This window comes from Triticum aestivum, chromosome 1D (assembly GCF_018294505.1).
Source record: "Triticum aestivum cultivar Chinese Spring chromosome 1D, IWGSC CS RefSeq v2.1, whole genome shotgun sequence".
NCBI lineage: Eukaryota > Viridiplantae > Streptophyta > Magnoliopsida > Poales > Poaceae > Triticum > Triticum aestivum.
Window position 1 is genome coordinate 387,764,119 of NC_057796.1, and position 71,543 is coordinate 387,835,661.

Here is a 71,543-nt window from a genome sequence, read left to right on the forward strand (position 1 = left end):
ACATCTTTCAACATAATTTTCTCTAGGAACATATCAAAAATAAAACAGGGAAGCAACAACGCGAGCTATTGATCTACAACATAATTTGCAAAATACTATCAGGACTAAGTTCATGATAAATTTAAGTTCAATTAATCATATTACTTAAGAACTCCCACTTAGATAGATATCCCTCTAATCATCTAAGTGATCACGTGATCCATATCAACTAAACCATGTCCGATCATCACGTGAGATGGAGTAGTTTCAATGGTGAACATCACTATGTTGATCATATCTACTATATGATTCACGCTCGACCTTTCGGTCTCCGTGTTCCGAGGCCATATCTGTTATATGCTAGGCTCGTCAAGTTTAACCTGAGTATTCCGCGTGTGCAACTGTTTTGCACCCGTTGTATTTGAACGTAGAGCCTATCACACCCGATCATCACGTGGTGTCTCAGCACGAAGAACTTTCGCAACGGTGCATACTCAGGGAGAACACTTATACTTTGATAATTTAGTGAAGGATCATCTTATAATGCTACCGTCAAACAAAGCAAGATAAGATGCATAAAGGATTAACATCACATGCAATCAATATAAGTGATATGATATGGCCATCATCATCTTGTGCTTGTGATCTCCATCTCCGAAGCACCGTGCTTGTGATCTCTATCTCCGAAGCACCGTCATGATCACCATCGTCACCGGCGCGACACCTTGATCTCCATCGTAGTATCGTTGTTGTCTCGCCAAATAATTGCTTTTACGACTATTGCTACCGCTTAGTGATAAAGTACAACTATTACATGGTGATAGCATCTCATACAATAAAGCGACAACCATATGGCTCCTGCCAGTTGCCGATAACTCGGTTACAAAACATGATCATCTCATACAACACATTATATCACATCATGTCTTGACCATATCACATCACAACATGCCCTGCAAAAACAAGTTAGACGTCCTCTACTTCGTTGTTGCTAGTTTTACGTGGCTGCTACGGGCTTAGCAAGAACCGTTCTTACCTACGCATCAAAACCACAACGATAGTTTGTCAAGTTGGTGCCGTTTTAACCTTCGCAAGGACCGGGCGTAGCCACACTCGGTTCAACTAAAGTGAGAGAGACAGACACCCGCCGGTCACGTTTAAGCAACGAGTACTCGCAATGGTGAAACCAGTCTCGCGTAAGCGTATGCGTAATGTCGGTCCGGGCCGCTTCATCTCACAATACCGTTGAACCAAAGTATGACATGCTGGTAAGCAGTATGACTTATATCGCCCACAACTCACTTGTGTTCTACTCGTGCATAGCATCAACGCATAAAACCAGGCTCTGATACCATTGTTGGGGAACGTAGTAATTTCAAAAAAATTCCTACGCACACGCAAGATCATGGTGATGCATAGCAACGAGAGGGGAGAGTGTTGTCCACGTACCCTCGTAGACCGACAGCGGAAGCGTTATCACAACGCGGTTGATGTAGTCCTACGTCTTCACGATCCGACCGATCAAGTACCGAACGCACGGCACCTCCGAGTTCTACACACGTTCAGCTCGATGACGTCCCTCGAACTCCGATCCAGCCGAGTGTTGAGGGAGAGTTTCGTCAGCACGACGGCGTGGTGACGATGATGATGTTCCACCGACGCAGGGCTTCGCCTAAGCTCCGCAACAGTATTATCGAGGTGTAATATGGTGGAGGGGGCACCGCACACGGCTAAGAGATCTCAAGGATCAATTGTTGTGTCTCTGGGGTGCCCCCCTGCCCCCGTAAATAAAGGAGCAAGGGGGAGGCAGCCGGCCAAGGGGAGAGGCGCGCCATAGGGGGGAGTCCTACTCCCACCGGGAGTAGGACTCCTCCTTTCCTTGTGGGAGTAGGAGAGGGGAAGGGGGAAGGAGAAAGAAGGAAGGGTGCGCCCCCCTTCCCTAGTCCAATTCGGACCAGACCATGGGGAGGGGTGCGGCCACCTTTTGAGGCCTTTCTCTCCTTTCCCGGATGGCCCATTAAGGCCCAATACGAATTCCCGTAACTCTCCGGTACTCCGAAAAATACCCGAATCACTCGGAACCTTTCCGAAGTACGAATATAGTCGTCCAATATATCAATTTTTACGTCTCGACCATTTCGAGACTCCTCGTCATATCCCCGATCTCATCCGGGACTCCGAACTCCTTCGGTACATCAAAACTCAATAAAACTGTCATCGTAACGTTAAGCGTGCGGACCCTACGGGTTCGAGAACTATGTAGACATGACCGAGACACGTCTCCGGTCAATAACCAATAGCGGGACCTGGATGCCCATATTGGCTCCCACATATTCTACGAAGATCTTTATCGGTCAGACCGCATAACAACATACGTTGTTCCCTTTGTCACCGGTATGTTACTTGCCCGAGATTTGATCGTCGGTATCTCGATACCTAGTTCAATCTCGTTACGGGCAAGTCTCTTTACTCGTTCCGTAACACATCATCCCGCAACTAACTCATTAGTCACAATGCTTGCAAGGCTTATAGTGATGTGCATTACCGAGTGGGCCCAGAGATACCTCTCCGATAATTGGAGTGACGAATCCTAATCTCGAAATACGCCAACCCAACAAGTACCTTTGGAGACACCTGTAGAGTACCTTTATAATCACCCATTTACGTTGTGACGTTTGGTAGCACACAAAGTGTTCCTCCGGTAAACGGGAGTTGCATAATCTCATAGTCATAGGAACATGTATAAGTCATGAAGAAAGCAATAGCAACATACTAAACGATCGAGTGCTAAGCTAACGGAATGGGTCAAGTCAATCACGTCATTCTCCTAATGAGGTGATCTCGTTAATCAAATGACAACTTATGTCTATGGCTAGGAAACATAACCATCTTTGATTAACGAGCTAGTCAAGTAGAGGCATACTAGTGGCACTCTGTTTGTCTATATATTCACACATGTATTATGTTTCCGGTTAATACAATTCTAGCATGAATAATAAACATTTATCATGATACAAGGAAATAAATAATACTTTATTATTGTCTCTAGGGCATATTTCCTTCAGTTGGAGCGATCCAGATATATATATCCACTTGGATGTAGGTTTTCAAAAAGTATTATTTTTGACATTACCCTTGAGGTTAAAGGTTGGGAGGTGAAACTATAAGCCCCTATCTTTCTCTGTGTCCGATTAAAACTTTGAACCCATAAATATCACGTGGGTGCTAGCAATTGTGAAAGATTAAATGATAGTTGAGTATATGGAGTTTGCTCGCGTAGACCCTTCCTGAAAATAAGATGAGTTGCAATTGTTCGATGACTAAGAGCATGGTTTGTTAGTTTCAAGAAAGTTTATGATCTATACTTTCACATGTGAATAGCTTGTTACTTGATCATGAGAAGTTTTATGAGTTGAGCTACTGTTATGATATATAATGATGCTAGAAAAAGTGATTGAAACTATCATTGATCAAACTTAAGCACTTGCTAGCATTCACACTTCATAAATTATTTCTTTTATCATTTACCTACTCGAGGACGAGCAGGAATTAAGCTTGGGGATGCTGATACGTCTCCAACGTATCTATAATTTATGAAGTATTCATGCCATGTTTACAATAGTTTATATGATTTTGGTATGATTTGATTAGAACTAACCCGGACTGACGATGTTTTCAGCAGAACTACCGTGGTGTTGTTTTTGTGCGGAAATAAAAGTTCTCGGAATGCGCTGAAAATCAACGGAGAATTTTTCTCGAGAATATAAAAAATAATGGAACAAAGAGTTACTAGAGGGGAGTCCCGTGGGCCCCACGAGGGTGGAGGGCGCGCCCACCCCCTGGGGCACGCCCCTATGCCTCGTGGACTTCCCGTGGGGCCCCCTGACTTGTTCTTGACGCCAACCTCTCCTATAAATGCCCAATCCTCTAGAAAATAACCTAGATCGGAATTTCCGCCGCCGCAAACCTCTGTAGCCACGAGAAATCAATCTAGGCCCTCTTTGGCACCCTGCCGGAGGGGGCCATCATCACCATGAAGGCCAAGGACCAGAGGGAGAACCTCTCCCCATCTAGGGGGGAGACAATGGAGGAGGAAGCACAAGGGGAAGAACCTCTCCTCCTCTCTCTCGGTGGCGCCGGAGTGCCATCGGGAGGTGAATCATCGCCGCGGTGATCGTCTTCATCAACATCACCATCCTCATCTCTTTTATGTGGTCCACTCTCCCGCACCCCGCTGTAATCCCTACTTGAACATGGTGCTTTATGCCACATATTATGATCCAATGATGTGTTGCCATCCTATGATATTTTGAGTAGATATCCTTTGTCTTTGGGTTGATTGATTATCTAGATTGGTATGAGTTGTGTGTTTTATTTTGGTGTTGTCCTATTGTGCCCTCCGTGTCGCGCAAGCATGAGGGATTCCCGCTGTAGGGTGTTGCAATATGTTCGATTCGCTTATAGTGGGTTGCTTGAGTGACAGAAGCATAAACCCGAGTAAGGGGGTTGTTGCGTATGGGATAAAGGGGACTTGATGCTTTAATGCTATGGTTGGGTTTTACCTTAATGATCTTTAGTAGTTGCGGATGCTTGCTAGAGTTCCAATCATAAGTGCATATGATCCAAGAAGAGAAAGTATGTTAGCTTATGCCTCTCCCTCATATGAAATTACAATAGTGATTACCGGTCTTGTTAACAATTGCCTAGGATAATTCCGCACACCGACCCATCATTATTCCACACTCGCTATTTATAATATTTAGTAATATATTCTAACTTTATGATAACAACACCTACTTTTATGTTTTAGCTCTCGGATATCATGCAAAGTTATCCTCTTCATACCCACAATGTAGTTTTATTTCTCGTTTCTAGTTGGAAACAAATGTTCGGTGTACGTAGAGTCGTATCAGTGGTAGATAGGACTTGAGAGAATATTTATCTTACCTTTAGCTCCTTGTGGGTTCGACACTCCATACTTATCACTTCCACCTTTGGGAATTGCTACGATGATTCCCTGCACTTGGGGATTATCAATCCGTCGGGACTTAACTGCTCCAATCTTGAAAAGGGTTCTACGAAAATCATATCTTCCACTTTGTTGTCTGCACGATGAGAATCTATCCTTAGGAGGAAACTTCGGCCGCGAGAATTTTATTGGCTCTAATCCTCATGAAACTGTAGAGTTGTGCAATGTCATTACTAAGGAGCTTACGCCAGATGGTAGAAAGGCAGACAAGAAGGCATTCGTGAAAATGGTCAAGGGTCTTTTCAAATGGGTGCCAAGGGATGTCAGAGTCTGGTTCATGACATTGAGGATGGCTGGGATGACGCTCTCCTGATGAACCATACATACATGTTTGACTCGGACGCGACATACGACCAGTTCATCACTTTGTACCAAGGTGTGCTGAAGCTGAAGCAGAAAGGAGGTCAGGAGTACAAAGACTTCTTCGAGCTTCCTAGCATGCAACTCTACAACAGTTCGCATGCTGACGGGTTTAAGTGGAAAATTCTTGATGCTAACAAGGACTACACAGATCCAAGAGAAGAACAACTCGATGAACTTGAAAAGGCAAGACTGGAGCGGAAGAGAGAGTAGGATCCCTCAAGGAAGAACGTGTTTGGTCTCTTGAGGACAGTGAGGAATACTTGGTCGCACCCTGCGAGGTACTTGCAAGAACTCTTCCTAGCCATCTGTTGGGGAACGTAGTAATTTCAAAAAAATTCCTACGCACACGCAAGATCATGGTGATGCATAGCAACGAGAGGGGAGAGTGTTGTCCACGTACCCTCGTAGACTGAAAGCGGAAGCGTTAACACAACGCGGTTGATGTAGTCGTACGTCTTCACGATCCGACCGATCAAGTACCGAACGCACGGCACCTCCGAGTTCAGCACACGTTCAGCTCGATGACATCCCTCGAACTCCGATCCAGCCGAGTGTTGAGGGAGAGTTTCGTCAGCACGACGGCGTGGTGACGATGATGATGTTCTACTGACGCAGGGCTTCGCCTAAGCACCGCTACGATATTATCGAGGTGTAATATGGTGGAGGGGGCACCGCACACGGCTCAGAGATCAATAGATCAATTGTTGTCTCTATGGGGTGCCCCCCTGCCCCCGTATATAAAGGAGCAAGGGGGAGGCCGGCCGGCCCTTGTTGGCGTGCCAGGAGGAGGAGTCCTCCTCCAAGTAGGAGTAGGACTCCCCTCTTTCCTACTCCTACTAGGAGGGGGAAAGGAAGGGGGAGAGGGAGAAGGAGAGGGGGGCGCCACCCCCCCCCTCTCCTAGTGCAATTCGGACCAGAGGGGGAGGGGGCGTGCGGCCCCTCCTGGCTGCCCCTCTCTCTCTCCACTAAGGCCCATAAGGCCCATTACTTCTCCCGGGGGGGTTCCGGTAACCCTCCGGCACTCCGGTTTTCTCCGAAATCACCCGGAACATTTCCGGTGTCCGAATATAGTCGTCCAATATATCAATCTTTATGTCTCGACCATTTCGAGACTCCTCGTCATGTCCGTGATCACATCCGGGACTCCGAACAACCTTCGGTACATCAAAACATATAAACTCATAATATAACTGTCATCGTAACGTTAAGCGTGCGGACCCTACGGGTTCGAGAACTATGTAGACATGAACGAGACACGTCTCCGGTCAATAACCAATAGCGGAACCTAGATGCTCATATTGGCTCCCACATATTCTACGAAGATCTTTATCGGTCAGACCGCATAACAACATACGTTGTTCCCTTTGTCATCGGTATGTTACTTGCCCGAGATTCGATCTTCGGTATCTTAATACCTAGTTCAATCTCGTTACCGGCAAGTCTCTTTACTCGTTCTGTAATACATCATCTCGCAACAAACTCATTAGTTGCAATGCTTGCAAGGCTTAAGTGATGTGCATTACCGAGAGGGCCCAGAGATACCTCTCCGACAATCGGAGTGACAAATCCTAATCTCGAAATACGCCAACCCAACAAGTACCTTCGGAGACACCTGTAGAGCACCTTTATAATCACCCAGTTACGTTGTGACGTTTGGTAGCACACAAAGTGTTCCTCCGGTAAATGGGAGTTGCATAATCTCATAGTCATAGGAACATGTATAAGTCATGAAGAAAGCAATAGCAACATACTAAATGATCGAGTGCTAAGCTAACGGAATGGGTCAAGTCAATCACATCATTCTCCTAATGATGTGATCCCATTAATCAAATGACAACTCATGTCTATGGCTAGGAAACATAACCATCTTTTATCAACGAGCTAGTCAAGTAGAGGCATACTAGTGACACTCTGTTTGTCTATGTATTCACACAAGTATTATGTTTCCGGTTAATACAATTCTAGCATGAATAATAAACATTTATCATGATATAAGGAAATAAATAATAACTTTATTATTGCCTCTAGGGCATATTTCCTTCAGTCTCCCACTTGCACTAGAGTCAATAATCTAGATTACACAGTAATGATTCTTACACCCATGGAGCCTTGGTGCTAATCATGTTTTGCTCGTGGAAGAGGCTTAGTCAACGGGTCTGCAACATTCAGATCCGTATGTATCTTGCAAATTTCTATGTCTCCCACCTGGACTAAATCCCGGATGGAATTGAAGCGTCTTTTGATGTGCTTGGTTCTCTTGTGACATCTGGATTCCTTTGCTAAGGCAATTGCACCAGTATTGTCACAAAAGATTTTCATTGGACCCGATGCACTAGGTATGACACCTAGATCGGATATGAACTCCTTCATCCAGACTCCTTCATTTGCTGCTTCCGAAGCAGCTATGTACTCCGCTTCACATGTAGATCCCGCCACGGCGCTTTGTTTAGAACTGCACCAACTGACAGCTCCACCGTTCAATGTAAACACGTATCCGGTTTGCGATTTAGAATCGTCCAGATCAGTGTCAAAGCTTGCATCGACGTAACCATTTATGATGAGCTCTTTGTCACCTCCATAAACGAGAAACATATCCTTAGTCCTTTTCAGGTATTACAGGATGTTCTTGACCGTTGTCCAGTGATCCACTCCTGGATTACTTTGGTACCTTCCTGCTAGACTTATAGCAAGGCATACATCAGGTCTGGTACACAGCATTGCATACATGATAAAGCCTATGGCAGAAGCATAGGGAACATCTTTCATCTTCTCTCTATCTTCTGCAGTGGTCGGGCATTGAGTCTTACTCAATTTCACACCTTGTAACACAGGCAAGAACCCTTTCTTTGCTTGATCCATTTTGAACTTTTTCAAAACTTTGTCAAGGTATGTGCTTTGTGAAAGTCCAATTAAGCGTCTTGATCTATCTCTATAAATGTTGATGCCCAATATATCCGCAGCTTCACCGAGGTCTTTCATTGAAAAACTCTTATTCAAGTATCCCTTTATGCTATCCAGAAATTCTATATCATTTCCAATCAACAATATGTCATCCACATATAATATCAGAAATGCTACAGAGCTCCCACTCACTTTCTTGTAAATACAGGCTTCTCCAAAAGTCTGTATAAAACCAAATGCTTTGATCACACTATCAAAGCGTTTATTCCAACTCCGAGAGGCTTGCACCAGTCCATAAATGGATCGCTGGAGCTTGCACACTTTGTTAGCTTCCTTTGGATCGACAAAACCTTCCGGTTGCATCATATACAACTCTTCTTCCAGAAATCCATTCAGGAATGAAGTTTTGACATCCATTTGCCAAATTTCATAATCATAAAATGCGGCAATTGCTAACATGATTCGGACAGACTTAAGCGTCGCTACGGGTGAGAAGGTCTCATCGTAGTCAATCCCTTGAACTTGTCGAAAACCTTTCGCAACAAGTCAAGCTTTATAGACAGTAACATTACCGTCAGCGTCAGTCTTCTTCTTGAAGATCCATTTATTTTCAATGGCTTGCCGATCATTGGGCAAGTCAACCAAAGTCCATACTTTGTTCTCATACATGGATCCCATCTCGGATTTCATGGCCTCAAGCCATTTTGCGGAATCTGGGCTCACCATCGCTTCTTCATAGTTCGTAGGTTCGTCATGGTCTAGTAACATAACCTCCAGAACAGGATTACCGTACCACTCTGGTGCGGATCTTACTCTGGTTGATCTACGAGGTTCAGTAATAACTTGATCTGAAGTTTCATGATCATCATCATTAACTTCCTCACTAATTGGCGTAGGTGTCGCAGAAACTGGTTTCTGTGATGAACTACTTTCCAATAAGGGAGCAGGTACAGTTACCCCATCAAGTTCTACTTTCCTCCCACTCACTTCTTTCGAGAGAAACTCCTTCTCCAGAAAATTTCTGAATTTAGCAACAAAAGTTTTGCCTTCGGATCTGTGATAGAAGGTGTACCCAATAGTCTCCTTTGGGTATCCTATGAAGACACATCTCTCCGATTTGGGTTCGAGCTTATCAGGTTGAAGTTTTTTCACATAAGCATCGCAGCCTCAAACTTTAAGAAACGACAACTTTGGTTTCTTGCTAAACCACAGTTCATAAGGCGTCGTCTCAACGGATTTTGATGGTGCCCTATTTAACGTGAATGCAGCCGTCTCTAAAGCATAACCCCAAAACGATAGCGGTAAATCAGTAAGAGACATCATAGATCGCACCATATCTAGTAAAGTACGATTACGACGTTCGGACACACCATTACGTTGTGGTGTTCCGGGTGGCGTGAGTTGCGAAACTATTCCGCATTGTTTCAAATGAAGACCAAACTCATAACTCAAATATTCTCCTCCACGATCAGATCGTAGAAATTTTATTTTCTTGTTACGAACATTTTCAACTTCACTCTGAAATTCTTTGAACTTTTCAAATGTTTCAGACTTATGTTTCATTAAGTAGATATACCCATATCTGCTCAAATCATCTGTGAAGGTGAGAAAATAACGATATCCGCCACGAGCCTCAATATTCATCGGACCACATACATCTGTATGTATGATTTCCAACAAATCTGTTCTCTCTCCATAGTTCCGGAGAACGGTGTTTTAGTCATCTTGCCCATGAGGCACGGTTCGCAAGTACCAAGTGATTCATAATCAAGTGGTTCCAAAAGTCCATCAATATGGAGTTTCTTCATGCGCTTTACACCGATATGACCTAAACGGCAGTGCCACAAATAAGTTGCACTATCATTATCAACTCTGCATCTTTTGGCTTCAATATTATGAATATGTGTATCACTACTATCGAGATTCGACAAAAATAGACCACTCTTCAAGGGTGCATGACCATAAAAGATATTACTCATATAAATAGAACAACCATTATTCTCTGATTTAAATGAATAACCGTCTCGCATCAAACAAGATCCAGATATAATGTTCATGCTTAACGCTGGCACCAAATAACAATTATTTAGGTCTAAAACTAATCCCGAAGGTAGATGTAGAGGTAGCGTGCCGACCGCGATCACATCGACTTTGGAACCATTTCCCACGCGCATCGTCACCTCGTCCTTAGCCAATCTTCGCTTAATCCATAGCCCCTGTTTCGAGTTGCAAATATTAGCAACAGAACCAGTATCAAATACCCAGGTGCTACTGCGAGCATTAGTAAGGTACACATCAATAACATGTATATCACATATACCTTTGTTCACCTTGCCATCCTTCTTATCCGCCAAATACTTGGGGCAGTTCCGCTTCCAGTGACCAGTCTGCTTGCAGTAGAAGCACTCAATCTCAGGCTTAGGTCCAGACTTGGGTTTCTTCTCCTGAGCAGCAACTTGTTTGATGTTCTTCTTGAAGTTCCCCTTCTTCTTCCCTTTACCCTTTTTCTTGAAACTAGTGGTCTTATTGACCATCAACACTTGATGCTCCTTTTTGATTTCTACCTCCGCAGCCTTTAGCATTGCGAAGAGCTCGGGAATCGTCTTATCCATCCCTTGCATATTATAGTTCATCATGAAGCTCTTGTAGCTTGGTGGCAGTGATTGAAGAATTATGTCAATGACGCTATCATCCGGAAGATTAACTCCCAGTTGAATCAAGTGATTGTTATACCCAGACATTTTGAGTATATGCTCACTGACAAAACTATTCTCTTCCATCTTGCAGCTATAGAACTTATTGGAGACTTCATATCTCTCAATCCGGGCATTTGCTTGAAATATTAACTTCAACTCCTGGAACATCTCATATGCTCCATGACGTTCAAAACGTCGTTGAAGACCCGGTTCTAAGCCATAAAGCATGGCACACTGAACTATCGAGTAGTCATCAGCTTTGCTCTGCCAGACGTTCATAACATCTGGTGTTGCTCCTGCAGCAGGCCTGGCACCCAGCGGTGCTTCCAGGACGTAATTCTTCTGTGCAGCAATGAGGATAATCCTCAAGTTACGGACCCAGTCCGTGTAATTGCTACCATCATCTTTCAACTTTGCTTTCTCAAGGAACGCATTAAAATTCAATGGAACAACAGCACGGGCCATCTATCTACAATTAACATAGACAAGCAAGATACTATCAGGTACTAAGTTCATGATAAATTCAAGTTCAATTAATCATATTACTTAAGAACTTCCACTTAGATAGACATCCCTCTAATCCTCTAAGTGATCACGTGATCCATATCAACTAAACCATGTCCGATCATCACGTGAGATGGAGTAGTTTCAACGGTGAACATCACTATGTTGATCATATCTACTATATGATTCACGCTCGACCTTTCGGTTTCCGTGTTCCGAGGCCATATCTGTTATATGCTAGGCTCGTCAAGTTTAACCTGAGTATTCCGCGTGTGAAACTATTTTGCACCCGTTGTATTTGAACGTAGAGCCTATCACACCCGATCATCACGTGGTGTCTCAGCACGAAGAACTTTCGCAACGGTGCATACTCAGGGAGAACACTTATACTTTGATAATTTAGTGAAGGATCATCTTATAATGCTACCGTCAATCAAAGCAAGATAAGATGCATAAAAGATAAACATCACATGCAATCAATATAAGTGATATGATATGGCCATCATCATCTTGTGCTTGTGATCTCCATCTCCGAAGCACCGTCATGATCACCATCGTCATCGGCGTGACACCTTGATCTCCATCGAAGCATCGTTGTCGTCTCGCCAACTATTGCTTCTACGACTATCGCTACCGCTTAGTGATAAAGTAAAACAATTACATGGCGATTGCATTGCATACAATAAAGCGACAACCATATGGCTCCTGCCAGTTGCCGATAACTCGGTTACAAAACATGATCATCTCATACAATAAATTTAGCATCATGCTTTGACCATATCACATCACAACATGCCCTGCAAAAACAAGTTAGACGTCCTCTACTTTGTTGTTGCAAGTTTTACGTGGCTGCTACGGGCTTAGCAAGAACCGTTCTTACCTACGCATCAAAACCACAACGATAGTTTGTCAAGTTGGTGCTGTTTTAACCTTCGCAAGGACCGGGCGTAGCCACACTCGATTCAACTAAAGTGAGAGAGACAGACACCCGCCAGTCACCTTTAAGCAACGAGTGCTCGCAACGGTGAAACCGGTCTCGCATAAGCGTACGCGTAATGTTGGTCCGGGCCGCTTCATCTCACAATACCGCTGAACCAAAGTATGACATGCTGGTAAGCAGTATGACTTATATCGCCCACAACTCACTTGTGTTCTACTCGTGCATAACATCAACGCATAAAACCAGGCTCGGATGCCACTGTTGGGGAACGTAGTAATTTCAAAAAAATTCCTACGCACACGCAAGATCATGGTGATGCATAGCAACGAGAGGGGAGAGTGTTGTCCACGTACCCTCGTAGACCGAAAGCGGAAGCGTTAACACAACGCGGTTGATGTAGTCGTACGTCTTCACGATCTGACCGATCAAGTACCGAACGCACGGCACCTCCGAGTTCAGCACACGTTCAGCTCGATGACGTCCCTCGAACTCCGATCCAGCCGAGTGTTGAGGGAGAGTTTCGTCAGCACGACGGCATGGTGACGATGATGATGTTCTACCGACGCAGGGCTTCGCCTAAGCACCCCTACGATATTATCGAGGTGTAATATGGTGGAGGGGGGCACCGCACACGGCTAAGAGATCAATAGATCAATTGTTGTCTCTATGGGGTGCCCCCCTGCCCCCGTATATAAAGGAGCAAGGGGGAGGCCGCCCGGCCCTTGTTGGCGCGCCAGGAGGAGGAGTCCTCCTCCTAGTAGGAGTAGGACTCCCCTCTTTCCTACTCCTACTAGGAGGGGAAAGGAAGGGGGAGAGGGAGAAGGAAAGGGGGGCGCCGCCCCCCTCTCCTAGTCCAATTCGGACCAGAGGGGGAGGGGGCGCGCGGCCCCTCCTGGCTGCCCCTCTCTCTCTCCACTAAGGCCCATAAGGCCCATTACTTCTCCCGGGGGGGTTCCGGTAACCCTCCGGCACTCCGGTTTTCTCCGAAATCACCCGGAACATTTCCGGTGTCCGAATATAGTCGTCCAATATATCAATCTTTATGTCTCGACCATTTCGAGACTCCTCGTCATGTCCGTGATCACATCCGGGACTCCGAACAACCTTCGGTACATCAAAACATATAAACTCATAATATAACTGTCATCGTAACGTTAAGCGTGCGGACCCTACGGGTTCGAGAACTATGTAGACATGACTGAGACACGTCTCCGGTCAATAACCAATAGCGGAACCTGGATGCTCATATTGGCTCCCACATATTCTACGAAGATCTTTATCGGTCAGACCGCATAACAACATACGTTGTTCCCTTTGTCATCGGTATGTTACTTGCCCGAGATTCGATCTTCGGTATCTTAATACCTAGTTCAATCTCGTTACCGGCAAGTCTCTTTACTCGTTCTGTAATACATCATCTCACAACAAACTCATTAGTTGCAATGCTTGCAAGGCTTAAGTGATGTGCATTACCGAGAGGGCCCAGAGATACCTCTTCGACAATCGGAGTGACAAATCCTAATCTCGAAATACGCCAACCCAACAAGTACCTTCGGAGACACCTGTAGAGCACCTTTATAATCACCCAGTTACGTTGTGACGTTTGGTAGCACACAAAGTGTTCCTCCGGTAAACGGGAGTTGCATAATCTCATAGTCATAGGAACATGTATAAGTCATGAAGAAAGCAATAGCAACATACTAAACGATCGAGTGCTAAGCTAACGGAATGGGCCAAGTCAACCACATCATTCTCCTAATGATGTGATCCCGTTAATCAAATGACAACTCATGTCTATGGCTAGGAAACATAACCATCTTTGATCAACGAGCTAGTCAAGTAGAGGCATACTAGTGACACTCTGTTTGTCTATGTATTCACACAAGTATTATGTTTCCGGTTAATACAATTCTAGCATGAATAATAAACATTTATCATGATATAAGGAAATAAATAATAACTTTATTATTGCCTCTGGGGCATATTTCCTTCACCATCATGATTAGTGAGTACTTGCAGCTGTTGTCGGACGTCCAGAAAGCACTGTATGACTGTGGCTACTATGGACAGAATCTGAGCCTCATGGACTTCCCCTGAGATCCACATGAAGAACATCTAGAGAATTGTTGTTACGTGTACAGGTCACCAGAGTCTTCCAGTGTTCCGAATTAAGCACGTTGAGAACTGTTGATATGTGTGTAGTATAGGTGGCCACTGAAGCATCTGCCATGAAGGTTAGGGGCACTGATGTTGTGGAGAATGTCACGTATTTGTGCTGCTGGTATAGCCAAGATATTTCGATGTTGTTTGATCCTATTTGTTTCATTCTGTCTATAGCTTGTGATGAACAATTAGGAAAGGAAAAGGAGAGGGAATGAATCCGATAATGATAGGCGGGGACATTACTTTCCATACTTTGTTTCGTGATCCTGATTGGTTGCCTCATGAGATACTCTTATGAGCAGTATTAAATGTCCTTGAAAGAATGTTGTTTCTTTTATACATTTCCATTGTAATTTTGGGTAAGCTTTTTGCCATTTCTTTTTAGTTGAGTTATATGGATTCCTATGAATGAATTCTACAAGTACTGTGATAATGTGCTGACCCTGAGGACCTACCACTTTGCCATAAACATCTCATTTTCTGACGAACTTCTATTAACTGTACTTGTTGGGCCAATAACTTCTACCGGCCATGTGATGTGCTTCAGATGTTCAAACCTTTCTTCTTGTGAAACAACAAGCTTCAATATTGCTTGCCTCATTTTTGTAGAGATCCCATGGTTAACATGGTGCCTTAAGTATTTACCAATTTGTAGTGCGTAGAAGTTATATCGAATATTGTGTACAAGTTAGACTTCAAGTCGTACAATGTGTATATAGGATATGGAGTCGTATCCTAATATGACACTTGTATCCTAGGCCTCCTATATAATGTGGGAGTAGACATATATAACATATAACAACATAATAGCACATGCGCACAGGGAAGCCGATGGCATGTGCCAATGCCTGGGTGGGCGGCGGGCGGTATTGTAGCAGTCCCATGGAGAGGAAAACCCCGTCAGGCCCCGGGGATTAGCCCATGTTCGTTGAACCTCATTAAAAAAATCTCGGTGTTGTGCTTCCTGTGATGTATTGGTCCCAGTATCAACATGCAACTCAAATTATTCTAACAAGTGGTATCATGGGCTAGATTATTCAAAGGTTACGACTTTGTTGATCTAGATGATGGATCGTCATCAAGTTCTATGCAAGGACAATATGCGGAGGAATCGCCAATTATCGTCAAGTTCTAATATATACCAACCTTCGGAGTAAATGCACCCATGCAATCCACTTATCCCCGATCAGAGCTCTTCAAAACTGGATATCCAAAGGATTTGACCATAACACGATATTAAGGTAGTCTTCCTTGTGTTGAACAATATTATACAAAGAAGGGTATTGTGAAGCGAAGGACGTGTCCCCAAGCCAAATATCCTCCCAGAACCTAGCACACAATCTGTCCTTGCAACTCCATCATCCAAGTTTTCACATCCAGGATGGATAACTAGGTAGAATGTAGTTGAACAAAGGCGCTCGTGGAGTGGAAATGAGTTGTGGTCAGTGCCGCCCATTCGCACCAGTTCTTTTTTTAGAAATTTGTAAAAGGTATGTAAATTCTAATCTCAGTAATAAAAATAACATTTAATTGTTTGTGCGGTATAAATATTATATACATACAAACAAAATAACTTACTTTTCAAATTTGTTCATGTATTGTTTAAAACATATTCATATATTGAAAATAATATTTGCGAAATATAAAAACGTTTTTACAATTTAAAACAATACAAATATTTTTTTGTTACAATTAAAAAATATTATTAAATTCTACACACATTTCAATAATTATACGTACATTTTTATAGTTCAATGTTTGTATAATTAAAAATATTCATAATTTAAAATTTTGTATGAATATTCAATCGTGGCTGATATTTAAATTATATGCTCTCTTTGAATAAAAGTCGAGAGTGAAATTATACACAAGTGAATATTCAGTAAATGTTTGTATTCATCATTTTGTATGATTTAAATATAATCCGCAAGTATATAATTTTGTCATTCATTAATTTTCTTTATTTAGTAAACATTTTAAATGTCCGTATTTACTATACATTTTTATATAATACATGGGTGTATATTTAAAAGTTTTTGCTTACTATTCATTTTTTGTACATATAATATTTATAACTTACAAATATGTGAACAATACATTTATCTTTTCTATATTTTTGAGTAAACTGAACATTATGTTATTACTTACATTTTACATATATCTTTAAAAACTAGTCCGCAAAATGGGCCACAATATCTGCAGCCCAAATAAGCCCCACATTCATCTTCGTGATACTACAGTACGGCCTATTATCCATATTAAAAAATAGATATACAAGCATTAAACATTTTTTTCATGTACTAACAAGTGGGCCCCATGTGGCATATAGGTGAAATATTTTTTTGAAAGATCCAGCCGTAGCTGGCATTGATTTCATTAGCAGAGAGAAGGCGGGAAACAAGTTTGATCAAGTGATCGATGGGGTGAAATAGAAAAGGTACAGTTGGCCAGCCTAGTGGCTATGCTGGCACTGATAGAATCGGGATATCTCTCACGGCACATCCCCGAAGGGGTGCTCTATGCAGGCTGCTCCTGCGATCCTCCATTGCTCCATGTCACGCTGGCACGCTTCGATGATGGAGCGAGAGCACGGCGTCTTACCGCGGAAGGTGCATGCATTACGCTCAAGCCATATGTGCCAGGCAATGAGCGCAAGAAATATGAAATGCCACCGCGTTGACAGGTGCTTTTTGTGAGAAATAAAAAAAAATTGAGGGGGTTTCACAAAAAAAGAAAAGCAGGCAACACTCGCTCCTCTCTGCCTTCCTGACGCCGACAATGGGCCACATGCCACGATGGCGCGCCAAGTTAGCATCCATTTCGTATCCAAATGCTTAGCATCGTATTTGCACGCCAGAGCCAAGTTATTGCAGCAGTTCAATGCCGCAAGTTCTAGCACCAAAGTGACTGCTTGTGCCAAGTTCAAACACCACCGGTGTAATTGACTCAAAAAGGTTTCTCAAGAACCATCAAAATGCAACACTTCAAAAAATCTTGTGATATGAGATTATGTATATGAGACTATAGTACACCATATTCCAAATTTCTATTCATGTGTGTTTATATTAGTTTTGTCTTAAATATTGTGCCTTTCAAATTTATGTGATAATATAAAACTAGAATATTTATAAGGTAGAGAAAGGATTTCTGGCACGCAGGGGCTGGCACCGTAGATTGTGTGTCGTCCGCTTTATCACGTGATACGGAAAGTGGTTCGGATTTGCATGTGCTTTAGTCTTAACTAGAACAATGTTCGTGCATTGCGATTGGATATAAATATTCTAGTACGTTAGTTTGTGATTTACGTGTCAACAATAATGTGATTGTGTAAATAAATGTTCATCAAATTCGGACCATAAAATACCTTATATTTTTATTAGAAGTTTGGTAAGTTAATTAAAGTGAAATTGGTTCAGAAGGTAATTAAGGTGATTGATTAGTATATACATGGAAGGTTGGACAATGGGTGGTGGGAAGAAAGGTGAAATAAGAAGCTTACGTTCTTTTTAAGTAGTAGAGATACCTTAGATGGGATCAGTGCATGACAACTTTTCGCAACTCTTGGCACCGCCACCCATCCCACCTCTCATGCTTTTTTTACTTTCAAAGTTGAATCTATTATATGTTTTGAACCGAAAATCTAATTTATGTTTCGTTTTGCATATTTGTATTCGTTGCGATGAGTGCTTTGAAAGAACTACCTCTTTTGAATATATTTCGATAAGTTAAAAACTTCAACAAGTTTCAACTATTAAAACATGATCAAATGTATGATAAATTCAACAAGTTTCAAATACTAAAACTTAAAGCCTGGAACATAAACCATGAACCCTAAACTCAAAATCTGAAACCTTAAGCCCTAAACCCTAAACAAATGGATCTCGGTAAAACTTGGTAATTACTTAGTCGATGTGGCACGTGAGAGTTGTAGTCGTGCTACCTTCTCCTCGTTACTCAAGATCACGCGCATGAGGTTTTGCACACTCAATTGAGAAATTTGATAGTGTGAGTTTTTATGTGTAAAGTCTTAAAGACTAATGTTTATTGTGCTGGAATCCCTAATTATTGTACTCCCTCGGATCCAAATGAATTGACGGAACTTTAGTACTATGTAGGCCCATTAGGGTATGATGCCTAGTAAAGATTCACATCCAAATCACATTATAAAAAAATATTCACATCCAAATCCGAAACATGTTTCAACCTGTGAGTGTGTAATCTATAGGTTCGTGCCACCTCACATATATATGACTCATGCACTTGCGCTTTTGTTGGTACAATGAAACATCCTGAAATCTAAAAGGTGCTTCGATGAATCGAGCGGCCAGCTCTTGTCTGCACATCAAGCTCGCTCCGTCACTTATCGAATGCATGCATGGGCATGTTTTGTCTCTTAGTGCATGTGATTGGTGGCATTAAATGCGATCAGACTTATCACATGTGAATAGAAAAAAATAGATCCACGTGTATTTATTTCGAATTTTCAATTTTTTAAAAAGTCATATATTTCAAAGCACACATCGAAATTCAGATCCGTCTTCACCGTTGGATTCCTCGTGACGAGATCTTTGAAACTAGATCCCACATGGGCATGTTTCGACGAATTTTTTCCGATGCCAACTTTCGTGCTATATTATGCAACTTTAATACTGTATTATGCAACTTTAATACTGTATTGTGCAACTTTAGTAATACATCGTGGAACTTTTTTCAAAATCAATTTTTGGATCTGCATGATTCAACTTGCATGAGGTTGCAATGTAGCAACCATGACAATTTTGATGTGCAACTAGTCTACTATCCCGACCAACTACTAAGTAGTCGTTGTGCAACCCTCCTCCCTACTCGTGGATGCGTAGTTTTTCAATGTCGGCACACCCTACTCCCACCTCCCCTGCAAGCGATTTGTGCAACCTAGTCTATTGTTCAAGCCAACTGCCTATTAGTCAATGTGCAACTCCTTCCCCTTCCTATTTGTGGACATGTATTTTCAATTGGTGGGGGTAACAAACAGAGTTGCACATACTCTGCTAGGTAGTTGGCCAGGGCAACATACGAAGTTGCACATCTCATAAGTAAGGACACTTGAATGGTAAAAAATTGACATTCATAAGGATTATGAAAAGTTACATATAGACAGAGTGCGAAAGTTGCGAATCTCACTAGCAGGGGTGGTTTGGACCGTGTGCTAACAGGGAAACTACACATCCATGGGGGTATAGGAGAAAGTTGCAAATCACTGTTAGACAGTTGGCCGTGCAGTATCCGAAGTTGCACAACCACTTCTAGAAAGTTGAGGGATGCAGTAAATAATGAAAGCACATCCACGGGCAAGCGGAAAAGTTGCACGTCATTTACTAGGCAGTTGGCCTGAGCAATGGACGAAATTGCTCATCTCACTGGAAGGGGTAGTTTGAGGAGGTGGACGTGACATCAGTGAAAACTGCACGTCCAAGGGTAGGCGGAAAGTTGCACATCCACGATCAGCTAGTGGCACATCGACTACTACGCAGTTGCACAAAACGAGATTCTAAATTGCACACAAAAATCTATCGAAACATACCCATGCGGGATCTAGTTTTAAAGAGCACGTCGTAAGGGTTCCAACGGTGAAAACGGATCTTAATTTCGATATTTGGTTCAAAAGTTATGGCTTTTAAAATGAAAAGGAACTCTAAATTAATGTGTTCACGCCTGGTTGCTTTTCAATCCGTAATTAAAAACACGTTGCATGCTCTTTCTACCTTTTTTACGATGAGAAAGAATCTTTCCTTTTTTGTTTCATGGGGATATAAACTTGCTAAAAGTGACAGTCGCTGTGGAGCGCTAACGAGCGTCCAGCCGCTCGCTAGACGCGTCCATGAAACATTACAATAACTAGTAGAACGTCCGTGCGTTGCCACGGGCTTTTGAAGAAAAAGAATGCTACTGACGGTGCTTAAATAACCGAGAACAATGCATGTCTCGGCTACCACACATCTCAGATCCTCGGTTCTCAGCTAACATGCTTCTTCAATCAATTACAACTATCTTTTTACAAATTAAGGAAGTTCGACTCAGATACTAAAACTACATAATAAAACATATAATCATGTCTTCTTCTGAATAAAAATATTGTAGTACACAACAGATTCAGTTAGTGTGACCGCTATAAATATTTATCTTCTAGTGCAAATATTTATATCCCCAGTTATTGTGATGGCTATCTATATATATCTTCTAGAGCAGATACTTATATCCAGAAGACATACATTTGCAAGTGTTTCTTGCTGCCAAAACCTACGTTAAGCTAAAATAAGTAGACTCAGCATACAATTTGAGATGAGCATAGCACAACAAGGCCAGCTTGCGTCCTTGTCAGAGAAAAAACAACTTGATTGCTCCTACTTTCGGTACACAACATCTGCGCTGGTACATAACTAAGAGGACTACGAAAAATGACGGATGCTATTCACAACCGCCGATGCACATTTTTTACATCGCTTCACTGCTTCGAACAATGAATTGCTGCTGTGCGCACCATGCAAAGAACGTTTTTGATGCAAACAACATAGGGCGACTGACCACCTAAACCTGTATTACTATAAAGCAAATACAACATAGATGTGCGTTCTTGTTTCATACTGACCTGGGTGGATGCGATAAAAACGCCATGGACAAAGCGGTCGCTAGGATGGAGATATGAACATCAAATGAACTATAGATAATTCCCAATATTAATATGTGACAGCATCTCTACTAAATAGGGAATCATTATCTCTATCAATAAGCAGAAGCAAACAACTGAAAGAAGATAACTATCTCATTTCAATCCTTACATTCACACGCCACGCCAATTTGGCCTCACCTCCGCGCCCTAGCCTCACTTTTGAAAGCCTGCAAGAGGGCGAGAGATAGGAGTAAGCACAATATTCTGCAATCAAATGAAAGAGTCGGGGAGGAATTAGCATTTTTGTCATGCTCCCCTGCTCAGACCATCTCAGTGCCGCCACATCTCGTTCAGAAAAAAAAAGCAGTAGCAACAGCACCCAATCCCCATCGAGATATCTCAAGCAAGGTGCCCCTTCTCTACACATCACTACTCCTCACCATCCAGCACTAGCGGAGCCTCATAGAGGCCAAACAATCATAACCCCGCCTTCCAAAACTGCAAACAAAAAATTACTACTATGCATACTAAGTATTTGGTCCAACCCATCAGTGAATAATAGTCCTCCCAACCCCATTATTATTAGATGAATACCCTCGAAGGATGCACACATGCATATTCGTGTGTGAAGCTAGCTAGCTACTCCATGCAACTTGATTGAATGTTGTACGAGCAGCTTCATGCTGCATGTGCACAAAATGCTTGCTTACTGCTACATTAGATGGATTCACCCGGCTGGTGCCTGCCTGCTGCATATGTTGGCATTAGATCGATTCGCCCCCTGCTTGCTGCTGCACCTAAACAGACCATCTCGTGCTATGTGCGCAATCGCCAAGACCATGAGCCGACGACCGTTGATGAGCCAAGCTGCCAAAGGATGGAAGGAGCAAGATATGTTCGATTACAATGTAATTTTACTTCTAGGCTTTTTTGAATTAAAAATTTGCTTTTAGTTCAAAATTTGCCCCTCCCCCCCCCCCCTGGTTGCTTGCCACGCTCCGCCACTGCCATCCAGTGCTCCTCTTCCTCTTCTACATCCATCGCCCAAAAGTGGCTTGCATCACCCCTCCCCCAGCTCCCTCCTATCAACAGATGGTCGTGCTCCTCCCGCACCCTCGTCGCGAGGCCCATGCTCCAGACACACTTATGAAGCCGCATAGAGAGCTCAGGCTACCTTCCTCTTCCCTGACCGTGGCAAGGGTGAAGCTGCCACCCCATGCTCCGTAGACCTCCATCCGCCTGTGTTCCATCCTCCTACCATCCAAAACGGGCAGAAAAAAAAAAGAACGGGGCCATCCCGTACTCCCTTCCCCTCCTCCACAACCAAGCAACTGCCACATGCTCGTCCACCAAGCCTCAACCGTGGCGCCCAGATCGAGCATGAATGCATGCACCGCCTGCCGGATCTGGCACGGATGCGCGCGGTGGCTCCTCACTTCCCTGACTTACGGGAGACGCCGTGCTGGGCATGCGATGCCCTGTCGATCGATGGGGTGAGGGAGGCTAACGACACGAAACGACAATGTACTCCCCTTTAATAGTAGAGATATATGGAATTTTTTATTATAAATTCTGATCAACCAATATTCAGCACCTGGGGAGCTGGGCCAATAAATAAAGCCTACATGCTATAAAACGAATAGGAAGGCTTATATGGAAACAAAATTCAGCATCTGTCCCCACTGGATGTGCATATTTTAAGCACGAGCACTTTTGAGTTTCAATTATACAGGTTGTTTTAGTAAATTTGAAGTGCAAATGTGTGATATATTAAGAGATTTACTCACACTGCATGTGCAGTACATGAGCGGCAGCCGGCAGGCATAGCAAACAACGAGATTCTAAACTTCGCAGAAAACAGAAGTTCACCTTCCAATCTGAGTTAAAAAGGGTCTCATTCAGATCCAGAACTATGATAAAAGACATGTTTTTTAGGAGGCATATGTACGAGTTTTTCTGATGATGGTGAAACAAATCCCTACATTACATATAGCTTTTAGTATCACAAGGAGCGTACAGTTGACAATATACAAAATGGTACACCAATAACAAAAAGACTGCCCTTTTTTACTAACCTGAATTTGATCTTCAATTTGGCTCCCGACTTCAAGTAGAGGTCAATATAGCAGCAGGAGGAGCTGCAGAATAGAACATACAGTTTATACTAAGCAGGCAAAAAGAAGGAATGACCAAACAGATAAGTAATCTAAGCAGGCAGTTAAGATGTTACTACAGAGCCTAGCTAGCTGCTCAGATTTATCAATAAGCTCACGGCATGGTCCTTCCCTGTTTTATGCATTTGCATAGAGCAATCCAGAATATGCACATAGAAACATTACCATGCAATGATTTACAACCGGGTTGAATAGATTATAGCCAAAATTTTAGTATGAATGTCACCTGCCCTTCATACCGATCGAAGTAAATAAAAACATATAATTTGATACATTTTTTTCTTCTGTTACAGTCTAATGACATGGTTGGTACAATTTAACATACCTTCCCTAGTCCAAAGGGGACACAAGCTTCTATTAATAGTCCAAAGAGGCCAAGTATGCATGCTTAAACAATACACCATGTCTATTTAGTCACATGTGAGCTCTTCTTGATCATGAAAGGTACCAGGTACCACAAAAATAGTTCAGCACCATCCAAATTAAATAAGGACCACAAAAATAGTTCAGCACCATCCAAATTAAATAAGGACCGAATAAATTGGCAATGAATCCTAATGCAATGATTGGAATAAGAATAAGACAAAAAAAGAGAAGCAACATAATAAACAGAGAAAGATTAAACGGACAGGTGATATAATGTCTGCCTCTTCTCGGAAAATCTAATGGCAACTCTATCAATTTCAAGTACTCTTATTGTAGATAACATCAACATAAAACTTATGTATATCTATTGATTCAAGGCTATGGATTTCTTTCTTGAAAAGGAACACAATTTATCTATGAAAGGTAGCGGCTTTCATCGAAAAAGATTCTTGCTCCTGACACATAATTTCTTTACTGGTTTCTCAGCTATGGAGAAGAAAACGATTTCTTACTCACACACAGAACTAATGGGCACCAAGAGCATTTGCACATTTCAATTCACTTGATGCTTCAACAAAGTGCCTCCTCTGCCCGAACAACTGAACACAAATGCGTCCTCTCATAGCCATGGCGGTGAACCTGCAGAGCAAACACATGCAATGATTGAAAATGAATGGGATGCTTTGCTCGGTTCTTCGAGGCCCATGCATACTCGAACAGATTAATACCTGTGTTCGTCCTCCAAACAGCGCACAGCCGGCACGGTCTCCTCCAATCAGTGCAACACGACCACATCCTGCTCTGTTCGGCGGCGTCTGCATCATCTGTGGGGATCCGCGGCAGTGGCGGCGTCCGTGGGGATCCGTGGCCATTTCTTTTAATGATCAAACATGACTCTTGCATAAGTGATATCAGTATCCGATTAAGATGATTTTTTAAGGCACCAAAACAAGAACTGGGTGAAGACAACAATAATAGATATTAGTATCCGACTAAGATGATCTAGCTAAATACCTGTGGGTTGCCACAGAATAACTCCTCTTGACATGCACGTCAATTGCCTCCCTTTAATAGCCCCAAATGCATAAGTTTACAACTACAAGTCATGCGTGGGAACAAGCTGTACACAAACATATATTCATTTCATTGATCAAAATAGATTTATGATAACTAATTTCATTTGTCAAAATAGACCAGTAATCCTAGAAGAAGAAAAGTAATATACAACATATATTATAACTCCGCACTACAGCCAACCGGCTACATCACCCATGCAGCTTCAGCTTCGACAACTAATAAAACGGGAAAATTTTAATATCATCCGCCTTGAATAATATAATAACATTCACTTTCATTTTATTTTTATCTTGGAGCCTCATGGTCACATGTTCTAGGAAATTTTAATTTCAGACGGCAATGATATCTACCAGCAATAAGATTTCTAGATGTCCAGAAATGCAGTATATTTCTGTGTATGAAATATTTTTCAGTAATAATGCACATGGAAAAGATATAATCATTTTTCTGACCTCAACCTCGACAAGCGCAACTGCATCAAGATGCCCACTATTGACACAATATCTCCAGCGCCCTTGCTCAATCCCGGCCTCTTTGTGTACAGCAAAAGCAAGAACATAGCAACAAGACTGCTTGGACGCTATTGCTCCACTTGACTTTGTAGATTGCTTCCTCACATGAAGTTTTAATTACCTCTAGTCCTGGAATAAAAGAATGAAAATAATTTAAAGCCTCAATGAAATGTTGAGGGAGTAACAAAAACTTCACTCATTTTTTCGAGGGAAAACTTCACTCATTTTGTTATACCTCCAAATTAAGGGACTAAGAAAGTCTGGAATAGAAGAACCACATATTCCGAAATGCAGTTGCAAAAAGAGTGGAAACATAACAAAGTAAAATAAACCTGACAATCATCTAAAAGGGTCATTTACACTTTTTGTCTTATTTTTTCCTCATTTGAAAGGGACATCACATTGTTTTTATGTAAGTGCTTTACGGAAGAATATAAGAAGACATGAATCAGTTTCATTCTTGGAGAAGTGCAGACTGCGAGGCTAAAGATCAGGAGAACACTAATAGAACCTTACCTCTGCCACACATGAAACATGCCTCTGTATGGCGTTACATTCATATAGTGTGTCAATATAACCAGCTGGAGTTACTTGGGCAAAGTCCTTTTTCCTTCTGATCATCTTCGATCAGAATCCTCACTGAATGAGCAGTTGTAGCAAAATCCCAAACCGGGCTTTACAATCCAAGACCAAGACCACCACACGAAGACTCGTGATGGAATCTTGCAGCCCCTGATTTGAGCTTGGTGGCACAGTCGGGCGCTAATATGTGTCGATGTGTTCGCACAAGGAGTGGAGTAGTAGAAGCGTCCAGGCCCTGACGGACGAAGACCCGCAGGTTGTGGCCCGTGGCCGGGAGTGCGGCGGTGTGGCTTTCGCTCCCCTCAGCCGTGGCGAAGGCGCGGTCGCGGTTCGGCCAGTCCCCCCTAATCCGGAAACGCGGCGCTGTCCACCGCCGGCAAGGAAGGTAGCGGTAGGCAGTGACGCGTGTGCACGTGAGAATGTACGTCTATGACCCAGATGCGGTTACAAAGAACGGCGTCATGTATCCTGTTCGCCTTGCCGAGGCACTGGATCACGATGGTGTAGCTCATTATGTTGGCCTCTATGCCGCTCTGTAGCATTTCCACAAACAACTGGAGTGCGCGGTTGGCGTCCTTGATGCTCCCATAGATGTTGATGATGGCTGTGTAGCTCCACTTGTCCAGCTTCATCTCCTCGAAGAACTGCTCGGCCTCAGCCACCAGCCCCACGTCGGCGCACATGCGTGTTCCAGAGGATGTTGTGGGCGGGGATCTTCTTGTCGCGCATCTTGTCCCAGAGCTGGAGCACGTCGCGTCCCCAGCGTGCCCGGCAACAGATCTTGGCCACCGCGGTGTGCGCTCGTTGGGCTCGACCCCCTCGGCGGACATTTCCTCGAACAGGCTGCGGGCCAGCCCCAACTTGCCGGTCTTGCCGATCGCCTCGAGCAAAGCGTTGTAGACGAAGATTTAGGGCTTGATGCCAACCTCCCGCATCTTCTTGAAGACGAACTGGATGCCGTCGTAGTCGCCGGCCTCACCGAACATCTTGGTGAGCATGCCTTGCAGCGGCGGGGGCGGGATTCAAACCGCCATGCCTTGCAGCGGCGGCGGCGGCGTCTCCCCCTTGTACTGCGGCGGTGGCGGCGGCGGCGGCGTCTGCCCCTCGGACGGTGGCGGCGGCGGCGGCGTCTGCCCCTCGGACGGCGGCGGCGGCAACGATCGATGGGAGGGGTCGATGGATTTTTTTTGCGGCGGCTGCAGCGGCAACGATAGATGGGATCGACGGGAGTGGGCGACGGCCAAGGTTAGGATCGGCCGCGGCACAGGGATGGATGTCCGGCGGGGGCGAAGGGATGGATCGGGCGTGCGAAGGGCTGGTTGGCGGCGGAGAACGATCTGCTGTGGGCACGAGGCATCGATCGTAGAGTTTTTTTTGCACGGGTTTATTTCGCGGGAGGGTTGCGAGTTAACGGAGGTGGAAGGATGACGAAAAAAACCGAATATGGGAGGGACGAAAAAACCAGCGAAAATAAACCGCGAAGACTATTCACCAAGTCGTCTATTAAGAATAGAGACTATCCATTGAGAGAAAATATGGCGAAATATAGTAATATAATACTATACTTCGATTAATCAAGAAAAACTCGGCGGACACATCTAACGTGGATAGCGGATCCATGCACGTTGGGTACAAAATCCACTCACAAGCTTGCATTTAAAATCATCATCTAAAAAATCATGCATTTTAAGTAATACATTCACAAAGATAGAAAGAGTCTTTAGACCAGCGTTAGCCAACTCAAAAGGATAAATTTGTACCGAACGCGCTAATTTACAAATTCGAAAACAAAAATGACCAAAAACGCTAGATTACAAATTCGAAACTAGGCAACAAAATAAGAAAACCTCATACAGTTATCGTGCTGCCACCGTGGATATACGCAAGCCCGGCGAGCTAGAGCCTCGGGCTGGGAGGCCGCTTCGTCCTGATCTCCGGCTTCGCCTTGCTCGGCGTGCTCGGCGTCCTTGGCGTCCTCGGCGACGACACCCCTTGTTTCTCCGCGAACTCCGGCGACGGGCGCCTCTTCATCGACGGCGAGGACACCAGAGGCGCCCTTTCGGGGAGCTCGGCCTTGTCGGCCGCCGCGGGGCTCGCGCACCGGGCCTTGGCCTTCACGGACTTGGTCGCCTGCATGTAGCTGGGCGTCACCGGCGCGTCACCCGTCTCGCCTGCGTCCGCCTCTCTCGTTCCCAGGCTCAGCTTCCTCGGCTGCTCCCCCGACCGCAAGCTCGTCGTCCGCCGCAGCGAGGCCTCCTTCTCGTCGCCACCGCCGCCACTGCTTGCCGCCAGGTGCTCCTGGCTGCTCCTCGGGCGCTCCGACAGCATGCTTCCCGACTTGTTGAACGGGCTACCCCTCGGGCTCGGAGCCCGCCGGGGCGACGCGACCGTCTTCCCCAGCGCCGAGGGGGACCGCGACTGCGTCGGGGTCGACGGCGACGACCGGCCGGCCGGCCGAGCGGACCTGCCCGTCAGCGTGGTGGGAATCTGGACCGAGATGGACACCCTCGGGCTGGCGGCCCGGCCGGCGCTCTTCCCGGGAGCAGCGCGGTCCTTGACGTCCGGCGGCGCGGTCTGGCTCTCCCACGGCCTGGACGCCGCCATACAGCGCTCCGCCCAGCTCCAGCCCCAGTTGGGGCAGCCGGGGTCCATGAACGTCGGAGGGTGCGACAGCGTGGGTGTCGCTCTCCCTCTCCCCGAGGAAGATGAAGAAGAGGGGCTCCTGTTCCTCCACTGCAACCGAGACAGCACAAGCAGAGTGAGTTCAGCAGAGGGCATGAACACGTCGAGCCACAGTGTCGTCCACAATGGAGATCCGATGGCTACCTGGTGAGAGAGCGCGTACGACAGGGCCCTCTGCCGCCTCGACGCGGCCTCCTGCTTCGTCGCGAGCGTGGCCTCGATCTGCTCCTTGGACTGGTGAGTGTGATCCCAGACTTCACCAATCTGCGCTAAATAATGTCAGCAGCAGCACACCGGTCAGGTTACGTTCAGCTAGCTATGAGATGATGCTCCGCACCTTGGTTTTGTCAGGCCCTTGCTTAGGCTGGGCCTGACTCTTGAGAGCCTTGTCCTTGTTGACCCTCCTGGCGTATATCTGGGTCTGAACCCTCGTCATCGCCTGCATGCTGTACAGCGCGTCCTCTGTCTGGCGCTTCACGGCGACCCCCTCCAGCAGCGACATCAGCCGAGCCTGTGCTCTCGCCTTGTACCCCTTCCTTACCTGAACGCGAATAAATGTTTCCAAGTTTTCAACATGTTAGATATACACTAGTAGATCGAAATGTGATCATGCAAATCTTTTATCTTCCCTGTGTTCTGTTCAACATTCAGAATAACTATTCAGATTTTGGCCTCCCGAGAGAAACAAGTTTGGCAATGGCTGATGCATTACCAGGTAGCCCCTGCAAGCCGTCTGAATCCTGATGGCGGCAAGCTCCTCCTTCGACCGCGCGGGCGGTCTCGGCGTGACGACGGCCGTGGCCGCTGCCGGCTGCTGCTGCGCCACCGGTGCGGCGAGCGCTGCGACTTGGAGTCCACCATCGTTTTGCTCGCTCGTCGTTCCGGCGGATTTGACCTCCACAGCATCCTGCTGATCGGGCTGCGGAGGAGGCTGCTGATGGGCCGCGGGAGCAGCCTCCGGCGCCGCGGAGGAAGAAGAAGTGGACGTGCTGGACTTGCCGAACTGCCATAGCTTCTTGAAGCTCGATTTACTCGTCGGTCTCTCGGCCGGCTTCTTGGATCGGAAACATCGATGCGGATCGGTCATTTGCGTCGACTGCAACCCGACGAAGACGGGAGGATTCCCGTAGGAATGAGCTGCGCGGTTTCAATTAGTACCTGCTTGTCTTCCTTCTCGTCGCGATCAGGTTCCGACGGGCTCAGGATCCTCTGCACGGCGTCAAACCACCTCACCTTCTTCCCCATTGCCCCCCTCCGCGCTCTTCACCTATCGTTGAGATGACAGAAATGCAAAGATCAGGAAGAACACGTAGGAATCGAATGCTGTTTATGGCAGCAAAACTAGCATCAATCAACATTGCCACAGATCGATCGAGCAAAACAAAAATGTGAACACCAGAGACCACCTCTTTCGAAGAGCCTTCTTCTGTCTTCTGCCGGCGCCGGCTCGTCCTCTATGCCGTCGATGCCGCCGGAGTCGGACACGTCCGCCTGCAACCTCGTCAACGACGGCGAACCGCCTTGACGCACGTCCACTCCCCGTCAGGCCGTCGCGGACCCACTGGCTGGCTGGCGTCTGTTCCTGTCCCTACATTTCAGTCCCACCGCGCCTCACACTCCGCCGTGATAAACGCACGCACACCCCACGGCCCAGTTAGGCAAACCCAGCCCACGAAGCAACCTCAGAGCCCACACTTCCCGGGGCCCGTTAGTCTAGCCCATCTAGCCCGGCCTTTCGGCCACTTCCCACCCCGTCTCCTCCTCCCAATCGGCTCCCTACCCGAGCTCGCCGATATCACCACCCAAATCGCCCGCGCGCGCGCAGCCTCAGAGGCCGAAGCCACCCGGAGGCCAAACCCTAGAACCTTCGTCTCCGCCGGCCAGGCCGACGCGCTCGCTCCCCGCCGGCCCGTGCCTGAGGTATTTCGCCCTCCCCTCCTGCGGCGGCGAGATCGATTGGGGGATTTCGAGGCTTTAATTTGCGCCGACTAACCTCTCCGCCCAATTCCACAGATTCGAGTAGGGGGCGCCGGGGGTTGGTTCGCCGCGATGATCTGGCTTTCGGGGATGGAGGGAGGGGGGGACCCGGAGGGGCGGGACGAGCTGCCGCTGGTGGATGCCTCCACGGACGGGGAGGCGATGGCGCAGGGGAGTTTCGGCGAGGCAGATTTTGATGCCATGATGGTGGAATCTGGTGGGTTGCAGGGCGAGGAGGTGGGGAGTAGCCTGGCGCAGGTACAGAATATTGCCGCCGACACGGCGGAGATTTCTGATCCTGCCGTACCTCAACATGATGCTGAAGCCGGTAAGCATGCTCTGACACCAGACTCTGGTTAGTTTGATCCACCGCATGTTGGTTCCACCCCCTTGTTCCTTCGACTTGTATGGCATCGCGGACTAATCGGTTTTTGTAATCTTGCAGAATCGAACGAAGATGGTCAGCGTGTTAGATACCGTCTTCCTCCCCTTGATAAAGATGGGTTTCGAGTTTCTGATCTTGTCTGGGCTAAATTGCAAGGTCGTCCCTGGTGGCCTGGTGCAATTTTTGATCCTTCAGATGCATCTGAGCTGGCATTGGAGCATCAGAAAGAGGGCCACCATCTGGTAGCATTTTTTGGCGACGGTTCTTTTGCGTGGTGTCAGGAATCCCAGTTGAAGCCTTTCATGGACAACTGTCTGGAGATGGAGAAACAAGGCAATTCTGATGCCTTCACCAGTGCAGTTAATTCTGCGCTTCAAGAACTCTCAACGCGGATATTGACGGCCGCGAGTTGCTCTTGTCTCCCAGAATATCTCTCTGAGAATGGCCTGTGTTATCTGCGTGGGAATTCTGGGCTCAAGGCTGGAGTTACGTGCTCTAAGGTTAACCAGGCTGAGATATTGCAATATTTCAGTCCAGAACACCTTCTTCATTATATGAAGTCGCTGGCTCTGTCCCCTTGCCAAGGAGGTGTTCTGCAGGATTTAGTGATTGCTTGCTCTCAACTTATGTCTTTCTATCGGTCTAAGGGATACGGTGAAATTGCATCATTTCAATCTGGCAGTGCATGGGCAGAGGATGTCATTGACACAACTGCCACCAATGAAGTGCAGCCTAGTCATGTGAAGCCCAAAAGAGGTAGGGGAAGACCTCGTAAGCGAAAGCCTGACGATAACATAGAGTTGGCAGAGGGAAGGCCCATTGTGAAGCCTCAGAATGAACCGATAGTTCATAACAACATTGGTGAAACAGAGTGTGGTGAAGTTGACATCTATGTGAAGAAGCCAGCAAAAAGGAGGCGTGTGCAGAGGCGCCATGGTGTGGACACCAAGGACTTATTATCTGGGATGGCAGCTTCTACTGAAATGAGCATGATTGGAAAAACTGAAGGGGACAGGAGTGAAGAGTGGAAATTTTTGCCTTGTCCTAAGGAAGAAACAACGGACCATATGCAGGACGCCTACTGGTCTGGACTGAGTTTACATACTGTCTCGACTCATAGCCTCAAAGGGGCAAGTGGCAAAACAAGGCCGATTCGTAGGCGGAGACCGACGCGACGGACATGTGCACCTTCATCAGACCTTTCTTCCCCTGTACAGAATATGCAGCCTGAAACGTTGGATGTTAACAGAAAGATAGAAGTGATAAAAAGATCAATTATCCATGTTGACGAGAAGATGGTCCATGACGTAAACCCCACTGCACTTGTTTTGTGCTTTGGCAAGTCAATTGCTCTTCCTTCAGAAATGGATTTTATTAGGATGTTCAGTCGCTATGGACCACTAAAAGAAACCGAGACTGAAGTGCACAAGAACACAAATACTGCTAAAGTTGTCTTCAGGAAACGTGTCGATGCTGAAAGGGCTTTCAGTGTTGCTGGCAACTTTGGCTCTTTTGGACCTTCACTTCGTAGTTTTCGCCTTGCGAATATGCCATTTTCTCTAACGACTGAATTGAATTATCCTAAGTTACGCTCTGAAGATGGTGGCATGGAGATTCCTGGTAAACATTCTTTCTCTTAAATTTGTAAAATCCAGTGAGCTAAATATGCTTAGTTGCTTACAGTACCTTTTGTATGTGTTTTCTTATTATAGCTTGTAGGGTGTCTGGAGTTGCGCTGGATTCTGCGCAAATTGGCATCGTAGACAAAGCTGACAAAGGTGAAACTGTAGGGAATCCATCAGTTGAACACACTGAGATGGTCAAGCTTGCAGGACAATATGAAGGCAATACCGAGCGTGCTTTACATGCCGGAGGCAGAAATGAAGAGTCACCTGATGTTCTCTCAGATACCATGCAAACTGGAATTGTAGATGACACCCCAAAACACAAACTTGTGTGTGTACATGGTGTTGTCGAGGCCTCGGAAGATACCATGGAAGTTGATAATACGGATGAGACTCGAGAAGAGACCAGCATGCCTCGGGACCTGAGAGCTCAAGCTTTTACTGGATATGTACAAAAACAGTCTGTGGGGGATGAGTACACGCTCCAGGGAATCGAGGGGTCAACAGTTGAAATGCCTGTTGGGGAGGCTAGAAAATTTAGCTGCTGCTGAACCATTAGCTGAGGAAACCGCGGAAGGTGCGATTGCAGCCAAACCAGCGGATTAGGAAACTAAAGAAGCTGACAAGACTCTGGGCGACGGCCCAATTTGGTGGACAAGTGGGTTTAGCTGGCCGAACCAGCTTATATTGAACTGTGTTGACATTCATGTCGTCTAGTCAATGTCAATGTGTTCTCTCATCTGTATGATGCGTTCTGTATAGAGAATAGTGGTAGACTCTTATAGTACCATACTGTCATTTTTCTGGCAACTACAGCATTGACACCTTCGTGTTCATTTGTATAAATTCATCTAGATCTAATTGTCTAGCGTGCACAACTGATTACTCGAACATCATATCGGTGCAGTGATCAGTGGAGCTGGTCTTGCTGTTGCCATGTGCAAGCATATGGAAATCATGATTTTAACTGATGTTTCTCTTGTCATTTGACTACCATGTAGTGTTTACCCATCACCAAGATAGTGAAAAATTATCATGAATTTCTGCCTGGTGAGAAATTAGGAAATACTCCCTCCTTAAAGAATTATAAGAGCGTTTAGATCACTAAGTTTTGCTTCTGTTTGTTTATTGTTTAGAGGTATGAGTCGCATCTCAAACTGAGTGGACTCCGGTTTCTCATCCGTATAGTCTAAATTCTTTGGGTGCAATGGTTCCTCTAATAGTAGTGAGAACACCATTGTGATCGGTTATTGGTAATAAAAAGATATAATTGTTTTTAGGCGAAAAGAGATTAAGGAAAAAACAGTAATAAAGGCATATCCAACTTTTTGTAAGAAAAAAACCATACTCAAACCTCACTCTCTCGACCTCTCGGCTCCACTGCCGTCTCCTCCCCTTCCTCTCCCAGCCCTCTACCCACCCCTCCACCATGGTCGGGAGGATCCGGCAGCGAGTCCGACATTGTCTGGACGGCGCTCGCCAGGGAGGGCTCGAGCTCGTCCGCATCGGACGAGGAGTTCACGCGCAACATTGCCCTCCGCCGCTCGCAGACGGACAGGGGCGGGAGCTCCTCCTCGATGGCGTCGCCGGGGGCCCGGGTGGGCAGCTGCAGCTCCGCACCGGCCCCGGTCGGGTGGCAGGGGCGCAGGGCGACCGGTATGGCGCCCAGGACCTGCTCCTCCAGGGCGGCGCTGGGTGCTCGTGTCCGCACCGCCGAGCCCGCTGCCGTGGCTGCCGGAGTCCGAGAAGCTAACATAGCCAAATGGTTAGACAAACAGCATGCGATACAACTCTTTGGGAGGCTGTCAGCATGCAAGTTGCTCAAATTCAGCACCAGCGATGTGGACACTGATCAAGTTGTAACAAGCAACAAGCAGGACATTGCACAGTTGCAAATGCACCTGAAGTAGATTGAGATTTCATTCTGCTTCGCGGTGCTCCTCTCTGAAGAATGCTTCTAAATTTCGACATATCCATCTGAATTCCAGAAGGGCAAAAACGATCATTCAGTCTTCTTTCTCCGGAAGCTACACTCAGGCAGCATCTGATACCCTTTACCCATCCACAGTATTAGAGTTAATTCCATTTTTTACCCCCTCTTTTGTCCTTTTTGACAAGGATTGCCCCATATAAGCAAAAATCATCCATCTTACCCCATTTAACTAAATTTGTGCCAGAGTTTACCCTTTTTTTTGCACATTCTGTCAATCTTTTATTTTTTGCAGCCCGTTTCTTCCCCGCTCGATTGCACACCCGGTTCTTTCTTCGGTTCTACTTCACGCACGCCCCTTCCATGTCGTTCCTCCATCTCGCCGCCACACCTCCTCCCTGTCTCCCTCCTCCATCGCTACTCCTTGTCCTGTTATACCGCACCCGCTGCCACTAGAACATCAACCGCTTTGCATCTCTCCCGAGCCTCCTCTACGAATTGGGCGTTCTTTGCAGATGTTATGTCAACCAAAAGAAATGTCTGCTTGTATTGCATCTCATTTCAAACATTTGATAGCTTACATCAATTTGCAAGTGCCTTTGCAAGTAGTAGCACCTAGCGCTACGCACAGTATGCAGTAGCGGCTAATGCGAAGCACAAAACAAAAACATGGCACACGAAGCAGACCAACCGGCAGCAGCACGCAGGCAACAGACCAAGCAACAGCTAGCTTGCACCTACAGCAACTGGCAGACCAAGCAGCAGCTACCATAAGCTGCGAGTGTGGCGAGGCGACAGTGCTAGAATAGGAGAAGGACGCCGAGCATGTCACACACGCGCGCGCACGCTGCTCAGCTCAAACTCGATCACGAGCAGGTCACGCGCGCAAAATGGCTAAACTAGAATGGGCAAGGAGTCGATGGAATTGATCAATTTGATGGGTCCTAATTCCTAAACGAGGAGCAGATCAAGATAGGTCCGAGTGTATTTTTCTCCAGCGCTTGGAGCCGAACCGGATGTGCGGTCGAGGGAGTGAATAAAACTGGCTACGGACAAAGAAAAATGCCTATAAATCATGTGGGAATCAATTGACAGAATGAGCAAAAATCTAAAGAGGGGTAAAATCTGGCATATATTTTGGTTAAATCGGGTAAGATGGATGAATTTCGCTTAAATGGGGTAATCCCTGTCAAAAAGGACGAAACGAGGGGTAAAAAATGGAATTAACTCTTCTACAAACCAGCATCTGAAGGTTGCTGGTGATCGCAAATCTTCAAGCAGAGATCACGTGCTGGCATCTGAAAAGGTCAGAATGGCCTCAAGTTTGATTCATGTCGAGGTCTGAATACAAACACAGCTTCTGCTTAGTTTAACTAGCACATGGCCCTGGTTTCCTGACCTTAGTTATTACCCACTCAGCTGCTGGCTCAGCAATGTGATACAACATCGCAAAACGATTACGCCCCTGTCATACAATTATTCCTAGTTGGACTCAAAACCACCTGTATCCGTTTCCACGGCGGACAGACTGACGGTAGACCGGCGATGACCTTCAGCACTCAAGTTAGGCTTAGTGCCTGAAGTGGCGGACGCCGGTGAAGAGGAGGGAGACGCCGTACTTGTTGCAGCAGTCGACGGCGTCCTTGTCCCTCATGCTGCCGCCGGGCTGCGCGATCGTGCCGATGCCGTTCTCGCACGCCTCCTCCACGGCGTCCTTCCAGGCTGCAGTTTCACTCACGCGAGTCAGTTTATCAGCCTGTAAGTTCTCACTTGGTCGAATCGAATGGGCCGGGTTGTTGTTTTGTTCTCACCAAATGGGAAGAAGGCGTCGCTGGCCAGAGCGGCTCCCTTGGCAGCTTCCCCTGCTTTCCTGAAGGCGATCCTCAGGCTGTCCACCCTGTTTGGCTGCCCGCTTCCCATGCCCAGCATGCAATTGTCCTGCACACACAAGAGGATCAGTCAAGTCAATTCACTCAGCAAAACCATTCACTGAACCAAACTTGGCAGGTCAGTGAGTTGTGAGTTGTGGAATACAAATACTGACAGCAGCAAGTCTTTTTTTTTTTTGCTTGCGACAGTTGTATTGCAAACTGAAATTTTCTCGCCCTATCTTTTCCTTGGCACACTGAGAAATGCAGACTAACCTTGGCAATCACAATGGCGTTGCTCTTGACGTGCTTCACGCAGAGCCAGGCAAACTTGGCATCCGAGAGCTCGCTGTCTGTCGGAGCTCTCTCAGAACCCGTCGTGAAGGTGATGTCTTCTGGGGCTAGATCGTCTGACTGTTGAGCTAGCCAACCGCCGCTTACCTGCCTGAGCGACAGCATATTTTTCCCACTTCTCTTCGCCTCAAGGATCCTCAGCGTTTTCGATTTCCCTTTGAGGACCTCGAGGCCCTTCTCTGTGTATCCTGGTGCCACCACGATCTCATAGAACATCCGTGTCTCGCCATCTGTAGGACTTCTAAACTCACGGATCTCCTTTGCAAGATCCTACACAAGATAAGATTTATTAGTTGCCCCTCCGCAATTCATGACTAACTGAGAATGTACAGATGAGCATGCAGGAACATGTCATGGGCAGCAACACAACTATACAAACGTTAGAGCTTGCGAAACATAAGATCAGAGTCTAGTGCATACCTCGTCAATTGTGGTGTTGAATGCAACGATTCCCCCAAATGCACTCACAGGGTCTGCCTTTACAGCTAATCTATATGCCTCAAGAACATCCTGCCGGGATGCAACACCACACGGATTGGTGTGCTTAACAACAACACAAGTAGGGTTCTCAAACTCTGACACGCAATTCCATGCAGCATCAGCATCCAAGTAGTTGTTATAGGACATTTCCTGCAAAGAGCAGGGATGCCAGTTATGAAAACCCCTAAAGAAGCATCACTGAACTTTTCAACAGCATGAGTTCACAAGGAGCAGGAATATCCAGAAACAAATTGTATGTGTACTGAACAAACTAAATGCTAAATCTGAGAGACATGGAATTTGTGGCACCATCTCAGAAGAGATTGCTCTTTGAATATTTTTGACTAATTTGTGGGCCACTTAGTTGGAGCACGAACTGGAAAATAAATGCATGATGTCCTAACCTTTCCATGGTGCTGAACTGCTGTTGCAATACCACCGGCATTGACTAGAGAAAGACTCCTGTCACCATAAAATGCCGCCTTTTGATGAGGATTTTCACCATAACGAAGTGTAGACTTCATCGAGAGGGGAACAGTAAAACTTGGCGGAAATGTATCTCCTACATACATACGACCATGACAATGTGATATCCAATAAAAGTAGCAGAGGAAACTATCAGATATGTATTGGACCATTCACCAAAAGAAGGATTATACCACTGTTCGTTTGCTTCCACAACCACTCTGAGACAGCTGAATCATAAGAAGCTACATGCTGGAAAGCTTTCCATGCTAGCATCCTGCGGAACTGCGGGTCCGCTTGCTTTTCTTGTAGATATTTCAAAAGAGCAGGGTAATCATGATGATCCACGACAACAAGAACATCCTTATGATTCTGTCAGGTTAACAAAGATATCAATATTAAGCTGTACATCAGTCGTACATAACTATTACATTGATCCCACGAGTATAAATGAACATAAAACAGATTTTCATAAACAGCAGGCAGATATATGTTAACATGAACTAATGTTATGGTAGATTGCAACAACTGCAACCAGCCACTAAGTATGTAATTTCAAATGATATACACAGTTACCTTCGCTGCAGCCCGGATCAATGTAGGCCCACCAATATCAATATTTTCAATGCCATCCTCAAAAGAAATTGCACCAGAGGTGACCTTATCATAGAATGGATACAAATTCACTACAACCACATCAAATGTCCCTGTGCCCAAACAAATGTCCTAGTTAAATGACAATGCAAGACAAGATTGCTCTTTAATGGCATGATAATTGGAAGAATATTACAACAGTCAACTAATATAAGATTAAAAAATGGGCTCTCACCTATGCCATGCTCATTCAATGCTTTAAGATGATGCTCCTGGTCTCTTCGGGCAAGAATACCACCATGTATACTGGGGTGCAATGTTTTTACTCTTCCATCAAGCTGCAATCACCAAAACAGAAATGTAAATGGAGATTAAAAGAAAAATATATAGTCAATATCCTCTAAATGACCTGCCAGAGGCAAAGCAGAAGGTAGGCTAAAGTGGGATGACAAGAGGAAAGATAATTTGGTTGTATATCGATTATTCAACAACTATTGTGAGGATTCAAGAGACTATAAAGAGAAGAGATTTGGAAATAAAGAATGATTATTATATCAGATCCACATGCACCTTCTACACGAATGGACATCACACTTGCCAACTATATCAACTGTAGCGTGCTACAGAAACATTTCATTAAATGAAATTTTTCAACACTTGCAACAAATTTGATTCAGGAACTACTTTATTAACTATGATAAATCATGCCTGGATAAAACCATTTCAAGAAATGCTGCAGCAGCTAAACAATAAATTAAGCTATACCATTTCAGGAAAATGTGTAATCTGTTCAACTTTTGTAACATTCACTCCAGCTGCTTCCAGGCTTGACGCTGTACCGCCAGTGGAGATGATAGAAAACCTACAGGCGCAAAAAAATCTTTGTAAGACCCTACATAACTAGAACGGAGAAAAAAAAATAGCATTGGTAAATCTAAGATGGAGAATGCTTCTTCCTGTACAATATTAAGCTTCATAAATACTAACACTAACCCTCGCACAAACAGTCAGCCTATAAAAACATGCAGCTAGGAGAGATTAACTTGCTAATAAGAAGGCTACTGTGAGCAATGCATAACTTTAGGAAAGACGATATATATGATATATCAGCACTGCCTGAATTAGGCATTTATGTACGACATAATTCTCCATGGTGATGCATGAGGATCCCACAGCACAAACGAGTTACCCCAAGCTCTGAAGACCGTTTCCAAGATTGGCCAAGTCTGTTTTATCCGACAGTGATATGAGTGCTTGCTTCACTCCTGTTGATGTAGGAACTTGTCATTAGTTCATTGCTTCAAGCATTTCCATATGCTATGCATGAGAAAACGTAAAATGAAGAGAATATACAACTCTTAGGACCCATGTTGCTTGACTACTTAAACACATGAGTTGTAACAAGATTAATCGATTAGCACATAACAACAAATTATTTCCTGATAGAACTAAACAACCAATACAAAAAGTTCTCAAGAATTAGACAATTCAACAAGTGGTTGGTTGCAAGTAGGAGGTCATATCATATCACATCAAAAACGCAAGTAGGAAGGAGAATCAAGTGATGGATTATTAGCATATTCATTCATCAGTTCAACAACCTATTTCACATTGAAACCGCTGGTAGAAGGAATAAGCTACTATAATCTGATTAGTAAATCACATCCAATGTGAGTATTCCAAATTCCTACTGATAATAATCATATCAAAGCCAATCCAATTACCTCCCTGCGCACCTGCGCGTGCTTCGTCATGGTCGGGGGTGGGGGCCCCAACCATGGTGGAGCTCAGCCGCGGCGCAACCCGGCTCATTGTATATGTATATTGACTCGTCGCGCGGGCCCAGAGCAGGCGGCGGCTATGGAGGCCGAGTGCTGGTCGACGGGAGAGGGATGTGGCAGGTCCGCCGGCTACTGAGATGGCGGCGCAAACCATGGGCGCAGGTGGCTGGCGGCGCGGAAGGCGGGACAAGAGGACTGGCGGCCTGGGGAGAAGGAGGCACGGTCAGTGATAACTGAAAACCGGATTCTGCACTAAAAACCGTAAATTGATAGGTATAGTCAGCTAAAAAGACATACTTGGCCGGTTGCTGTCGAGCTGAGCAACGGCCGGGATCTGCAGTCCTGTCGTCCTGGAGCTGAGCAACGGTCGGGGTCGGCTGGCACCGCCGGCGGAGACGAGGGGAAGGAACGGACGAGGAGTGGACAGCGGACGAGGAGGGGTCGGCACCGACGGCGGCACGCTAGCGAGGCCGGGTGGTGCGGAGCGGAGGCGTCGCGGTGAGCCGGCGAGTAGGGGTCCCTCCGCCGGCCGTCGCTCAGCTGTGGCCCTAGCGCTGGCGGCGTGCGGGGGTGGCGGCGGGCGGTTCGGCTGTTGTTGGTGGCCGGAGGCATCGCACAACAGGCCTTGGGCCACGACAATTCATGGGCCTACACCCTATACGCTACGCTAGTTTTCCTCAAATTTTCGGTAACACGGGACAATCGTAGTTGCGCACATACACGCACATGTTTCTAAAAAAACATACATGAACATAAACTCGTCCCTATGAATGCACATACGCAAGACCCTACCCCTATGAGCACCTACACGAGACAGTCGTAGTCTCGTAGATGCTTACATCTACGCACATGTTTCAAAAAAACCATATACACATAAACTCATCCCTATGAATGGACATAAGCAGCCCACCAGAAAATTGAGCCGACGTCACATTTTAAGATTGACGAACCGGACTTTTAGCTGCCAATTGAAAACCCGAGAATTCCCTTTAGGATAAATATGTCGGGATGGTAATTTCATACCATTTTATTGTTTTATTTCGTAGTCAAGCGCGAGAGGCAATAATAAGGTAGCATGTGAACTGAGCTTAGATGGTTAGGTTTCTTGTGAAACCAACTCACCAGACTTGAAGTCCTAAACTTGGCACTGATGCTCGTATTTTTCTAAATTTATTTCGGTCTTTTCAGCGATGTTCGTTAAGTGAAAAAAGACGTTTGCGTCCATTATAAGATGCTTATAGTGACTTCGTCAATCTCAAGATGTGATGTCGGTTTAGTATCTCGGAGGTAATTATAAGAATAGGGTGTGGGGTGAGCACATATGTGTATATATGGGCATCCATGATTGTACTGTGTTATGAGCATCTCCAACAGATGCGCAGTAGGGTGATGTCTACTACGCAACCTTTCTTCTTGTAGATGTTGTTGGGCTCATCACCCAGCTTCACTCGATGGCTCTCCGGATGGCTCCACCGCTTCCCCCACCACCACCGGAGCCGGATTAGATCTTCTCCACCTCGCCACCGCCGTTGTGTTTGTTGTGTGTGTCGTGCGCCGGTGTTGGGCTTGTTGTGCTGTGCCCACAGCTGAACCTGGGTTTTTTCTGTGTGCGTGTCTGTCGGACCCGCCTGCGGTGGCTTTGTGTGTGTGGGTGTTTGTTTGGTTGGTACCTTGTTAACTTTGTGCTCAGAGGTTGCTTTATTTATAAAGCGGGGCGAAAGCCTTTTTCGGTAGACGTTGTTGGGCCTCCAAGTGCAGAGTTTTGTAGGACAGTGGCTAATTTCCCTCAAATGGATGACCTAAGGTTTATCAATCCGTGGGATGCATAGGATGAAGATGGTCTCTCTCAAACAACCCTGCAACCAAATAACAAAGAGTCTCTTGTGTCCCCAACACACCCAATACAATGGTAAATTGTATAGGTGCACTAGTTCGGCGAAGAGATGGTGATACAAGTGTAGTATGGATAGTAGATATAGGTTTTTGTAATCTGAAAATATAAAAACAGCAAGGTAACTAGTAACAAAAGTGAGCAAAGACGGTATTGCAATGCTTGGAAACAAGGCCTAGGGTTCATACTTTCACTAGTGCAAACTCGCGCAACAATGATAATATAATTAAATCATATGGCAATCCCTCAACGTGCGACAAAAGTCACTCCAAAGTTCCTATCGCGGAGAACATAAGATGAAATTGCTTGCAAGGTACGAAACCACCTCAAAGTTATTCTTTTTGATCAATCCATTGAGCTATTTCTATAAGTGTCACAAACAACCCTAGAGTTCGTAGTAAAATAACACCCTATGACACACATCAATCAACCCTAATGTCACATAGATACTCCAATGTCACCACAAGTATCTGTGGGTCAATTATACGATATGCATCAAACAACTTCAGATTCATAATATTCAATCCAACGCAAAGAAATTCAAAGAGTGCCCCAAGATTTCTACCGGAGAAACAAGGACGAAAATATGCATCAACCCCTATGCATAGATTACCCCAATGTCACCTCGGGAATCCGCGAGTTAAGTGCCAAAACATACATCAAGTGAATCAGTAGAACACCCCATTGTCACCACGGGTATCCCACGCAAAACATACATCAAGTGTTCTCAAATCCATAATAGTATTCAATCCGATAATACTGAAACCCCAAAGGTAAAACTCAATCCATCACAAGAAGATAGAGGGGGAGAAACACCATATGATTCAACTATAGTAACAAAGCTCGCGGTACATCAAGATCGTGCCAAATCAAGAACACGAGAGAGAGAGAGATCAAACACATAGCTACTTGTACATACCCTCAGCCCCGAGGGTGTACTACTCCCTCCTCGTCATGGAGACCACCGGGATGATGAAGATGGCCTCCGGTGATGGTTTCCCCCTCCAGCAGGGTGCCGGAACGGGCTCCCGATTGGTTTTTCGTGGCTACAAAGGCTTGCGGCGGCGGAACTCCCGATCTAGGTTTATTTTTGGAGGTTCCGGGATTTGTAGGAACTTTTGGTGTCTGTTTCACGTCGGGGGGGGGGGTCCACGGGGCAGCGCAAGGCAGGGGCGCGCCCTCCACCCTTGTGGCTGCTTCGGGACTCCTTTGGTCCATCTCCGATGCCCCGTGGATCTCTTCTAGTCCATAAAAAATCATCGTAAAGTTTCAGCTTGTTTGGACTCTGTTTGATATTCCTTTTCTGTAAAACAAAAAAACAAGGAAAAAACAGAAACTCGCACTGGGCTCTAAGTTAATAGGTTAGTCCCAAAAATAATATAAAATAGCATATTAATGCATATAAAACATCCAAGACAGATAATATAATAGCATGGAACAATTAAAAATTATAGATATGTTGGAGACGTGTCATAGGGTGGCGCGCCAGCACCGAAATAGCGTTTTCGCGCGCCGGGGAGCGTGGTTGCTTTTCCACGCGCTGCAAAATTTAGCGCGCCACTATAGCGCTTCACCGGGCGTAGTAAAATCCAGCGCACGCGACCAGCCGACACTTGAAAAAAAATTAAAACACGTACAAAAGAATATATGAAACGAAACATAGTTCAAATTTCATAGCATAGTTCCCCAAACCACAAGCCAGTTCATCATACGATGCTAAATAAAAATAGATAAAAATGATGAATAAAACTACTCCTCGTCCTCCACGGTGGTGTAGTCCGACGACATAAACGCGTCGAGCCACCGAGGGTCTTCATCGTCCCAGGTTGACGTAGCTCCCAACTCGATCTGGGCTTTTGCATGCTCCTTCTCTGCACGCTTGCCCGGTCGACGCACGGCTCGCTCCGCCCTCCTCTTGTTGGGAAACGTTGCATGGAAAACAAAAAAATTCTACGCACACGCAAGATCTATCCATGGAGATGCATAGCAACAAGGGGGAGAGTGTGTCTATGTACCCTCGTAGACCGTAAGTGGAAGTGTTTCACAACGCGGTTAATGTAGTCGAACTTCTTCGTGCTTCAACCGATCAAGTACCGAATGCACGGCACCTCCGTGTTCTGTACACGTTCAGCTCGGGGACATCCTACGCCTTCTTGATCCAGCAAGATGGCGAGGTAGTAGATGAGTTCCAACAGCACGACGGCATGGTGATGGCGATGGTGATGTGATCTCCGCATGGCTTCGCGGAACCCCTTCCGGTGACCCGATAAATACCCGGTACCACCCGAAACACTTTTGGTGTCCAAATACCATCGTCCTATATATCAATCTTTACCTCTCGACCATTTCGAGACTCCTCATCATGTCCGTGATCTCATCCGGGACTCCGAAGAACATTCGGTCACCAAATCACATAACTCATATAATACTGTATTGTCAACGAACGTTAAGCGTGCGGACCCTACGGGTTCGAGAACTATGTAGACATGACCGAGACACCTCTCCGGTCAATAACCAATAGCGGAATCTGGATGCCCATATTGGCTCCTACATATTCTACGATCTTTATCGGTCGAACCGTTATGAAAACATACATAATTCCCTTTGTCCATCGGTATGTTACTTGCCCGAGATTCGATCGTCGGTATCTTCATACCTAGTTCAATCTCGTTACCGGCAAGTCTCTTTACTCGTTTCATAATACATCACCTCGTGACTAACTCCTTAGTCGTTTGCTTGCAAGCTTATGATGTGTATTACCGAGAGGGCCCAGACATACCTCTCCGATACTCGGAGTGACAAATCCTAGTCTCGATCTATGCCAACTCAACAAACACCTTCGGAGATACCTGTAGAGCATCTTTATGATCACCCAGTTACATTGTGACGTTTGATAACACACAAGGTATTCCTCCGGTATCCGGGAGTTGCATAATCTCATAGTCGAAGGAATATGTATTGGACATGAAGAAAGCAATAGAAATAAAACTTGAACGATCATTATGCTAAGCTAACGGATGGGTCTTGTCCATCACATCATTCTCCTAATGATGTGATCCCGTTATCAAATGACAACACATGTCTATGGTCAGGAAACCTTAACCATCTTTGATCAACGAGCTAGTCTAGTAGAGGCTTACAAGGGACATGGTATTTGTTTATGTATTCACACATGTATTTAGGTTTCCGATCAATACAATTCTAGCATGAATAATAAAGCTTTTATCATGAATAAGGAAATATAAAATAACAACTTTATTATTGCCTCTAGGGCATATTTCCTCCAGTCTCTCACTTGCACTAGAGTCAATAATCTAGTTCACATCGCCATGTGATTAACACTTATAGTTCACATCGCCATGTGACTAACACCCAAAGAGTTTACTAGAGTCAATAATCTAGTTCACATTGCCATGTGATTAATACCCAAAGAGTGATCATGTTTTGCTTGTGAGAGAGTTTTAGTCAACGGGTCTGCCACATTCAGAGCCGTATGTATTTTGCAAATTTTCTATGTCTACAATGCTCTGCATGGAGCTACTCTAGTTAATTGACCCCACTTTCAATATGTATCCAGATTGAGACTCAGAGTCATCCGGATTGGTGTCAAAGCTTGCATCGACGTAACCCTTTACGATGAACTCTTTATCACCTCCATAACCGAGAAACATTTCCTTAGTCCTCTTTAAGGCACCTAAGGATAATTTTGACCGCTGTTCAGTGGTCCACTCCTGGATCACCCTTGTACCCTCTTGCCAAACTTATTGTTAAGGCACACAACAGGTCTGGTACACAGCATGGCATACTTTATAAAACCTATGGCTGAGGCATAGGGAATGACTTTCATTCTCTCTCTTTATCTTCTGTCGTGGTCAGGCTTTGAGTCTTACTCAACTTCACACCTTGTAACACAGGAAAGAACCCTTTCTTTGACTGATCCATTTTGAACTTCTTCAAAATCTTGTCAAGGTATGTGCTTTGTGAAAGTCCTATTAAGCATGTCGATCTATCCCTATAGATCTTTGTGATGCCCGGATAATTAAGCTACAGTAAAACCCTGCTAATGGTGCCATGTCATCACATTACTATTGCTAATCCTCACTTGATCCAAATCACTATTCATGTTCAAACTCAAATTCAAAGTCAAAATTTCAAATTTGCCAAACATGAAAACTAAAATGTTCAAAGTGTGGCAAATAATCCCTGGATATTTTTCATGTTGGAACCAACCTCTTTTGAATTCCCAAAGTGCCCCTGGAAATTATTTAGTGGTCGAGCAGCATTTAAAATTGGCCTTTTCAATTTCTAAATATGGTTAGACAACTCCTTTTGGCCTCAAACTTTTTGCGACTCCTAGAAATAATGTACTTGATTTATGTGACAAGTCTCAAATCTAACAAAACTCATTTAGTCTTACTTTTAAATAGAAAACAGTAGCTAACATTGGAACAAAAAAAAATATATAGAGAGAGAGAGAGAGAAAAGAGAAACCCTACCCCCTTGGGCCACTTGGCCCATCTAGCTAAACAATCAGCCCATCTTCACCTCTCCCTCCTCCTCGACAGGAGACCAGGAGGGCGTGGCGCTCATCCACGGCGTCATGGCCATGGATGGCTGCCACGAGCCCCTCCCTTTGACCTATAAGGGCACCCCCACACCCCACCGAAACCCTAGCCCCTCGCATCTCTCTCCCTCGCGCCCCTTCCTTCTGCGCCCGCCGACGTCGCGGCGCCCTGACCGGTCCGCCTCTGCCCCGCCGACCTCCTCGCTGTCATCCGCGGCCACCGTCGTCTCCGGCATGCGGGAGCACGTCCAGGAGGTCCGCCGCGGCCGGATCCGTCCGCTCCGGGGATCATCTCAAGCCGGGACGGTCCGTGTGCTCGCCATCGAGCCCTTCTCCGCCGCGGACGTCACCAACTCGTCGTCGTTGCCACTGCTCCGGGCCGCCTCCGACCTTCTAACCTCGTCCATGAGAACCGAGGTGAGCTTCTCCCTCGGGTCCCCTTTTAGCCCTTCAATTTGGACGTCGTAGGCCGTCATCTCCGTCGAGCTCGAACCCCTGTGTACGCGTACGTGCGTGCGCTCGCTGCCGCCTGTTACTTCTTCTGCTGTCGTTGTTGCCGGTGCTACCGGTTGTCGCTGCTGCTGTCCCGTGCTCGCCCGTCCCTACTGCGTGTGCGTGCCTGCGCTGCTGCTCCGTTTGCTGCTGGCCGCTGCTGCCGCGTACTGCTGGCGCCGCACTGCTGATGCTCCTTGCTTGCTTCTGCGCTGCCCTGCCTCTGTTCTGCTTGCTGCTAGCCACGGCAAAGGCCATGGCCGTGGTGTGTGAGAGCGCAGTGTGTGTGCGCCGTGTGTGTGCGTGAGTTGTGTGTATGGCTGGCTTTTGCCACAGCCATGTGTGGCCGGCCCTTTGCTAGCTTAGGGACTAATCCCCAGTTAAAACAAGCCCTTTTGTTAGACTAATTTATATTAGGCTTAGTTTTAGTTGGGCCTATGACAGCGGGGCCCCACGCCCTCTTTTATAAAAAAAATAATTACTTAAATAATTACTTAGTAATTAATTAATTTAATGAATCCTGTTAATTAACCTAATTTAATTAGTCTGATTAGTTAGCTATTTAACTGTTAATTAATTAAATAGACAATGACGATTGGGCCCCACTGCCCCTTTGACCAGTCAACCCGGTTAGAGTTGACTGTTGACCCTGCCGATGTCATGATGACATCATGCTGATGCAATAACTCTATTTTAGTTTTTAAAATAATTACAGAAATTGTTTTAAACTTTGAAAAATCATATAAAATAATCCGTAACTCGGATGAAAATACTTTGTACATGAAAGTTGTTCAGAACGACGAGACGAATCCGGATACGCAGTCGGTTCGTCCGCCACACGTCCCTAGGATAGCAAACATGCAACAATCCCCCTCCATTTCATCTGTCCGAAAATGCCAAACACCGGGAACACTTCCCGAATGTTTTCCCTCTTCGCCGGTAGCACCTAGTACTGCGTTAGGTCACCTCTAGCACCGCATATTGTCATGTTATGCTTTGTGATGCCTTGATTGCTCTGTTATTTATTGTGTCCCCCTTCCGTTACTTCTTTCCGGTAGACCCTGAGACCGCTGCTGGTACCCCTGTGATCGACTACGTCGACAACGAACCCTTCTTGCCAGAGCAACCAGGCAAGCCCCCCCTTTGATCACCAGATATCGCCTATTCCTTCTCTCTACTGCTTGCATTAGAGTAGTGTAGCATGTTACTGCTTTCGGTTAATCCTATTCTGCTGCATAGCCTGTCATTGTTGCTACAGTTGTTACCCTTACCTGCAATCCTAAATGCTTAGTATAGGATGCTAGTATTCCATCAGTGGCCCTACACTCTTGTCCGTCTGCCATGCTATACTACTGGGCCGTGATCACTTCGGGAGGTGATCACGGGCATATGTTATATACTTTATACTGTTACATTACTTATGATACTGTTCGGAGATGGGGGCTGAAGGGGCAGGTGGCTCCATCCCGATAGAGGTGGGCCTGGGTTCCCAACGGCCCTCGACTGTTACTTTGTGGCGGAGCGACAGGGCAGGTTGAGACCACCTTGGAGAGAGGTGGGCCTGGCCCTGGTCGGCGTTCGCGGTTACTTCATAATAACACGCTTAACGAGATCTTGGTATTTGATCTGAGTCTGGCAACTGGCCTATACGCACTAACCAACTACGCGGGAACAGTTATGGGCACTCGACGTCGTGGTATCAGCCGAAGCCTTCGTGACGTCAGCGACTGGGCGGCGCGCGCCAGATTGGACCGCGTAACGTGACTTCCTTTGTAATGGAGGTTGCTAGGTCTGCTTCCGGGCGCCCTCGCAACGTGCAGGTGTGCAATGGGCGATGGGCCCAGACCCCTGCGCCATAGGATTTAGACCGGCGTGCTGGCCTCTCTGTTGTGCCTAGGTAGGGTTGCGACGTGTTGATCTTCCGAGGCCGGGCATGACCCAGGAAAGTGTGTCCGGCCAAATGGGATCGAGCGTGTTGGGTTATGTGGTGCATCCCTGCAGGGAAGTTTATCTATTCGAATAGCCGTGATCTTCGGTAACATGACGACTTGGAGTTGTACCTTGACCTTATGACAACTAGAACCGGATACTTAATAAAACACACCCTTCCAAGTGCCAGATACAACCCGGTGATCGCTCTCTAACGGGGCGACGAGGAGGGGATCGCCGGGTAGGATTATGCTGCGATGCTACTTGGTGAACTTACCATCTACTCTCTCCTACATGCTGCAAGATGGAGGTGGCCAGAAGCGTAGTATTTGACAGGATTAGCTATCCCCCTTTTATTCTGGCATTCTGCAGTTCAGTCCACCGATATGGCCCTTTACACATATACTCATGCATATGTAGTGTAGATCCTTGCTTGCGAGTATTTTGGATGAGTACTCACGGTTGCTTTTCTCCCTCTTTTCCCCCTTTCCATTCTACCGGGTTGTCGCAACCAGATGTTGGAGCCCAGGAGCCAGACGCCACCGTCGACAACGACTCTTACTACACCGGAGGTGCCTACTACTACATGCAGGCCGCTGACGACGACCAGGAGTAGTTTAGGAGGATCCCAGGCAGGAGGCCTGCGCCTCTTTCGATCTGTATCCTAGTTTGTGCTAGCCTTCTTAAGGCAAACTTGTTTAACTTATGTCTGTACTCAGATATTGTTGCTTCCGCTGACTCGTCTATGATCGAGCACTTGTATTCGAGCCTTCGAGTCCCCTGGCTTGTATTATGATGCTTGTATGACTTATTTTATTTTTAGAGTTGTGTTGTGATATCTTCCCGTGAGTCCCTGATCTTGATCGTACACGTTTGCGTGTATGATTAGTGTACGATTGAATCGGGGGCATCACAAGTTGGTATCAGAGCCGACTGCCTGTAGGAATCCCCCTTTCCAACTCCTTGGCCGAAGTTGAGTCTAGTCATTGCTAAACTTTTACTAACATGGCTGTGTGGCTTACGGGCCCACGTCGCCATTGGGTGGTATTAGGATCTTTTATTCCTCGTCTATACTCTGGGATTCTAATCTCTCTTCTATTCGGGTTAAATGATTTTTTAAAAATCTAACTTTAGGTTCTCGAAAATACTTTCTCCCGGAGAGCCCCTTCAGTCCAGATGATCGCCGGCTGTACCAGAAGATTTCGAAGTTACTCTCCGATACTCTTTGGAGACTTTGTGCCCGTTGCTTTTGCAAATTCCCTACCACTGATAAATCCCTATGGATAACTACATACACTTGCCATTCGTATAATCATTCCCCGTTGATCTTGTTACTACAAGATACCTTGAAATTCTCTCTATTGTTCCGAGAACCGTTTGTGTCACTGCCTTGCAGTTCTTTGCCACCTGAATACCCCTACGGATAATTTCTCGCACTTACCGAGTATCCGCTCATCCCCAGTTGATTCATGTGTTTCAAAAAATTCTTCGGAATACTATTCGATCTTTCGAAAATCCTCTACAGCCTATTGCTCTTGAAATTCTTGCTTACTTACATTATGGTTATTCCCATAAGTCTAGTAATCTTATTGACATCCTTTGTCATTAACATTTTGAGTCCGTTGATTCAATATGTTGTGACTGCTTGTAATCCTTATTCGAATCCTAGTATTCATCCTTCCGGCTCAGACGTCATTTTAAACATGGGCTGGATATCGACCAATCAGATTGCCATCGATTGTACCCCTAAGCCTATGCAACTTATCATCCCTAATCAGAGCGTTGCTTTTGATCCCTTGACTTGGAATTCATAATTCGTTTGCAATTGAGCTTTGAATTAGTCAGTTGTTTCTATCATCTGATCTCCTTGCATTCTTTCTTCCTCTGGCTGAGTACCGATGCTCACATCAGATCCCTTGGGGACCACCGGATCCTTTGTTGGATTTTGTCCGACATCGTCCTTCATATTCAATCACTTTGGAAGTTCTTTCCCTGATACATAATGCCATTGGTAAATCCTATTCCCTGACTTGACCAACCATGCTTTGCTTTCGAGCTGGTGATATTTACTCTTGAAGCTTGTGGTATATGTTTCTAAGATGCCCCGATGGGTTGAACCTATACCTTCTCTAAAATCGTGTGAACCCGAAAGTTTTCACGAGTCATACTCTTTTGGTGCTTCGCCAGATAAAATTTCAACACTACAACTTCTTCGAAGACGAGAAGTGAATGATAGGTTATGCATTAAAGAAGTGGGAGTCGACCTTGAACTTTGTGTTCATGCCCATGGACACGATGTATAACTTATCATGGAAGTTGCTTGTAAAAGTAATTACCCCCTTGTTATAAGTTCATCTTGTATCCGTGGTTCGATCATTTATGATCGTGGTTCCGACCATATTTTCTACTTGATCCCATTTCTCAAGCAAGTGAAAACACTTGTCTTCTGCGGATCAATACATCTCCGCAACCCCTATGCCAATCTTCCTTCGAGTAATACCCTCCAGTATCTCGAGAATATCAACAAACTGTGTTGCTTCCTACGAGTCTTCATCTATTATTGCTTCTCATCGATTTCAGATTTCCCCCGAGTTCTGAGTTATTTCACTCGAGAACACCAATAAGTGAATCGATGATTCAATAACTCTAAGTAATTTTCATTGCTTACGAGTTTAATAATCCTTCAAGTCATTCCTAGCCTGATCGGCTATATCATTGTGCTAAATTTTAACTGTGCTACCTGGTCCTTCTTCCCAGAGCATAATTTTCGACGATGAGATAACCTTACGCCATTCTTCCTCATCGTATCATTTCGCCTTGAACAACAAGCTTAATTTTGAGTTTGTGTCGTAACCGTGGTTCCAATAACCTTTCGCTTCATCATTCCTTTGACTTGATGTCATCGCCGATCGATTACATCTTCATGAAATCTCGCGACAAATGTGTCGTGATCATCATCAGCATTCTAAGATCTTCTAGGATATCGATCGAATTCATGATGAGAAATACCATCCTTGCCCCTCGATAATGTGGGTTATCATCGACAACATCCTTGCCTTCCCCCAACACACACTTGTTCATGTTATGGATGCAACTTGCTATCCTGTTTGTGTTATGTTCTACCTTGAAGTATTAATGTCCTTATGTTAAGGATGTTGCAAGGATTGCTCCACCTCTTAATAATTCTTGGTATAGTGATACTTCTCACAAGCACCATTATTTCTTGGTCCCCGTATTGACTAACCGGGAATATCAACAAGTGAACGATGATGTTTGGGTTCTGTACTTCTAGCAGCCCTATTGCTTTGAAGTTAATGGTCGATAGTTCATTCTTAGACTATTGGTTATTGAATCACCATTCTAACATTGATCATGCTACCTAAGCCAATATTTTGGGTACACCTTTCAACCAATGTTTAATTGTGTATGTTTTCCTCGAGCATACATCATTACATCATTTGATTTGGCAAGTGTTATCTCCTTGTTCGCATAATTGTGGAAATCTATCTTTAGTAAAACTCGAGGAATTGTCGCTGAGTCCATCAGCCACCCCCTCATCATTTCCCTGGTTTAATGATGAATTTTTGTTTCGGAACTCGCTTCCATAGTTCATTTCCTAAGAATTTTACAATGTCATCTCGTCAATTGTGTTGCACCTTTTCTTCTTAGGCATCCTGAGTCTGAGGTTTCCTAACACCGATCGGATCTGAATCTCGGTCAGCTATGATGGTTGGATCCTATTTTCAAGAGTTATAACATTGGTCCTTATATGACCCGATAAGGTGATGTCATGCCCAGCACACTTGGTCGGAGGACCTATTGTTATAGTTTCATTTTCAGCCAGGCTAAACATTCTTCCATGAGGAAATTGTAAGACTTATTCTACAAGTTGTTCCTGATGAATCCTTTGTGTATCCAAAGTCTGACCTTTGCTTGAAGACTATGTCAATGTTATCTCGAAGCATGTATGTGCTACTCCGATCATCAATAAGAGCATTTGAAGCACAATGCTAAATTCTCTTTATCAATTATCCAAACACCGTTGTATGGGTAATGTCATGAAATTTCTCTCCCCTTTCCTAAAGGGTTTTCTACGTTATATCCTGTCATGGATATCATGCTCTGTTTGTCCTTGGGAAGGATATACCCTTGAAATATGTGTTTAAACACATTTTCCTTTTCATTGTTCTATTTAATCTGAAGATCACCTTTTCCTTTCCATTGTTTGTTTAACCTTTCTGGTGTTCTATATGATCTAAGCAGTAATATTCTTCTGCTTATGTAAACACCTAGGTGTACAATCGTGTCGTTAAGAACCTGTTACTATTGTTGATGACATTCCGGTAACCACCGATGGATGAGAACTTTGCCTATTGGTCCGCCTCGTTCAACGAGCAGGAGAATGGTTCTCTTTGTCCCTCGCCCTTGGTATCAATGTTGTTGCCGACATAACTAACAGGCTATCCTCTGACATGCCTTACTTACATGATTGTATAATACGTCATCACCTTCCTACTTTTAACCCACATGGTGGGCCCATAACCCACAGTTTCATAGGATCAAAACCTGACTCTCCTATACATCCCTGTTTTCAAAGTTATCCCTCGCGCTTGGCTTCGTATGTACTTCACGAGCCACCTTTCTTGTCATCTGTTCTGGTATCAGACGCAATACTTATTTCCATTGCTCTGAACCCCTTTCACTCTCTGTTTCAGGCAACAAACGATTGCCTACCCGGTTGAAGTTTCTTATTGCACCTCCTTACCTTGCTCTCGACGTCTTCCTTGAAGTTTGACTCGAGAGGTGCCTCTATGCCACATTCACTGAGATAGCCCACAGGTACCCATCTTGTGTTGAGCTCCGTCCTACCCGAGCCTTCCCCCTTACTCCACCCCTTAAATCTCGGGACGAGATTTCTTGTAGTGGAGGAGAATTGTGACGCCCGGATAATTAAGCTACAGTAAACCAATGCTAATGGTGCCACGTCATCACATTACTATTGCTAATCCTCACTTGATCAAAATCACTATTCATGTTCAAACTCAAATTCAAAGTCAAAATTTCAAATTTGCCAAACATGAAAACTAAAATGTTCAAAGTGTGGCAAATAATCCCTAGATATTTTTCATGTTGGAACCAACCTCTTTTGAATTCCCAAAGTGCCCCTGGAAATTATTTAGTGGTCGAGCAGCATTTAAAATTGGCCTTTTCAATTTCTAAATATGGTTAGACAACTCCTTTTGGCCTCAAACTTTTTGCGACTCCTAGAAATAATGTACTTGATTTATGTGACAAGTCTCAAATCTAACAAAACTCATTTAGTCTTACTTTTAAATAGAAAACAGTAGCTAACATTGGAACAAAAAATATATATATATATATATAGAGAGAGAGAAAAGAGAAACCCTACCCCCTTGGGCCACTTGGCCCATCTAGCTAAACAATCAGCCCATCTTCACCTCTCCCTCCTCCTCGACAGGAGACCAGGAGGGCGTGGCGCTCATCCACGGCGTCATGGCCATGGATGGCTGCCACGAGCCCCTCCCTTTGACCTATAAGGGCACCCCCACACCCCACCGAAACCCTAGCCCCTCGCATCTCTCTCCCTCGCGCCCCTTCCTTCTGCGCCCGCCGACGTCGCGGCGCCCTGACCGGTCCGCCTCTGCCCCGCCGACCTCCTCGCTGTCATCCGCGGCCACCGTCGTCTCCGGCATGCGGGAGCACGTCCAGGAGGTCCGCCGCGGCCGGATCCGTCCGCTCCGGGGATCATCTCAAGCCGGGACGGTCCGTGTGCTCGCCATCGAGCCCTTCTCCGCCGCGGACGTCACCAACTCGTCGTCGTTGCCACTGCTCCGGGCCGCCTCCGACCTTCTAACCTCGTCCATGAGAACCGAGGTGAGCTTCTCCCTCGGGTCCCCTTTTAGCCCTTCAATTTGGACGTCGTAGGCCGTCATCTCCGTCGAGCTCGAACCCCTGTGTACGCGTACGTGCGTGCGCTCGCTGCCGCCTGTTACTTCTTCTGCTGTCGTTGTTGCCGGTGCTACCGGTTGTCGCTGCTGCTGTCCCGTGCTCGCCCGCCCCTACTGCGTGTGCGTGCCTGCGCTGCTGCTCCGTTTGCTGCTGGCCGCTGCTGCCGCGTACTGCTGGCGCCGCACTGCTGATGCTCCTTGCTTGCTTCTGCGCTGCCCTGCCTCTGTTCTGCTTGCTGCTAGCCACGGCAAAGGCCATGGGCGTGGTGTGTGAGAACGCAGTGTGTGTGCGCCGTGTGTGTGCGTGAGTTGTGTGTATGGCTGGCTTTTGCCACAGCCATGTGTGGCCGGCCCTTTGCTAGCTTAGGGACTAATTCCCAGTTAAAACAAGCCCTTTTGTTAGACTAATTTATATTAGGCTTAGTTTTAGTTGGGCCTATGACAGCGGGGCCCCACGCCCTCTTTTCTAAAAAAATAATTACTTAAATAATTAATTAGTAATTAATTAATTTAATGAATCCTGTTAATTAACCTAATTTAATTAGTCTGATTAGTTAGCTATTTAACTGTTAATTAATTAAATAGACAATGACGATTGGGCCCCACTGCCCCTTTGACCAACCTGGTTAGAGTTGACTGTTGACCCTGCCGATGTCATGATGACATCATGCTGATGTAATAACTCTATTTTAGTTTTTAAAATAATTACAGAAATTGTTTTAAACTTTGAAAAATCATATAAAATAATCCGTAACTCGGATGAAAATACTTTGTACATGAAAGTTGTTCAGAACGACGAGACAAATCCGGATACGCAGTCGGTTCGTCCGCCACACGTCCCTAGGATAGAAAACATGCAACAATCCCCCTCCATTTCATCTGTCCGAAAATGCCAAACACCGGGAACACTTTCCCGAATGTTTTCCCTCTTCGCCGGTAGCACCTAGTACTGCGTTAGGTCACCTCTAGCACCGCGTATTGTCATGTTATGCTTTGTGATGCTTTGATTGCTCTGTTATTTATTGTGTCCCCCTCCGTTACTTCTTTCCGGTAGACCCTGAGACCGCTGCCGGTACCCCTGTGATCGACTACATCGACAACGAACCCTTCTTGCCAGAGCAACCAGGCAAGCCCCCCCTTTGATCACCAGATATCGCCTATTCCTTCTCTCTACTGCTTGCATTAGAGTAGTGTAGCATGTTACTGCTTTCGGTTAATCCTATTCTGCTGCATAGCCTGTCATTGTTGCTACAGTTGTTACCCTTACCTGCAATCCTAAATGCTTAGTATAAGATGCTAATATTCCATCAGTGGCCCTACACTCTTGTCCGTCTGCCATGCTATACTACTGGGCCGTGATCACTTCGGGAGGTGATCACGGGCATATGTTATATACTTTATACTGTTACATTACTTATGATACTATTCGGAGATGGGGGCTGAAGGGGCAGGTGGCTCCATCCCGATAGAGGTGGGCCTGGGTTCCCAACGGCCATAGATGGATCGTTGTAGCTTGCATACTTTATCAGCACCTTTAGGATTGACAAAACCTTCTGGTTGCATCATATACAACTCTTCTTTAGTATCCACTGAGGAATGCAGTTTTGACATCCATTTGCTAGATTTCATAATTATAAAATGTGACAATTGCTAACATGATTCGGACGGACTTAAGCATCGCTACGAGTGAGAAAGTCTCATCGTAGTCAACCCCTTGAACTTGTCGAAAACACTTTTGTGACAAGTCGAGCTTTGTAGATAGTGATATTACCATCAGCGTCCGTCTTCCTCTTGAAAATCCATTTATTCTCAATGGCTTGCCGATCATTGGGCAAATCCACCAAAGTCCACACTTTGTTCTCATACATGGATCCTATCTCGGATTTTATGGCCTCAAGCCATTTATCGGAATCTGGGCTCATCATAGCTTCTTCATAGTTTGTAGGTTCACCATGGTCTAATAACATGACTTCCAGGATAGGATTGTTGTACCACTCTAGTGCGGAACATGCTCAGTTTGACCTACGAAGTCCAGTAGTAACTTGATCCGAAGTTTCATGATCATCATCATTAGCTTCCTCTCTATTTGGTGTAGGCATCACGGGAACGGATTTCTCTGATGTGCTACTCTCCAATTCGAGAAGGTACAACTACCTCAACAAGTTCTACTTTCCTCCCACTCACTTCTTTCGAGATAAACTCCTTCTCTAGAAAGGATCCATTCTTAGCAACAAAGATCTTGCCTTCGAATCTGTGGTAGAAGGTGTACCTAATGGTTTCCTTAGGATATCCTATGAAGACGCTTTTGGTTCGAGCTTATCAGGCTGAAGCCTTTTGACATAAGCGTCACATCCCCAAACTTTTAAGAAATGACAGCTTAGGTTTCTTGCCAAACCACCATTCATACGGTGTCAACTCAATAGATATAGACGGTGCCGTATTTAACGTGAATGCAATTGTCTCTAATGCATAATCCCAAAACGGGAGTGGTAAATCGGTAAGAGACATCATAGAACGCACCTATCTAATAAAGTACGATTACAATGTTCGTACACGCCATTACGATGTGGTGTTCCAGGTGGCGTGAGTTGTGAAACAATTCCACATTGTTTTAAATGAAGGCCAAACTCGTAACTCAAATATTCGCCTCCGCGATCAAATCATAGAAACTTTATTTTCTTGTTATAATGATTCTCCACTTCACTCTGAAATTCTTTGAACTTTTGAAATGTTTTAGACTTGTGTTTCATCAAGTAGATATACCCATATCTGCTCAAATCATCTGTGAAGGTCAGAAAGTAACGATACCCGCCACGTGCTTCAATACTCATCGGACCGCATACATCGATATGTATTATATCCAATAAGTCATCAGCTCGCTCCATTGTTCCGGAGAACGGAGTTTTAGTCATCTTGCCCATGAGGCATGGTTCACAAGTATCAAATGATTCATAATCAAGTGATTCCAAAAGTCCATCTGCATGGAGTTTCTTCATGCGCTTTACACCAATATGACCAAAACGGCAGTGCCACAAGTATGTTGCACTATCATTATCAAATTTGCATCTTTTGGCATCAATATTATGAATATGTGTATCACTACGATCGAGATTCAATAAACCATTTACATTGGGTGTATGACCATAGAAGGTTTTATTCATGTAAACAGAACAACAATTATTCTCTTGACTTAAATGAATAACCATATTGCAATAAACATGATCCAATCATATTCATGCTCAACGCAAACACCAGATAACATTTATTTAGGTTCAACACTAATCTCGAAGGTAGAGGGAGTATGCGATGGTGATCTTATCAACCTTGGAATCACTTCCAACACACATCGTCACCTCACCTTTAACTAGTGTGTGATAATTTTGCAATTCCTGTTTCGAGTTACTAATCTTAGCAACTGAACCGGTATCAAATACCCAGGGGCTACTATGAACACTAGTGAAATACACATCAATAACATGTATATCAAATATACCTTTGTTCACTTTGCCATCCTTCTTATCCGCCAAGTATTTTGGGGCAGATCCGCTTCCAATGACTATTTCCTTTGCAGTAGAAGCACTCAGTTTCAGAGTTGGGTCTAGCTTTGGGCTTCTTCATGGGATCGGCAACTTGTTTGTTGTTCTTCTTGAAGTTCCCTTTCTGTCCCTTGCCCTTTTTCTTGATACTAGTGGTTTTGTTAACCATCAACACTTGATGCTATTTCTTGATTTCTACCTTCGTCGATTTAGCATCGCGGAGAGCTTGGGAATTGTTTTTGTCATCCCTTGCACATTATAGTTCATCACGAAGTTCTAGTAGCTTGGTGATAGTGACTAGAGAACTCTTGTCAACACTACAAAAAAAGACACATCCGTGACATTTTGGGCCGAACGAAATTTTTTTCTGTCATACATATGACACTTCTATGACGATAATTGTGACAAAACCCGGTATCATCATAGATGTGGTGGGATCCTACTTCTATGACAAAAAATCATGACAGAAAATGGGCTTTTCGTCCTGGGCGGGCCGGAGACGCAGCTGCATGACATTCTTTGGGCCGTCCATGACGGAAAAAACCATGGTAGAAGCGAGGGGGAGGAAAATTTCGGGGAGTTCCCGGTAACGGTGGGAGGTCGGGGGCCGAGCAATGCGCGTTTCTCTCGTACACGTACGCGCGTGTGTGCGAGGCGTTGGCTCTAACTGAACCCGAGCGAGGCGTTGGGCTCTAACTGAACCCGAGCGATTGCACTGCAGGCTACGCGTTACTGAACCCGAGCGATCGAGCGATGACTGTTAACTGAACCCGATCGAGCGATTCCTTGGGGGTGGATGTACAGTGAGCGGTGGCGTTGCCTCTGGATGAACAGGACCCCGTGGTGTGGTGGAGGGCTGGATGAACAGTAGACGGTGGAGGGGTGCCCGTGGAGGGGTGGTTGAATAGGACCCCCGTGGTGTGGAGGGCTGGATGAACAGTAGACGATGGAGGGGTGCCCGTGGAGGGGTGGTTGAACAGTAGCCGGTGGAGTAGCGCGCGGTGGAGGCTGGATGAACAGGAGCCCGTGGAGGCTGGAGGAGGTCGACGGTAGCCCGTGGAGGCTGGAGGAGGTCGACGGTGGAGATGAACAGTATCTCGTGGAGTCCCGTTTTGCGGTACGCCACAGCCCTCCCGATGAACATGACCCCCATTTCGACCGCGGGAGGTCCGTTTCGTCCGATTTGCGGTACGCCACAGCCCTCCCGATCAACAGGACCCCCGTTTTGACCGTAGGAGGTCCGTTTCGTCCGTTTTGCGGTACGCCACACCCCTCCCGATCAACAGGACCCCCGTTTCGACCGTAGGAGGTCCGTTTCCTCCGTTTTGCGGTACGCCAGACCCCTCCCGATCAACAGGACCCCGTTCCGAACGTAGGAGGTCTGTTTCCTCCGTTGTGCGGTACGCCAGGCCTCGTTTCCATCGCCTGTTCCGTCCAAGCCCTCCCGATGAACACGACCACACATTCCGTTCCGACCCAGCCGGTTGGCTCCCACGCGTTCCGTTGCCTCCCGATGAACACGACGCATTCCGTTGCCTCCCCATGAACACGACGCATTCCATTGCCTCCCCATGAACACGCCGACGACGTTGTTTCTCCGTTCCGACCCAGCCATGTGCACGAGCCCTGGCCATACGTATGCGCGAGTAGGCGTTCGAGACCCCGCCCGTATGTACACATACGTGGCCGTATTTTCTTTCTTGCACCCTGGCCGCTGTACGTACGTGTACATGATACGTGCGCGCCTCTACTACGACACGTACGCGCCTCTACTACGACACGTGCGCGCCTCTACATCCACCAGTATATATGTACGTACACGTTCGCGACCAGAATGACAACGCTACGTACGCTTCGACCAGGTGGGTCCCGACTGTCAGGTACTTCCTTGCCTGCGAAGATGTAGCTGGTGGGTCCCAGCAGTCAGGGGGCGAATCGTTTTTTTGCCCGGACGCACTTCCTTGCGTGCGAAGATGTAGCTGGTGGGTCCTGGCAGTCAGGGGGAAACGTTTTTTTTCGCGAAATACAGTGGCCTGTCCGGTGGGTCCCAGCTGTCAGGTGGAGGAATCATTATTTTCCGCGTAATAAGGAGGCACTTCCTTGCTGCGGCCGTGGACCCAGCTGTCAGCCTCTCCACGTACAGTCCACATCCGATGGAAGTCGTTCCTTGACCACGTTGACCACGTCGCGCCGAGAGCACCAGGGCGATGGACGACGACGAGGCCTAGGAAGGGGACGATGGGGAGCCGGGGAAGACGCGGTAGTGGAAGCCCGCGCGGAGAGGAGTACGAGGGTTCACTGGTTCGGCTGCGGTGTGAGGCTGCCGTCGCCGCAGGGCCTGGCCAGCGATGGGAATAGTAGGGGGCGGTGAGGCCTCCGCGGCAGCACAGCCGCCCACGGGAGGCAGGAGCATGCGGCATGACCGGCGCTGCTTTGGTCGACTGGAGCAAGAAGACCAGAGGTTGAAGAGCACTACAGCCGTTGGATGGACATCGTACGGTCACTGAAGCTAGAATCGTTCATATTGACTAAAGTTGACAAAGGCCCCTGTCCCAGTCAACTTAGTAGGCCCACAAGTCAGCCTCCCACCATGGTGGGTCCCAGCTAGCAGGGGGAGTATTCATTTTTTTGTGCGTAATAAGGAGGCACTTCCGGTGGGTCCAAGCTGACAGCGGGGGGAACGTTTTTTCACGAAATACGCTGGCCCGTCCGGTGGGTCCCAGCAGTCAGGGGGGAAACGTTTTTTTCGCGAAATAAGGTGGCCCGTCTGGTGGGTCCCTGCTGTCAGGTGGAGGAATAATTATTTTGCGCGTAATAAGGAGGCACTTCCTTGCGGCCGCCTGGACCCAGCTGTCAGCCTCTCCACGTACAGTACTCTTCCGATGGAAGTCGGTCGTTGACCGCGTTGACCACGCCGCGCCGAGAGCACCAGGGCGGTGGTCTGGACGACGGCGAGGCCTAGGAAGGGGACGACGCGGAGCCAGGGAAGACGCAGCAGTGGAAGCCCGCGCGGAGAGGAGTACGAGGGTTCACTGGTTCGGCTGCGGTGTGAGGCCGCCGTCGCCGCAGAATAATAGGTGGTGTGGGTGAGTAGTGGGATGGCCTGGCCAGCGGTGGGAGTAGTACAGGGCGGTGAGGCCTCCGCGGCATCACAGCCGGCCACGGGAGGCAGGAGCACGCGACACGACCGGCGTTGCTTTGGGCGGCTGGAGCAAGAAGACCAGAGGTTGAAGAAGCACTACGGCCGTTGGATGGACATCGTACGATCACTGCAGCTAGAATCGTTTATATTGACTAAGTTGACAAAGCCCTTGGTACGCATCAACTTAGTAGGCCCACAGCTCGGATTTGGCAGAGAACATATAGCCCATTTGCGATTTGTAAGAATGTACAGCCCATTTTTTTAATTCTAATGGAATTTACTACAGCCCATTTACAGTTTGTTAAAAGTACAACCCAACTTCTAGCTAGGACAACGATTAATAATTTCAAACAACCGCTCAAAACAGAATTAAAAAAAATTCCCCCTTTTTGATGGGATCTGAAATATTTTTATCCGAAATTTCTAGTCAGGTTAAATATAATTTCAAAATAAAGTTGTATTACGTTAAAATCCAAAAATAATATTGCGCGCGCAACAAGTAATGAAATTAAAAATTTCAAATTCCAAAAATAATATATTTTTCAAACTAATTACGTGTTTGGTGCATAGTAACTGTCCAGTTATTATAATTACATCCCATTTATTATTTCTTAAAGTCCATTTTCTTGTTAAGCCTAATGCATACCTCCTAGGAAAGTTTGCAGCCCAGCGGGGCGGAGAATAACGACCCGGATATTGTGTACAACTGTCGAACCAGTTGCATTGCTGATGTTGAAAAAAAAGGCATGTGTAGTACAGTACAACCTAACATGGTTACTCAGCCCACATTCAGCGACGCCGGAAAGGCCCAAACAAGGCTTCTGTACAACTTTTTGAAGTCACTGAGCTCAATTAATAACTTAAGAAAAAAGTTAGATTACAGTGGAACCTAATTAAAAGCTGTCACGAGCAAATAAATAATTCAACGGGTCCCACTTGTGCGTGTGCGCGCGTGTGTGTGTGTGAGAGAGAGAGATAGAGAGAGAGACCCATCGGTCGATGCTCGTAAATACATCTTTCAGCCATATGCATTGCTGATGCTTAGTAAAAACTTATATAGTTGACACAATCATATAGAACATCATAGCACACTGAACTTGCATATAAAAATTTCACGCAGGCGGCACAATCAGGATGGAAGCAGTGGATCGCTACGGGAAGGGCTATGTTGAAACCAACGAAGTCGTACATAACGGTTCATCGTCTTTATCAATGACGGGGAAATATCTTGAATGTTGTGCAAAGAAAACAGACAGACAACACAATAAGTTCTGCTAGCACATTAAGTTGACGTACAACCCTTTTTTAAAAAAAGTTCAGGTACAAAATTAGAACAGGTCACAATCAAATGTACTGGCATATCAGTGCTTCACACCCATAGCTCGGATTTAACTAGTATCTGACAAGATTCAGTTGTTACCTCAAATTAGAGCACATCCAGGCAGCCAGCCCTGCCTCTTCTCCCAAAGAAGCAGTGGCCTCCGCCGCGCGATGGAGTAGGCTCTGTGCCATCCATCGTTCCGAGCAACACGGGGAAAATCTGACGTTGACTCCTGTAATGGACGTCGTCGACGGACCCTGGCACCAGCGGCGGCGGCAGGACTTCGATTGATGGATTGACCACTTCTTCGACATGCACAAACACTCGATACAGGTACATCCCAAACGTGGTCCGCGACGGCCTTGGTGGCGACGAATAGTACAACCCCGGTTCCTGCACCGGTATCTCAACACCAATCACCTTCGGTATGGTGGACGGCTTCTTCATCCATGCCATAACCATCAGAGCCCAGCTATCTGGAGGAACAAACGTACTTACGAGCTCACCTCCAAGGTCGTTGATAAGCTCGTTCATGGACTCACTGTTCCAAGCACGCCGAGGCATGCCGTGGAAGGTAAGCTTTGTTAAAAACTCAAGCTCAGAGGGCACCGAGCCCCATCCTGGGTGCCATCGATCAAAGCTCACCAGCGTGCCATCGCAGAACAAACGTCGGGAATATTCGAACACACGACTGCAGTCAAAAGTTGTCCGGAACCTGACGAAGAAATCAGCCGGTGGCGGACAGACTTCGACGAGCAAGTCACTTATTTGGATGCCGTGCGCAATGCCAAGAGCTTTGAGAAGGTCGTCCGACGAGACGGGAGGCCGGTCGCCGTTGATGGTTACCATCAGCACTTTGCCGGCAAACTGGTCGTCAAGCGCCGCCATGCCACTGTTGAGCGACAGCACGCAGCGACCGAAGGCAGGACGGACCTCAGGATCTCCGGCTCGGAGATCCGCATTGACCGGCGACATGATAGTGTGCTTGAGTACAGGGGGTACAGGAGGGGGATTTGGGGGAACTGGAGTAGGAATCGAGATTCCAGAGGTGGGGGAGGGGTGGGAGACTGGGGATGAAAAGGTAGCATGAATTTCAAGCACACGCCAATATGCTCTCGGCGCGCAAGCGCACGAAAACACCGGTGGCGCCCACATGTCGGCCTAAGAGTCCTTATTCTTTCTTTTTTGGAGAGCGCGGCCTTTTTTTCAGGATCTTTTGAGAGCCCCGCCTGAGAGTCATAATTGACCTGTTTGGCATTGCGTTACTACTCGGCCCATATTCAATGACACCTCACTGGCCCAAACAAGTGTACATCATCGAAAAGACACTGAGCTCAAATTATATAACTTGAAAAAAGGAGATATACTCTGAACATTGGAGAATGGTGATGCCCTCATTTAGCCCACCAGTAGTTCGAGACAATAAACAGTTCGAAACAACGATATATACAACATTCAAACACTGACTAGTGACTACTACTGACATAAACATCAAGACATGATAGTTCATAAGAAGTCTTGCTACACCACCAAAACGCACCCATCTGCAGCGCTCAGACTCTCGTGATCCAGACGAGAATGACATTTTAAACAGAAGCAACTATTACATAGTAAGAGTGACATAGACGAGGATGACCAAATGACAAGTAATATGCATAACAAAAGAAAGAACTACCCATCCAGAACCAGCAGCAAAGACAACAAAGTCATTCGAAGAGATGATCCAACACCATCACAATTTGCAGCCCCGCTTCAGCGACCAGTGATCCGGAGACACCAGTACTCCACCCTTTCGATGCAACAACCCAATTACCTATCAACCTGAAGGCTTGAACCACATCACTGCCTGTCGTAATTGAGACATCCAAGGATCAAAGTTAATCCGGATGCCTTTGTCATTCTCACCTTCTTTTGGCTGCAGGTTGTATCGTTGACAATCAGGGGAGTTTGCTCCCGAACTCCTAGGGCTCGCCGTGTAGACACAGTTTTCCATAGCAAACAGAGCCTCTCTGCCATCAAGGTCCTTGCCAACGGTGATCTCCTGGTTAATCGGATAATTGAGTCCAAGAAACAGAGAGTGTGAACCAAGGCTGTTTACCCGCCTCCAACTAAAAAATCCTAAAGGCCCCAACAAGCTGGTATCCTGCTCATAGACGTAACAGCCACTGTCCGGATACTCACGTATTACACGGTTCTTGTATACAGTGGGGTTTTTGCAATATAACTTTTCCGGCTCATGTGTCCGAATGATCATCAGTCTTTTGCCGTCGTCTGATCGAGCGAGGAACCAGTTGTGCTTCCCTGTTTTTGGCAAAGGTGGTGTGATTACAAAGGGCAGTAACTGTAGGGACACTGCATCATATCAAAAAGGACAGGCATTGTTAATGTAAGATCAGCATTGTTCAGAGTATGAGTAGGATAATGCAAGAAACAACATTGATATGTCCCTGTTGGAACTGGGAGGAAAATACAAGGAAATGTATACTGGGTTCGAAAATATAGAAGTGCCATGCATGGTTATACTCATGTTATCTCGCAATCGATTCTTCACAGGAAACTACCATGTCATGCATGTTATGTACTCCCTGCGTTCCCAAATATTTGTCTTTCTAGGCATTTCAAATAGACACAACATACGGATGTATGTAGACATATTTTAGAGTGTAGATTCACTCATTTTGCTCCGTATGTAGTCACTTGTTAAAATCTCTAGAAAGACAAATATTTGGGAACTGAGGGAGTAATCATGTTCTGTCCTCACAAACAAATTCTTCAAGGTAACTAACAGACCATGCATTGTTATATACTCGTGTTCTGTGGGCAAAAATTTCGTGAGGATATTATTCTAGCCATTGATTGCTGAAGGGCGAATATAGGTATGTACACATGGTAAGCATTGCAGGATTTCACTACTTCCAAATATAGAGTTCTCCATATGCACATTTACTTCCCTAATGTATGGTTAGATGAAACCAACAGTGTGGTGCATGTTTCTACATCATGAAAATGAGGAAACTAACATGGCCATTGATACACACTCATATTTAGTAGTAGTATATAGATTACTGTAAAATAAGGATAATATCCATATATTCCTAACCGTTTGATTATTCAGGGTACAAATTGGCTATAATGACATGGTCACAATCGCATGAATTAACTCATTCCAAATATAGCTGATTTACGGCGTCTCTAATACATTGCCATAGTTCTACTCAAATTCTGCTCAAACGGGGATATGCCAATCATCACAAAAAGTTCAAACAGTGTCATGGCGTCATCATTAACATGAGACGGAAACAACTTACACGCGCCGTCCCAGCAATACGTGGTGCCATCTGCTTTGTCGATCGCGTAGATGATGCCATTGTGTTCAATAGCATCACAGAAGTGTGTATCAGCTTTGACGATGATCCACTGCGAGCCGAGTTGTCTCCAGCTAAAGAAGGCACCGACGTAAAGATAGGCGAGTCCGCGGTCGAACAAGGCAATTAGCTTGAAGTCTGCGTAATTCGCATGTCGTGTGGGCACTTGGCAGATTACAATCTTCTACGAAACAAGGTCCGTCCAACTGATGTAGTAATCTAGATGACTTGGACCGCGATGGTAATACTCTATATAATCCAACGGAGGAAGGATAATCTCATGGGAGGTCAGGAAGTTCACCAGCACCAACTTTTTACCATCTTCTCTGAAGGCAGCCATCCAGTGGGAGTTCATGCCGACCCAGTACATACCTGCCAAGAAGTTTCGGGCGATGGTGATTGGATCGATGTCGAGGGAAATGGTGTACGGCGACCCACTACATACATGCAAAGAAGTTTCGGCTAATGGAGATTGGATTGAAGTCGAGGGGCATCATGCATGCCTCCGTATCATGGTGAGCCAATCTCGCAAGACCAAATAGCAGCAAGCAGGGTGTCTTGAAAAGCTTAGGCCTCGCTTCGACGATGGCCGTGTGCATGTCCCTCGAGCATGCAGCCAGCCGCAGGGCGCTCAACATATCCATACACGAACAACAAAGGTCGAGGATGTCACTGGGGAGATTTCTCCAATCGCAGCTCATATGGATGCTGCGGTTCGCGTTCGGCCATGGTGGAGTTTGGAAGGGGGTTTGATTTATGGGGGAGAAGGATGTCGGTGCTGGAGCGGCTAGCGAGGGAATAGTGGTACTGGGGGAGGCGAGTGAGGCGACGGTACACGGGGGCACAGTGAGATAGAGACGGAGACGGAGACGGAGACGGAGAAGGAGATGGAGATGGAGGTGGTGCTATGGGAGCGGAGAGGGAGACGAGGCAAGGCGCCAATGTGCTGTACAGCGGCGGTGACAGACTGCATAGTGCACAGGGTGAGGCTGACTTTGGTAACCCGAACACGCCGCCTGGACTAGTGTCAGGCGCAGGGTGTTGTCACTTCACTGTGAGGACTAGATGAATAGTATTTTGACCATCAAGTGTACTCCCTCTGTCTAGGTGAGTAAGTCATCTTAGGTTGTGCGCCGTGACCAAGGAGGAGGGGAAAACGAGAGACCTTAATGTTTATTTGCTAATTAATAGCATTGCATGCAATGAACTAACCACTGCATGTTGTGTTTGGTAGTCTCAAGTCATTAAAAGCTTGCACACCCCTCATCTCTTATTGGTTGATATGTCAAGAAACAAGAAACGAGATAGAAATTAATGCACTGCGCCTAAGTGTTTTGGGATTATTTGGTTTTCGTAAGATGACTTACACACCTAGACGGAGGGAGTACCACAGTTGTACTACTACTACTACTACTACTACTACTACTACTACTACTACTACTACTACTACTACTACTACTAGTAGTAGTAGTAGTAGTAGTAGTAGTAGTAGTAGGAACATGAGTACTCCAGTATTGTATAGCGGAAATAGGTCTCCCGTGCTAGCATGCCTGTTCACTTCATCGTTCAGGTATCATCCATATTGCGAGCAGAACCAAATTCTCGTGCATGCCCAATCAACGCCCTGCCGCGATGCATGCAGTGGTCGTTCTGGTGCATCAAGGACGGCATGCAGATCGTTCCACACTTGAGAAGAGGAAAAATGGAAAGGTAGAATGCGGCAGCAGAGGAAGAGAACGCTGGCTAACGAGGCTGGGAGGGGATCGAGCAGGAAGTTAATGCTCCACGCCTAAAGGTTTTGGGAAAACCTGATTTTCATAAGGTGACTTATACTCACCTAAACGGAGGGAGTATTCCTTAACCAGAGAATGTTGTGTCTCCCATTCACGCGCTCAAAAAAAACTACAACACATTTTTTATCTATTTGCATAGGTCCCACCTATCAGGAAGGATGGGCACGTACACGAACAAGTACGACTCATCAGTCTACCCGCATAGCCTTTTCGTTTAGTCTACCTAGCCGTCTAATCAATTGCCTGCACGTCACTTCTCCCATTTACTTCTCCATCGGGAACCAATTCTCCTCGGCTTCTTCACCTCCCCTTCGTCTTCATTTGCATCCAAACCCCACTGTGTTCACATTGTTTTAACCTCTTTAAATAATCATCTACTACTTCAGTTAGACTAGCCATCTAATCCTAATTCTCCAAACCATAGCCCTCCGTTCCAGCGGTTCCAAATGGCGAAAGAGATCGAGATGCAGGTTTTTAGCGTCCAACATGTCCTCGTCGAAGGCTCGATGCGCATAGTTGCCACCGTCACCATCCACCCAAGGGTTGTTCGGCAGTGGATCAACAATGTATCCAACTCCCTCGAAAAGGTAGAGACGAGGGTCATCGGTCTCGACGCAGAGTACACGGAGCGTGCCCCTGGGAAGATCCAGCGCGCCGCCGTCCTTCAGCTGTGCCTCGAAGATGATGTTTTGGTGTACCACATCATACACTCGCCCTCCATACCAGGTGAGCTTCACGATTTCTTGTCTCGGGAGGACGTATACTTCTGTGGGGCAGCCATCAAAGGGGACAAACAGAAGCTGGAGCCGTACAACCTTGATTTGAAAAGCATCGCTGACCTACAAACCAGAATCAAAATTCCTGTAGAAGGTTGTGATAAATAGACACCATCCCTATTCGACGTAGCAAATTTTGTGCTCGGTACAAATCTTCAGAAGGGTGACGAGACGGTGGCATTAAGGTTGTCTGGATGGGAGAATTATCCCTTGACGTACGAGCGGATAAAATATGCTGCCCTCGATGCCCGTGTGAGTTTCAAGATAGCTGCAAGGTCCAAAGAGCTTGTTGCGAAGCCGTCTCCCACAGAGAATGAGAACAACAAGAAGAAGAAAAGGCTGCACTAGTAGGAGGGCATTATGGATGGATTAACTATTTCATCTCTTGTAAAAAAATTATTCCCTCTCGGTGTATATTGATATAGACGGACTATTTCGATGGTGTGCATGTCTTTGGAACAGAGTAGTAGCGTGGGTCCGCTTGACTATAAGGAACTATTTATCCGCATATATAGCTTTCTCTGCTACTCCTTCCAGTGATTGGTATGCAGTGCATGTGTCCGTAGACATGACAGCTTGTCCATGGAAATTCAACTACGGCGACCATCACGTTTCATCTCGCGATTCCCACGACGCCTCTCTAACCCACGGCACCACGCCCCCCGACGTGCGCCTCACCCCTCTCGGCCGCACCGCCCCTCTGCCTTTGTGTGCATGACATGTGGGCCACCTAAAATGCGGCGAGCATCAAGTTTCTACCACAGCCACCCGTGATTCCCACGACGCCGCTCGAACCCATGAAACCACACGTCCCCCGACCTGCGGCTCACCCCTCTTGGCCCCACTGCCCCTCTGCCTACGGGAGCATTACATGTGGACCAGTCACCTATCGGGTCCACATGTTATTGACTCAAAGGTAGGTGTAGTAAGGCGCTGAAGCTCAGTCCCGACGGCCCTGAGAGGGAAATGTAACTCCTGCGCCAGGGCTTGTGGTGCTCCCGCAGCACGAACTCGTGCCAAACTCGAGATTTGTTTCTTTACTATACATGCACGCAACGATTTAATGGACATTGTAATCTCAACATGTGATGGGGAGCTCTAAATTTGAATTTGAAACTTATAAAACGAAAAGATTCAAAACAAATAAACTGGGAGAGAGGGAGTATATCGTAGGATGTGTCCCATACAAAATAAATCCCCTGGTTTGTCATCGCGAAGATGCGGTTAGAAAGGAGCACAGCGTCTTCCTACTCGTACGGCAACAAATCGGCCGCAGACAGCATGGTCCGCTTTTGACTGCCATGTGCAAGGTTCATGCTATCTTATTCAATCTCACCATGGTTCCATCGTACCAATTCATGTGGTGGCACGTTGCATGGCTGATCCCAATGTTGGACAAAGGTTCTACGGGAATGGTGTCACCGTTGTAAATGTTGTGCAAATTGATGTTGGTACCCTCCCGTACATATGCAAGCCAATCTCCACTCGCACCGAGCCTAACCTGTGAAACAGTGGGCAGGGGGAGAATTAGGAAATGGACACAGAAGTAGTCTTTAGAATGCATTTACTACGTGATCAAACTCATCTTACCTGCTCATCGGAGGAAATCTGAGTGCCCCTCAACGTCGGCATCTCAAGGGGCGTCAACTTGCAACTACGGACACGCCGTGCTGGAGAGACCCCCAAGGAAACATCCTCGTGCGTTCCACGGAACATCAAGATGCATTTGTATGAGTAGTTTATCTTGTGAGAGAAAAGGATGAACGAGGGAAGGCCTCTAGAGATAGAGATGGACACTACTACTACCAATGTGCTGGCCCGTGCATTGCAATGGATCCAAAGTAGTAGAATAATACTTGTTCACGTGCTTGAAATATAAACACTCTAGTTTTGATATACATGTGTCAGCAGACATGACAGCTTGTCCATGGAAGTTGAACCACGACGACCATCACGTTTCTTGTTTCTACCACTGCCACACCCACACGCGATTCCCATGACGCCGCTCCAACCCACGGCACGATGTCCCCCGACGTGGACATGGATCCTCTGACGTGGCTATCACTGCCTTGCCCTGCCTTTCCTTCGCTGACAGGTGGGACCCACGCTTATGGGTCCCACATGTCAGTGACAGAATGGTAGGATTGTTCGCGTCAGGGGATCCTCATCCCCCCGACGTGCCCTTCATCCCTCTCGGCCCCACCGCTCCTCTGCCTTTGTGTGCATGACATGCGGGCCAGCTGAACTGCGGCGACCATCTACTTTCTACCACAGACAGACCCGATTGGACGCGGTTTGCCTGCTCCGCTGCTGTGCTCCGATCCGTACTCCCGCACCATCGAATTTTCATCCAGCGGTTGTGACACATTTCGTCCCGGGAATCAATCCTCAGCTGGAGTACTTATTTACTACAGGTAGTACTCGCCGGTGTGGCCATCTACGCCTCGTAACGCCCCGACGCCCAGCTGTGGCACCCTCGCCACGGCCACGCCACCACCGGCCGGTTCATCTCGAACGAGTGAGTCGCGAACCACGCCACCACCATGAGAATGACATGTGGGCCAGCCGCATTTAAGGTCCGCATGTCATTGACTCATAGGCCGGGCACTAAGCCACTGAAGTTCGGTCCCGTGGGCCCCGAGAGGGAAATGTAACTCCTGCAGCAGGCCTTGTGGTGCTCCCGCAGTAC

General features: G+C 46.2%; 3 protein-coding genes and 1 long non-coding RNA gene across 9 annotated transcripts; 1 reads left to right on the forward strand and 3 right to left on the reverse strand.

Moving 5' to 3' along the window:
• Positions 1–20,655: 20,655 nt before the first annotated feature.
• LOC123182289 (uncharacterized) lies at positions 20,656–27,290 on the reverse strand. 3 transcript variants are annotated; one of them, XR_006492081.1, is made up of 7 exons: positions 25,870–27,290; positions 25,294–25,482; positions 24,779–24,884; positions 24,493–24,660; positions 24,281–24,403; positions 23,300–23,362; positions 20,665–21,451 (listed from the first exon to the last, which is right to left on the reverse strand). It is a non-coding gene; the product is annotated as an uncharacterized lncRNA (long non-coding RNA). The 3 variants fall into 3 exon arrangements; XR_006492080.1 differs by having other exon boundaries at positions 24,277–24,403; XR_006492079.1 differs by having other exon boundaries at positions 20,656–21,451; positions 23,300–24,403.
• A 300-nt stretch (positions 27,291–27,590) lies between these two features.
• Positions 27,591–30,256, reverse strand: LOC123182291 (protein IQ-DOMAIN 3). 2 transcript variants are annotated; one of them, XM_044594810.1, is made up of 6 exons: positions 30,024–30,256; positions 29,776–29,884; positions 29,330–29,668; positions 28,955–29,158; positions 28,762–28,881; positions 27,591–28,668 (listed from the first exon to the last, which is right to left on the reverse strand). In XM_044594810.1, exons 2-6 carry the CDS (start codon positions 29,860–29,862, stop codon positions 27,832–27,834), a joined length of 1,587 nt encoding a protein of 528 aa, XP_044450745.1. In that variant the 5' UTR covers positions 29,863–29,884; positions 30,024–30,256; the 3' UTR covers positions 27,591–27,831. The 2 variants fall into 2 exon arrangements, with proteins under 2 accessions (XP_044450745.1, XP_044450744.1); XM_044594809.1 differs by having other exon boundaries at positions 29,330–29,671.
• A 148-nt stretch (positions 30,257–30,404) lies between these two features.
• On the forward strand, positions 30,405–33,575 carry LOC123182290 (uncharacterized). Its single transcript, XM_044594808.1, has 4 exons — positions 30,405–30,537; positions 30,631–30,922; positions 31,040–32,599; positions 32,692–33,575. The coding sequence occupies exons 2-4, from the start codon at positions 30,667–30,669 to the stop codon at positions 33,153–33,155; spliced, it is 2,280 nt and encodes a 759-aa protein (XP_044450743.1). The 5' UTR covers positions 30,405–30,537; positions 30,631–30,666; the 3' UTR covers positions 33,156–33,575.
• Positions 33,576–35,818: 2,243 nt separating this feature from the next.
• Positions 35,819–40,688, reverse strand: LOC123182292 (bifunctional purine biosynthesis protein PurH). 3 transcript variants are annotated; one of them, XM_044594813.1, is made up of 12 exons: positions 40,374–40,688; positions 40,032–40,279; positions 39,485–39,560; positions 39,061–39,157; positions 38,531–38,633; positions 38,278–38,408; positions 37,896–38,073; positions 37,641–37,798; positions 37,177–37,386; positions 36,679–37,026; positions 36,346–36,472; positions 35,819–36,256 (listed from the first exon to the last, which is right to left on the reverse strand). In XM_044594813.1, the coding sequence occupies exons 2-12, from the start codon at positions 40,228–40,230 to the stop codon at positions 36,105–36,107; spliced, it is 1,779 nt and encodes a 592-aa protein (XP_044450748.1). In that variant the 5' UTR covers positions 40,231–40,279; positions 40,374–40,688; the 3' UTR covers positions 35,819–36,104. The 3 variants fall into 3 exon arrangements, with proteins under 3 accessions (XP_044450748.1, XP_044450747.1, XP_044450746.1); XM_044594812.1 differs by having other exon boundaries at positions 37,899–38,073; positions 40,020–40,279; XM_044594811.1 differs by having other exon boundaries at positions 40,020–40,279; positions 40,374–40,687.
• Positions 40,689–71,543: the final 30,855 nt, after the last annotated feature.

What these genes read in the sequence shown, in the direction of transcription:
- LOC123182291 (XM_044594809.1), bottom strand. Translation starts at nt 29,862, where the DNA reads ATGGGGAAGAAGGTGAGGTGGTTTGACGCCGTGCAGAGGATCCTGAGC. An exon ending in CGGCTTGCAGGGGCTACCTG is followed by an intron (nt 29,159 to 29,329) that starts GTAATGCATCAG and finishes ATTCGCGTTCAG; the next exon opens with GTAAGGAAGGGGTACAAGGC. An exon ending in AAGGGCCTGACAAAACCAAG is followed by an intron (nt 28,882 to 28,954) that starts GTGCGGAGCATC and finishes TATTTAGCGCAG; the next exon opens with ATTGGTGAAGTCTGGGATCA.
- LOC123182290 (XM_044594808.1), top strand. Translation starts at nt 30,667, where the DNA reads ATGATCTGGCTTTCGGGGATGGAGGGAGGGGGGGACCCGGAGGGGCGG. An exon ending in TCAACATGATGCTGAAGCCG is followed by an intron (nt 30,923 to 31,039) that starts GTAAGCATGCTC and finishes GTAATCTTGCAG; the next exon opens with AATCGAACGAAGATGGTCAG. An exon ending in TGGTGGCATGGAGATTCCTG is followed by an intron (nt 32,600 to 32,691) that starts GTAAACATTCTT and finishes TTCTTATTATAG; the next exon opens with CTTGTAGGGTGTCTGGAGTT.
- LOC123182292 (XM_044594811.1), bottom strand. Translation starts at nt 40,230, where the DNA reads ATGGTTTGCGCCGCCATCTCAGTAGCCGGCGGACCTGCCACATCCCTC. An exon ending in ACGCCATTGTGATTGCCAAG is followed by an intron (nt 36,473 to 36,678) that starts GTTAGTCTGCAT and finishes TTGTGTGTGCAG; the next exon opens with GACAATTGCATGCTGGGCAT. An exon ending in CGACGCCTTCTTCCCATTTG is followed by an intron (nt 36,257 to 36,345) that starts GTGAGAACAAAA and finishes GTGAAACTGCAG; the next exon opens with CCTGGAAGGACGCCGTGGAG.